At 36.7% G+C, this 72089-nt stretch overlaps 5 protein-coding genes across 5 annotated transcripts; 1 reads left to right on the top strand and 4 right to left on the bottom strand.

Annotated features, from left to right (window-relative positions):
* Positions 1–32611: 32611 nt before the first annotated feature.
* On the top strand, positions 32612–35001 carry LOC110931010 (dnaJ homolog subfamily B member 1). Its single transcript, XM_022174404.2, has 2 exons — positions 32612–33116; positions 34415–35001. The coding sequence occupies exons 1-2, from the start codon at positions 32686–32688 to the stop codon at positions 34887–34889; spliced, it is 906 nt and encodes a 301-aa protein (XP_022030096.1). The 5' UTR covers positions 32612–32685; the 3' UTR covers positions 34890–35001.
* LOC110931011 (thioredoxin H2) lies at positions 34973–36069 on the bottom strand. Its single transcript, XM_022174405.2, has 3 exons — positions 35904–36069; positions 35637–35759; positions 34973–35277 (listed from the first exon to the last, which is right to left on the bottom strand). The coding sequence occupies exons 1-3, from the start codon at positions 36018–36020 to the stop codon at positions 35146–35148; spliced, it is 372 nt and encodes a 123-aa protein (XP_022030097.1). The 5' UTR covers positions 36021–36069; the 3' UTR covers positions 34973–35145.
* A 737-nt stretch (positions 36070–36806) lies between these two features.
* LOC110931009 lies at positions 36807–44810 on the bottom strand. The gene is made up of 4 exons (XM_022174403.2): positions 43976–44810; positions 43734–43897; positions 37916–37990; positions 36807–37331 (listed from the first exon to the last, which is right to left on the bottom strand). The coding sequence occupies exons 1-4, from the start codon at positions 44661–44663 to the stop codon at positions 36963–36965; spliced, it is 1296 nt and encodes a 431-aa protein (XP_022030095.1). The 5' UTR covers positions 44664–44810; the 3' UTR covers positions 36807–36962.
* A 2549-nt stretch (positions 44811–47359) lies between these two features.
* Positions 47360–52388, bottom strand: LOC110931008 (protein PTST homolog 2, chloroplastic). The gene is made up of 6 exons (XM_022174402.2): positions 51731–52388; positions 50708–50811; positions 49725–50022; positions 49067–49211; positions 47995–48063; positions 47360–47561 (listed from the first exon to the last, which is right to left on the bottom strand). Exons 1-6 carry the CDS (start codon positions 52207–52209, stop codon positions 47463–47465), a joined length of 1194 nt encoding a protein of 397 aa, XP_022030094.1. The 5' UTR covers positions 52210–52388; the 3' UTR covers positions 47360–47462.
* A 14078-nt stretch (positions 52389–66466) lies between these two features.
* Positions 66467–69110, bottom strand: LOC110932645 (protein FAR1-RELATED SEQUENCE 5-like). The gene is made up of 6 exons (XM_022175966.1): positions 68858–69110; positions 67505–68327; positions 67296–67429; positions 67076–67200; positions 66913–66948; positions 66467–66820 (listed from the first exon to the last, which is right to left on the bottom strand). The coding sequence occupies exons 1-6, from the start codon at positions 69108–69110 to the stop codon at positions 66467–66469; spliced, it is 1725 nt and encodes a 574-aa protein (XP_022031658.1).
* Between the last annotated feature and the right edge of the window lie 2979 nt (positions 69111–72089).

Here is a 72089-nt window from a genome sequence, read left to right as displayed (position 1 = left end):
AATAAAGTTTATATTAAAAAACTGGTTTTGATTGGTTTTCTCATTCGTTCTCACGGTTCTCGCAATATTTAGCGTTCTCAAGATAACCCTCCCCTATATATATATATATATATATATATATATATATATATATATATACATAGTAGGAGTTGGGTGGAAAGTGTGTTTTTCCTAGAAAGTCTAGGAAGCAATAAGAACGCGACATGTGGCATTGAAGGATTTTATCTAAAAGGGCATTTATGTACTTTCACAATCTATTTTTATTTTAGGAAATTATTTTCAATAACTAACTATCCATAAATTTCGGAATTTTTTGTTTTCGATTTCTGATCTCACTTAATATCAATCATTCCTTCGTTTTCTTGCTGGAATCTATCAGCATGTTCTTGGTACTGTGTTTTAACAGTTTGTTCTTGGTGATGTGTTTTAACAGCAAGCAGATTCATACAGCTGTGTTTTATTATTCAGATTCATACAGTTGTGTTTTAACAGCAATCAGATTCATACAGTTGTGTTTTAGCATTCAGATTCATACCAGCTGTGTTTTAACAGCCAGCAGATTCATACAGTTGTGTTTTAGCATTCAGATTCAAACAGTTGTGTTTTAACAGCAAGCAGATGCATACAGTTGTGTTTTAGCATTCAGATTCATACAGTCGTGTTTTAACATCAAGCAGATTCATACAGTTGTGTTTTAGCATTCAGATTCATACAGGTGTGTTTTAACAGCAAGCAGATTCATACAGTTGTGTTTTAACAGCAAGCGGATTCATACAGTTGTGTTTTAGCATTCAGATTCATACAGCTGTGTTTTAACAGCAAGCAGATTCATACAAATGTGTTTTATCATTCAGATTCATACAGCTGTGTTTTAACAGAAATTCAGATTCATACAACTGTGTTTTAACAGCAAGCAGATTCATACAAATGTGTTTTACAAGCAGATTACGACCGTGTTTTCTCTTCCGGCGACTGTGTTTTCTCTTCTGGCAACTTCAAGTCTGCTCCCATCCATCTTGTTCAAATCCCCCCCTTTTTTTAATCTCTTCCCTGCAAACATAAAACACTTCAATGTAGAACACAATTGAACCCTAATCGCCAACTAAAACACAGAACACAATGTCCGTTTGATCTTACGTATATAGAAGTTGGAAAATCTCTTATCTTCATCCATGATTATAGGTATTTTTGGTATGATTTTTGATTGATTTCGTTGTGGGTTTAGAGAGAGAAAGTGAGAGAGAGGGAAATTCGCGTGTAATAAGGAAATATGACTTATTGACGGTTATTTTTGATTGATTTAAAACACTGTTATGACGAAATTGCCCCTTATCATTTAAAACAATCTATTAAATATAGTTAAATATTACAAGATTGCCATTGATTTAATCTCAACCCTTAAACACACCAATCTGATGGACCAGATCGCTTCCTAGACTTTCTAGGAAAAACACACTTTCCGTAGGAACCCTACTCTATATATATATATATATATATATATATATATATATATATATATATAGGATTAGGTTCAAACGTGAACAAAATCCCAAGAGTGAACTGCGTGAACTGATCTGGGCCCTTGATTTTTATGATCTTGAGATTAAAATGAGTGGCATGATGGTAATTATTTGGTTAATTTTTTCTATTTAATTAAATACAAAAAGGGTATATGTGTAATTTCAATCTTAAATTGATTGCATAAATCTCTCACAAATCAAGTAATCAATTATCCTCTTAAATTGATTGCATAAATCTCTCACAAATCAAATCAAGGATTAGGAAAGATGTAACTTAATTCAATTATTTAAATAATTATTTGTTTAAATGCGATGTACACATGTGTATTCTGATTTTGCCCTCTTTTTAATGCGATGTACACATGTGTATATCGTCTGTTTTTGTGATATCTCAGAATTTTTTTTTGTATTGAATGTTGAGGTACACCTGTGAATTACTGTACAAATATGTACGATGCTGAGTACACATGTGTACTGTTCTATTTATATCCAAGTAGACATGTGTATCCCGTTGAAATATGAAGGTTACGTGGATTTTAAAAATCAAAATTTAATTTAATTCTGGTGATGAAATCTGAAATAAAAATTAAAATTGAAATCTGGTGATTGTTGTTTGTTTTTTATAATTATCTTATTAATAAATAAACATAATGTGGATAACGAATTTAAATTAGGAAAGATGTAACTTAATTCAATTATTAAAATAATGATTTAAATCTAATTTTTTATATAATTACAATCCTACCCTTAACAACTAAAAAGGAAATCAAGGGTCCATATATGTTCACGTAGTTCACTCTTGGGAGGTTGTTCACGCTGGAACCCTACCCTATATATATATATATATATATATATATATATATAGGGTAAGATTATTGTAAAAAAGGTTAAAAGTGTGAGAAAGGTGAGAAATATTGCGGAGATGCCATGTGTCCTAAATCTAAATTAATTTAAAAGGGTAAACAAGTAATTTTATCATTAATTCAATTAATCAAAAACTTCTCATAACCGCCACCTTAATTATAGGAACTGGATTTTTTTAAAAGATCTCTATAAACACTATTCAGCAAGTATATAACACCATTCAGCAAGTATATAACACCATTCAGTAAGTATATAACACAATTTAGCAAGTATATAACACCATTCAGTAAGTATATAACACCATTCATGGACTAAACATCTGATCAAAACATATTTTTCTCTATATAAGTATAACAATATGGTACTCATATTAAAGATAAAAAACGCTCGTTATTATGGTGTAATTTTTTTTTAAAAATAGTTACGTTTAAAAAGTTATTGACGTTTAAAAAAGACGGGGGAAGTTAATGTGCATTAATGTTAGTTTCTTAATTTAAAGATGTTAAATTTACCTATATACCCTTAATCTAGAAAATTAATATGTTTAATAGTAAACATTATTTACAACTTTGCCATTATGATCTCAACCATTAGATCAAAGCTCTAATGGTGTAGATTCTTTCTTACCTTTCTCACAAAAAATCCTTTTTTTACAGGAACCTCAACCTATATATATATATATATATATATATATATATATATATATATATATATATATATATATATATATATATATATATATATATATAGGGGACCGCTAAAATGAAAACCACCCTCAGTTATAAGAACCATAAGAACTACACCGTACGAGGCGAGTTGGACCAATTTTTTTTATAAACGTAGATGCGTGTATTATAAACACATTTATAAAAAAAATTAAAAAAACAATGTCATGTGCTCAGCCACGTTTTTCTTTTCACGACAGGTAATTAGGGTTGTGTGAGAGAGCGACTAGGACTTGAGACCTAAAACCATCAACCATTTAAGAATGAAACCTAGATACCATTATGCTACAAACCCTTTGGTACATAATTGTTGTGGAATTTTATATTTTAAAATATACTTATAGATTAACAAGTTTTAATCGCTAACTATATTTTGAAGTGTGGAAGGCGTGTGCATGACCTGTCTGGTTATATTCATGGGGTTGGACATACGGTTCTTGTTTTGCCAAAGCGCGACCACTGCAACATTCCTTTCAGTGGTTAAATATATAAACTTTATTTTGTATATTAAATATATAATTGCATAAAAAGTATTAAAATACATAAAATTTTGATAAAAATTAACAAAATATCATATATTTTGTGTTATATACATATTATAAATATAGGGAAAAGATCAAATAGGAAGTTAATTTTGACTAGGAAGGATAGGAAGCCATAGAATTATGACATGTGGCAACATTTAAAATAAAGAAAAAGGGTATTTTAGTCAATCCAACTCCTTCTTCTTCCTTTTTCAAAACCCAGTAACTTCAAAACCCACCATCTTCAACCATTTCTTCACTTTCTATCTCAATAATCACTACATTATAGTGCGATTTTCATCACCAATCAATGATTCAAAACCCAATTGATGTGCGTGAAGTGTGTTATATTTTAGATGTATATTTTAAGTCCTTTTTACACTTTTAGCCAAGTTTTAAATTTATAAAACACGATATTTACTAACACTAAACACACATATGGGCAAGTGCACCCATCGTGGACGTAGTATAGTGTTGGTAAGATACCGAGGTCGTCCAAGGACACAAGAGCTTTTAGTGCCGGTTTATCCTCAACGTCTAACCAAAGCAAAATGTTAGAAAAGATTTTTAAACTAAGAAAATAAAACTAACTAGATGCTAAAAAATAAAAATAAAAATAAAAATAAAAACAGATAGACAAGATGAATCACTTGGATCCGACTCGTGTATTAGTATAACCTTTGATTATTTTCACACTTTTGCACTTGTTTAAGAGATTATCTTAGTTATTGTAGTAGGCCCCTCTTTTGAAGGCGACGTTACCCTCAACCCAGTAGTTTGAGTCAGCAAGGATACAATCCTAAAGGGTCGGATTATTGAAAGATAATGAATTAAGTTATTAATGCAAATTATGGTAGGCCCCTCTTTTGGAGGTGACGTTACCCTCGAGTAAGTAGTCTGAGTCAGCAGGGATACAGTCCTAAATAGCCGGGTTATAGTATTAATAGTAGTTAACTTATGAGGGGGTCAAAGAGTTTGGACCCCCGCCATCCAATACCTATGGGTATTGAAGGAGATCTTACTAAATTTTACCCAGGTCCCTTGCAGGACCTCTAAACGCTGAACAAGGGCAAGATCCTTACCAAGTCGTTCCCTTAACCCCCGACCAGGTAGCCAACATACCTCCATATAGACCATGGAGATATGAATGGTGAAAAACTTTTATTTTATATTGACAGTAAAATAATGCCAAGACACCACGGACAAACGATAAGGAAGAATCACCTTCAACATAAGCAACCAGTTATTAAAGTCATTAATACAAAACCAAATAAAAAGTGCAAAAGATTAAAACTAAAAAGTATTATACTAAACACTTGTCTTCACCAAGTGATGTAAGAGACTTAGGCAAACATGGCCTTGATTGTCAAGAACTCTTACGATCAATCTTGGATCCCGAGACGACTCATACACTCTATGATGGACAATGGATGATGGTGGTGGATGATGGTGTTGTGATGGTGGTGGGTGGTGGATGAAGTGTGAGAGAGGTGGTGTGCCAAGGGATGAGTTGCATTGAAACCAAGCACTCCTATTTATAGGCTGAACAGAAGCCTGGGCACGGCCCCGTGTCCGCTGCACACGGCCCCGTGCCCGTCTGACAATCTCTCTCCTCATTAATTGTAATTCGCAATTACAATTAATGCGTCTGCAGTACTTCCACCACGCCCCCGTGTTCACTGGGCACGGCCCCGTGGTGGGCAATAGAAGCTTCTACAGGTTTGTCTTATCTGCTGCTTCTTGGGCACGGCCCCGTGCTGGCTGAGCACGGGGCGTGTTCAGTCTTCTGCCTTCTCTGTTTTGCTTGGGAGGATGCTGTCGAGGGGTCGGGCAATCCACTTATGTTCCTTTTCTTGTATTTATGTTAGATTTAGCCGCCTTTTTGCTTCTTTTGTTAATTTGAGCTCATTTAATCCTGAAAATACAAAAGGAAGACAAAAACACTCTTTTTCCAACATTAGTACTTAAAAAAGGTTAGTTTCATGCCTCATTTGATGTAATTTATATGTTGCATTTTACACACATCAAATACCCCCACACTTGAATTTTTGCTTGTCCTCAAGCAAAACTCTTTAATATGTGGCTTACACTCCCAAATGGAATGGGTAGAAGAGAAGGTTTTGGCTTGTCATAGAGTGTCGGGAATCCAAGATCCTTATTGGGTTTTATTTTTATTTATTTACAATCCTATTCGTTATGATTTATTTAGAACGTTTCATAAGAGAGATTACTTATTTGGGCATAAAATGCCTTTTTAAATTTCCATTTATATACAAGTTCACATACCTCACGGGAGAAATCACTCACACTCGGCCGAAGGTGTCTTTTTTAGTGAATCACTCGAGAGCGGCATGGAACTTATCCCTACCATAGGCTTTCCAAGCAATCAATCCTCCTCCTTTTTAACTTTTTACCTTTGTAAATATCAAGAGGACTTTTTGGGTAAAGGCTTGGGCTAAAGGTGGGTAGTTGGGTTAGTAGTTAATAAAAAAGGGCGAAAAGCGTAAAAAGCGTCGGTTTTCGTAAAACATTTTGTTTTAGTGACTTTTTATTCTTAATGAAGTATTTCTTCAAACAAGCTTTTTAGGAGCTTTGTTTGTTTATTTCTAACTTCATTGTAAAATTCTCTCTCTTTTTTTTTTCAGTCACACGAAAACCGAGCTTGTTACTAAAATAAAGGGTAAAAAATAAAAAGGGTTTTTGGTGGGTAAAAAGGGTTTTGGGTTAAGAAATGAAAAGGTTTAGGCTCAAAGGGATTAACTAGGGGGAGTTTTTGGGTAGATGAAAAGAAAAATAAAAATAATGGTTTTAAAAGAAAAAGGGTTAGTCTTAATGCCTCCATCATTTACTTACTTGGGTTTAAGTTGGTAAGGACCGGGAATGAATTGTCGTGGCAAGTTCTAGAGTCGTAAGAACCAAGCGGCTATTCACACAAGAAACAAAAATGAGCATTTAGCGTAAAGATATATATTTGTATGCTCAATAAAGGCTCAAAACTCACTTTTGTGGGAATGAGTTTTTCTATGTGATCAAGTATATATAATCGAATTTTAACTAAGCTTGTCATGCCGTTTCATAATTTTCTTATGTTGGTTCTTTTTATCATGACGCTATCGGTTGTAAATTGTAAAAATATAACCTTGTTGGTCTTAGAATTCCCAACTTAAACTTTAGACAAGTAAAAAAAATGGAAATTTTTGAAAAAAATTGGGGTGATTAGCGGTTCCAATAGAGTTTTGTGTAAGGCTTGTTATTAGGTAAAACACTTTTTTATGTGTTTTCAGTCCATTGCGTTTTAGAAAACAGACATTTTAAGTGTTTTCTGGCCATTGCGTTTTACAAATAAGACATTTCTTTATATTTTTTGTGCATTGTGTTTTAGGTAAAACACCTTTTTATGTGTTTTTGGTGCATTGCGTTTCAGGTAAAACACATTTTTATGTGTTTTCTGGCCATTGCGTTTTACAAATAAGTCATTTCTTTGTGTTTTTGGTGCATTGCGTTTTAGAAAAATGTCATTTTTAGGTTTTTTTTCATTGCGTTTTACGTAACTGGTGGTTTTTCTATTGCGTTTTACGCAACTGAGTTTTAAATTTTTTTTTTAAATATAGCAATAGTATACTTGTTTTAAAGATAAAAAAACGCTCGTTTTTTTGGTGCAATTTTTATAAAAAAATAATGTCGTATGAAAGAGTTATTAACGTTTAAAAAATGGGGGGGGGGATTGGAGGAGAGAGAAAGTATTGGCTTGGATTGACTAGAATGCCCTTGAACAAACTCACGCGCCTCTTTTCTTCCTTTCAATTTCCCTGATTTAATCTTAGCCCTTGATTAACTTAATGGATGGTTAAGATCACTTCCTAGCCTTGCTAGCCAAATAAACTTCCTATTGTATCTTAAAGAAACAATTATATATCAAATTAAGTAAAAAACGGGTTGAGCTCTAATAACTAATAACAAGCCGAGACTTGGGTTTAGACATAAAACTCAAAACGTGTCAATGAGCTCTCTTAGATAAAAACATCAATTAGACTTGACACAAATCCAAAAGGATCGCAATTTGATCAAATAGTTTATATGTAACTTTACAGCAAGTATAGTATTGATTTTGTATATCTAGACATGTTGAAACATTATTAGTTGTTAGGAGAAAACGAGTGGTTCATTTTAAACTAATAATTAATTAATTTGTTTGGTTATATAGATTGATGCATTATTACTTGAAAGTTGAAATGAGTAGTCAATTCACAATCATTCTTTAGATTTTTTTTAACGGAGAATAAATCAATCTAGAGCATTTTCGGGACATCTACTGGACAGACGGAGTATTTCGAGAGTAACCCGAGTCGTCCATCACCAATTCCGGGGTAAACCAGGTAACCCACCCGCCCGTAGGCACGACGATAAAATTACCGGTAAACCCCGTTTGGCTCAAGGATCGAACTCATGTTTCCCTTGGTCTCCTACACTGCCCACCAGTGTCTCATTCCTTTTTTTGCACCAAATGAGAATTGAACTTGAGTCTTCAAAGAAGAACTTAAGTCCTCCTACGGTCCTACCACCTGAGCTAGAGGTCATTGGCATCATTCTTTAGTTTTAAGAATAAGAGTGTTGAAACAATGGTTAACACAAGGATAACCAAGAGGGTCGTTTCACTTATGGGGTTCAACCTCTTCTCTTACTCGTATCGGTGGCCTGAAATCTGCAAAACAGTAAACACCGTTAGACTCGTTAAGAGGGGGGAAGGGGGTTTTCCCTCTTAACCAGGCTCCGGCGTGAGAATAAGTACTGCTCTGAGAGAAATAAAACAGTGTGTGTATAGAGTGAGTAAAGAGAGCCAAGATCCCAAACCTGAATGATGAAGGGTCCTATTTATAGCCGGAGGGTGAAGAAGGAGGAAGCAGCTGTGCCAGCTGTAGGTGCGCGCCAGCTGTCCGACCAAGGGGAATATCCTCTTGGTCTGCTCTGTCGCGAAGGGTGTAGTGGTACACGTGGCGTCCTTGCATTCGCCTGCGCTGGGTACCTCGTACTGGTCATGTCAGCCCTGCTCCCTGGATTGTCGCAGGCCTATGTGGCCTTCTGTCAATGGTGACACGTGTTGTCCTTTATGTTGGGCAAAGCATCTTTGATGCCAGCTGTGAACCGCCTAGATGTCTTCTGGAAGCTTCTAGAATGTTCTGGTGACATGGATGCCTTGTGTGCACAAAAGTGGTGTGGTCCCTGCCATGTAGGCAGGGAATTGGGACCATACCTCTTCAAAGAGTTAATTACTATTCGTCCCTCTACTTTATCAAAAATCACTATTTCAGTCAATTAGTTTAAAAATTACGATTTCAGTCCTTGTTGTTTCACTTTCATAACCATTTCAGTCCCTGTGGTTTCACTTTCGTAACCATTTCAATCCATTTATTCTGTTAGTACAGGGACTGAAATGGTTACGAGGTGGACCGAAATAGTTACGGAAGTGAAACCACAGAGATTGAAATTGCAATTTTTAAACTAATGGACTGAAATAGTGATTTTTGACAAACCACAGGGACGAAATTAGTAATTAACTCTAAGAATAAAAATATATTACGCTATCGGAAATCTATTTATATACTAAACTGTTACGACTTACGAGTATACTTTAAGGGGCTGTTTGGTAGCCTCGGAATGGTCATTAAGAGGCTACCTCTTAATGGAACCATTAAGAATTTTACCAATGAGAAGGTAGAAGAATGTGACATGTGATGATTTACCATTCAGAGGTTACCTCTTAACTATTCAGACTTGAGGTTACCTCTTAACTATTCAGACTTGAGGTTACCTCTTATTCATTCAGAGGTTTTAAACCATTAAGAGGTAGCATCTAAATGGTCATTAAGAGGATACCAAACAGCCTCTAACCCTCATTCATTGGCCAGACACTTATGGTTAGAATATGTGAGTTTAATGAAGTATATATGAATCTTGGTTAGTAATAAGTAATATTTTTCTTTTCCAGTTAAGTTGAAGTAGAAGGTAAACACTAAAAAGAAATCATCAAATAATAATCAAGCTTCATCTAAAAAAAAGTAAAGTCAAATTGAAAAAAAAATATCACACCAAGACTATTATATGTTTTATTTGGCTCATTAAAAAAAACATTTGTAAAAAAATACACATGATTCGAACATCTACTAAAAGTTAACTAAGTTTAAAGAAACAAAAAAGCTTTAAGTAACTTTAGCGTGAGACTTGAAAAACTTATGTAAAGTTATCCCGTTCAGTAACGTTATATCTTAATGCGTAATGTTATTATCGTTGCAGTCTTGCAGAGTTAGTTGCTAAACGATAATCATATGGGTTATGTAACCCGACAACTAGCCAATTTGGGTCACTTAAAATGCATGAAATGTGTTTTGAGATGAACTACATGTACACCTTTGATGGTATCTCCTTATATGTGAGAACTATTCATTCACGAAAAACATATTTAGGATGGTGAAATAATTGTCTTGTGAACACTACACAAAGTTTACAAAATGTGATTTTGTGTGGGCTAGTTCATTTTTAATTACTTAGTTAACGTTTCATACAATTATATTAAATTAAAATCCTATAAATTAGCAACATAGTTATGCTTAAGGTTGTTGTACTTATAGATTTGGGAGCTTTTCAAAAAAAAAAAAAAATGGAATTTTTCTTTTTAACCATAGAGTTTTAATTTTTGACAATTTAAGTTTAAATTAAAATCCTATAAATTAGCAACATAGTTATGCTTAAGGTTGTTGTACTTATAGATTTGGGAGCTTTTAAAAAAAATGGAATTTTTCTTTTTAACCCTAGAGTTTTAATTTTTGACAATTTAAGTTTAAAGTTTTAATATTTGATAATTTAACCCCTTTGATGAATTTGATTTTTCACTTCTAATTCAAAAGTTTCCATCTTATACAATTTAACCACTTTGATTAATTTGATTTTTCACTTCTAATTCAAAAGTTTCCATCTTTTGTGATTTAACCACTTTGATGTTTTTTTACTTTTAACCCAAAGCTTTTCATCTTTTGCAACTTTGGTCCCTTATGCATATGGTTGTTGTAACATTGGCTTTGTGGTTTTTTAAAAAAAAAATTGATTTTTTTTTACTTTTCACCCGAAAGTATTTCATAAATTACTTTTAATCCAAAACTATTTGTTTTTTTACTTTTAAACCAAAACTTTTTATCTTTTGCAATCTATACTCACAACTTTTTTTACTTTCAACTTTGGTCCTTTATAGTTTTCATTTTCCGCAATTTTTTTTGCTTTATACTTCGTTCTAAATTTTGTGACTTAACACATCGCAACGTGCGTCTTTGGTTTAACGTTTTTACGTTTCGTTCTAAATTTTGCGAGTTAACACGACGCAACGTGCGTGTGTGGATGAATGTTTTTACATCGTCTATTTTTTTCCCGTTTGACAGGTTGAACATAACGTGCGGGGTCCTAAATCAACTTAGTTATAACTAAAGAATCCCCGCCGCATTGCGGCGGGTCGTAATTCTAGTTTTTTTAAATTTGCAAATACATCACATTAGTCGTCTATTTAATTATGATATCATTTCTGATGTGTGTATTAAATAGAGTTTACTCATGCTTGAATATAACACTTGCAACATACAAGCGAGTCGATTGCAAAAGAAAGTGTGTACAAGGTTATAAGACTACATGTTGTGGACGCATGAGCAGGGTGGCGCGAGCCATGTCGACGGTTGCTCGCTCACGAACACCGCAATGCGGTGCCGCTAGCGCCAGCGCGAGGAGGGTGCTGTGAGTGTGGTAGCGGGTGGAATTGTTGACCGTCGGCTTGGGAAGGCTAAAAATAGCCGTTGGGTATTATTAAAAAAATCAAATTTTATTTTAAAACCGATATAAACCCTTTAAAACCCACTTTTTCCATTATTCTTTTAAAAAAACCTCTCTTACTTCCACAGTTCTTACGTATTAAAAAAAACTCCCTTACTCTCACAAAGTAATGGATTGGAATGCATACTCTTTTTAATTTAATGTGATATTTATAAAAAAAAAAATAGTTTGCTATTAATATTAGTTTACAAATTTAAAAAGAATAAACATAATTTTAAAAAAATGAAAACTCGCTCAAGCCACTGCTCATCTGGACCACAACAAGGCCAGGTGGCTTTAGCAGTGTCTTTATCCAGTGCCTAGTCATCGTCCAATCAATGTCAGGTGAATCAATATTACAGGATAATTCCAAGTACTCACCTGAACCATAACAGCTAGTCTAACATAATGAATAAACATGCATTCCTATAACATCATGAATAAACATGCTTTCTCGCTCCTTATATTGTCCAAGAACACATAGTCAATAGAGGTCAACGTTTGTTAAGAGGTGGGCTCCTTTAACCACAAAATTCTTTTTATGTCGTCTAAGTTCCATCCATGATCCATCTTATCATTCGGTAAAAACTATTTTCATTTCGGGACATTAAATTTATTTGATAGTATTATCTCGGTACATTCTCATCACTATTTCAAGATACTTTTATTTACACCATGTAAAAATCAAATCCAAATGAAGTGATTAACTCGATGGATAAGATAAATAACGTTGCCTAGATCCATATATCTACCTTTTGTTATATGATGACATTAATTGAATTATTATTAAAAAAAGGAATAATGGATTTTAATAATCCAAACTTTCACCCATTGGCCGGCAACGGACCCAACTTCAAAAATAACCGGTGGTGGTCCCAACTTTTCATATATTGTAAACTAATGGACTTTTACTAAAAAAAACCTTAATTTCTTTTTGTCTCCTTATCCTTTTCGATTTAGTAAAGGTCCATTGGTTTACATTATACGAAAAAGTTGCCGAAAAGGATAAGGAGACAAAAAGAAATTAAGGTTTTTTTTAGTAAATGTCCATTGGTTTACAATATACGAAAAGTTGGGACCACCACCGGTTATTTTTGAAGTTGGGTCCGTTGGCGGCCAATGGGTGAAAGTTTGGATTATTAGAATCCATTTTTCCTTAAAAAATCTAAATATTATTGCGATTGATAACTTAAAGAAAGGCCCACTAAATTAAATTGAAAAAGGTGGGCCTAATTACGACAGAAATTCAAGAGGGTAACACAAGGATAACCAAGAGGGTCGTTTCACTTATGGGGTTCAACCTCTTCTCTTACTCGTATCGGTGGCCTGAAATCTGCAAAACAGTAAACACCGTTAGACTCGTTAAGAGGGGGGAAGGGGGTTTTCCCTCTTAACCAGGCTCCGGCGTGAGAATAAGTACTGCTCTGAGAGAAATAAAACAGTGTGTGTATAGAGTGAGTAAAGAGAGCCAAGATCCCAAACCTGAATGATGAAGGGTCCTATTTATAGCCGGAGGGTGAAGAAGGAGGAAGCAGCTGTGCCAGCTGTAGGTGCGCGCCAGCTGTCCGACCAAGGGGAATATCCTCTTGGTCTGCTCTGTCGCGAAGGGTGTAGTGGTACACGTGGCGTCCTTGCATTCGCCTGCGCTGGGTACCTCGTACTGGTCATGTCAGCCCTGCTCCCTGGATTGTCGCAGGCCTATGTGGCCTTCTGTCAATGGTGACACGTGTTGTCCTTTATGTTGGGCAAAGCATCTTTGATGCCAGCTGTGAACCGCCTAGATGTCTTCTGGAAGCTTCTAGAATGTTCTGGTGACATGGATGCCTTGTGTGCACAAAAGTGGTGTGGTCCCTGCCATGTAGGCAGGGAATTGGGACCATACCTCTTCAAGTCCCCCCAGTCCAGTGTGCCTTCTAGTTGAGTTAATCGTCTAGGAGGGATTCTGGACTTATGAGAGTTATGATCTCCATGCGTCGCGTTGCAGTTGGTTCATATAAAGTGAGCCAAATGGGGGCGTGCCGCATGGTTTTTATCTTTTGAAAAAGTGAGCCAAATGGACGTATGCCGCATGGGTTTTGGCTTCTTAAAAAAGTGAGCCAAATGGACGCATGCCGCATGGGTTTTGGCCTTTTGAAAAAGTGAGCCAAATGGACGCATGCTGCATGGGTTTTGGCTTCTTGAAAAAGTGAGCAAAATGGACGCATGCCGCATGGGTTTTGGCTTCTTGAAAAAGTGAGCCAAATGGACGCATGTTGCATGGGTTTTGGCTTCTTGAAAAAGTGAGCCAAATGGACGCATGCCGCATGGGTTTTGGCTTTTTTGAAAAAGTGAGCCAAATGGACGCATGCTGCATGGGTTTTGGCTTCTTGAAAAAGTGAGCCAAATGGACGCATGCCGCATGGGTTTTGGCTTCTTGAAAAAGTGAGCCAAATGGACGCATGCCGCATGGGTTTTGGCTTCTTGAAAAAGTGAGCCAAATTGACGCATGCCGCATGGGTTTTGGCCCTTTTGTGTTTCCTTCTGTTAGAAGTTTGGTGGTTATGGGGAAGTGTTTGGTGTGACCGTCTGACGTCCCTGTCTTTTCGGAGGTGAACAGTTGCTTTTGTAGTGACTTTCTGTCACATCAGCAGACCCTGTCGCCCATGCTTCCCGAAAAACGATCCGACGTCTTCTCTCTCCTTTGACGTGTCAGTCATCTATTGGGTGCTTTTCCTGTTTCCTGACGGTCCACTATCCATCGCATTAAATGCGATGGGTATAAATAGGGGGCGGTTATCCCTTTCTTCCTTCATTCTTGAATTCTAAGTGTGATTTTCTCTCTATCCTTCTCTTGTGTTTTCCCATCGTTCATATTTTCTTGAGTTCAAATCATCTTCTTCTTGACCTTTATCATGGCTGAGAAGAATCCAACTCAGAAGAAAAGGAAGCATAGAGGTAGGGCTCCTCCTGGTACAGACCAAGCCGTTATTAACTGGAAGGAGGAGGAATTTCAGATGCTTGTGAAGGGGATGAACTTCCGTTCCGAGTGGGGGGCTCAGTACCCTCCTCCTGGATCTACTGCATTGGATGCCCCTCCGGGTTTTATCACGTTATATGTTGCTTATTTCCGGGAAGGCAATTTTAGGTTGCCGATTACGAAGTTCACTGCTGCTGTGTTGAGGGGTTATGGGCTCCATATTTCTCAAATAAATGCGATTGGGCTTCCTCGGATTACCCATTTCGAATTCGTCTGTAGGTCTTACCGTGTTGATCCTACTTTTGAGATGTTTAACGTTTTCTACAGCGTTACGTATACCAGCGGCTTTTACTCTTTTCAAGCTAGGTCAGGGGTTGCTCCGGTGTGTTCTGTGCCGTTAAAGGGCATCCATGACTGGAAGCAAAAGTTTTTTTATATCCGTCGTGGTGTGATTCCAACAGACATGTTATATCGGCAAGTGAGTCAAGGGATCCCTAAGGTGGATGTTCTTCCAAACTATGGTGCTCAAGACTGGTATAAGAGGATAACTGCGAAGCCGACTGCGATTTCTCAACTGGATGAGATGGCTTTAGTTGGTGCGGGGATGAGTTTGCTGTGGGTGCCCAAACATCCGCTGGGTCAACCTGCGTATAGCCATAAGGGCAAATGTATGGTTCTTTCCTGTCTTACCACTTGATTATTTCCCTTTATGTTTACTATGTGTCCTTACTTTTGTTGCCATTTTGCAGTTGGTTACAGTTTGTTGAATGCCTTGGACCCTAAATCAGCGGGTGCCATGGTTGAAGCTATCCAGGCTGATGGGCATCCGACGTGGTTGGAGTAGATACGGGGTCGGTTTTTGCATCCTACCAACGAAAGCCTGAGCAGATATGCTGATGAAGTTCTAGGTGAAGATGTTTGGGATGACTTTGTCGATTCGGGTCGAGAGGAGGTTATCGTCCTTTCTAGTGGGAGTTCTGACCCGAATGTTGGAGATCTAACCTCTCATTACGCGTGTGCAGGTACCGCGCCTGGTGGTGTTGCTGACCCCGTGCATGAAATTGTTGGGGATGATGATGATGCGGAGGCATCTGTTGATCCGTCTGCCCAGTTGGAGACGAGAAAGAAGGCACGGACCGATAAATCTGGAAGGAGAGAGGAGAAGCCTGAGAGTAAAGGTGCTGGTTCTTCTCGTAAGCGACCCTCTCCTCATCCTTGTCTAGGTTACGTGGTAGTTTCTGATACGTTGTCTGGCTTAGGGGTTGGTGAAAAGAGTCAACAGTCGGATCCTGATGACGGTGCTACCTTATCTGAGCACATGAAGAAAAAAGCTCTCGATGATCACAAACGTCGCCTTGATGAGCAGGCTGCTGCTGTTTTTGCTGCCAAGAAGGCACAGCTTCAGAAAGAGGCCCCCCCAGCGCCCTCGGAGTCTGAGATTGATTTGGGCGTGTTTAGTGGAGGTCGTGGGAATTTATTGGAGGAGATATATGCTGCCTCTGCTCCTCTTCCTGGTAATTTTCTTTCATTGTACGTTTGTCGTATCTTTCCTTGGATTGCTCTTTAATTGTTGTCTTATGGCAGTATTCAAGACTAGCAAGAAGCCTCGGGCGACGGATATTTCTCGGATTACTCCACCTACTTCTCCTCCGTCGAGGACTGTTGGTCTGACCCCTCCGCGGTGGTGAAGGGTTTGTTGAAGGTACGTTTGAAGGAGGCGATGCGACTGGGGGTGATGTTGGAGGTGATGTTGGAGGTGATAAGGGTAAAGGTGTTGAGTTGCAGATGGAGTCTAGTGAGACTACTCCGCAACAAACCATCTACACTAAATGCCCTCCCGGTGAAGGTGGAGCCACTTCTGGCTTTGTGCGAAGCCCGCACTTTGAACATAATCCTGATGATTACCCAGCTTGTGATGATTTGCCTCACGTCCCCGCTGGAGCCTTACTCAGGGCTCTCGAATGACTGATTTAAAGAATTGTCATGAGTTTTTCTCTTTGTCACTTCTGCCTGCGGAGAGGATGTTCCAGAAGAATCGCAACCGCTTTGCCCTTATAGATGACCATGTTAGTGCTGGGGTCCACTTCTTTGCCACATCGCAAGAGATTCTTCGCGAATGGAGGTCGATGGGGGAAGAAACTCTTGAGTTTGAGGAGGCGAAGAAGTCGTTTTCCGAAGAAAAAGAGAAGTTTAATGCGGAGAGAAAAGGCTTGCAATGGCGGGTTGCTGAGGCTGAGCGGAAGCTTGAAGAGCAGAAGCAGTTGAACGAGCAAAAACAGAAGGATTGGGAATCTGCATGTGCTCGTACGAACTTGGAGATGCAGTCGCAGCGTGATGCTATTGTGCGGCTGTCTGGTGAGAAGACGGCCCTTGCTGATGAGGCGCATCAGGCGCGTCTTGCTGCGGAGAAGAAAGAAAAGGAGTATGTTGCTCGGATCGACAAGCTGGAGCTTCTTGCTCAGGAGAAGGCTGCGGAGTGTGAGACTGTTCAGCGCCTTCTTGATGAGAAGGCGACTGAATGTCGTGCTTCTGAGCTTCTTGCTGAGGAGGCCTCAGCTGATAGTAGGTGGTTGCTATCTCGCGGTGTTCCTTTGGTAACTTTCTTGTTTGCCTTGTTTTCTCATTTCATGTTGTTTTTGCCTTTGTATATTTCTGTCCTTACGCGATCCTGTTTTTCATGCAGCTTGCTGATCGTATTCTGCATTCTTCTGAACTTGCCCGCTATATGTTTGAATTGGGTAGGGCAGGGTATAATAGTGGACGCAAGTTCGGGTATGCTGAAGGCAAACTTGCGGCCACGTATATAAAGATGATTGTGACGGTGCTTATGCTGAGAAGCGAAAAGAGTTTTCGACGCTTGATTTAGCTGTTGTTCGGGCCTCTGGGAAGTTGGCTCACAAAGCGAATGGAGTAGCTTTGTTGAAAAAAGCTTTGGGAGAAGATGGCGATGGTGCTGCAGGAGGTGCTGGCTCCAGCCATACTTGATAGGCAGTTTCCGGCCTGCGTGCCGTGTATGGCCCTGAATGGGCTTGTAATGGTTGTTTTAAGACAATTTTAATTTTCTTGACTGTGGTTGTGTGTATTGACATATATTTTACCGCTTTGATTTTTGGTTATGCAAATTTTGAAATCGTCATAATATGTGCATGTTTAATTACTTTGATCAGGTGTCACGAATGAATGATGGCGCTGACAGGTGATGTTGTGTTACTACAACGTTTTTATTCTGTCGTTTAAGTATGCGCGCTTGTATGTGACATACGAAGTGATCGAGTTGCAGGTTATTATGTGAGCTCAGCTGGGATCACAGCCTTGGGAGCATTACAATGTTTAGTTACCTTGCTATCGATATTTTCGTGTTTATGTGGGCACGAAGTTATGTTTTTTGGCGTTTTGTAGGCTTTGGTTGTGTTTCTGACCCGGCTGTTCACTTGGTTGTGACGAGCCTTGGAGGTCTACAACGTTTCCTATGGTCGAGCCATTGATGTTTTCGTGTACGCCCGAAGTAATAAATGCAGTTGTGACAAAAAATTTGCATGAAATAAAGGTAGCCACACACTTCTTGTATTAGGTAAATGTGTCGGCGATTCGCCCTGTACGATTACATGTTTGCATTATATGTAGCATTTTCGTAACTGTTGGGCATTCCAGGTTCGTGGAACTCTTTGTCGTTCATGGTGCGTAGCTTGTATGCCCCCTTGCCGAGGACCTCATCAATGATGTACGGGCCTTCCCATTTGGGAGCCAGTTTCCCCGGTTTTTCTGCGTTGGACGCTTCATTGTCCCTTAAGACATAATCTCCTGGGTTGAAGGTGCAGATCCGGACTCGGGAGTTGTAATACTTTTCAAGCTTTGATTTGTATTTGGCTTCATTGATTGCTGCCATCTCCCTCCGTTCTTCTAGGAGGTCCAGGTCGATCCTCCTTTCTTCTTCGTTATTGATCAGATTCATGGAGAGCATTCTCGGAGATGGAAGTCCGATTTCCGCTGGGATCACAGCCTCGGACCCATAGACCAAGCTAAATGGTGTTTCTCCATTGCTTGTTTTTGGCATTGTTCTATGGGCCCATAATATGCTGGGTAGTTCATCGACCCACTCACGTCTTTTTTCACCGAGCCTTGCCTTTATGCCATCGACAATGCTCTTGTTGACTGCTTCAACTTGACCATTCCCTTGCGGATGTGCAACCGACGAGAAGGTATGTTCGATGTTTAGTTCCTTGAACCATCGTTCGAGATCATCTGCTGCAAAGTTTGTTCCATTGTCGGTGATGATTCTGAGTGGTAGGCCGAACCGGCATATGATTTGTTCCCATATGAATCGTTTAACGACTGCCGACGTGGTTGATGCGAGTGCCTTTGCTTCTACCCACTTGGTGAAGTAATCGACCGCGACTATGATGAACTTAACTGCCCCCGGAGCTTCTGGAAAGGGGCCCACCATGTCTATGCCCCATTGCTGAAAAGGCCATGCGGTTGTTACTGGTACCAGCTCGTTTTTGGGGCGCATGGTTTTTGGTGCGTGCCTCTGGTAGCCACTGCATTTTCTCAACTCTTTCACGGCATCGAGGTGCATCCCGGGCCAGTAGTATCCGGCGTTCATTACTTTTGCCACTACCATTCGCGGCCCGGCATGGATACCACAAATGCCTTCATGTACTTCCCGGATCAGATAGTTTGCGTCGTCGGCATCAACACATCTTAGCAGCGGGCCGAGATATGACTTTTGATACAGTATCCCGTCTGCCATCTGATAATGTTCTGATTTATATTGTATCTTTCGTGCCTCAGCTTTATTTTCTGGAAGTATCCCGGACTGTAAGTACATGATTATGGGTGTCATCCAGGACGTGGTTCCTGTTTGGATGATGCTGACTTCTCTGAGTGGAACAGATGGGTTGCTCAAAACTTCTATGCGCACATCCTTTGCTAGGTGCTGGAAACTTGTCGACGCAAGCTTGCTTAAAGCATCTGCCGGCTTGTTTTCGCTGCGGTTTATGTGATGCACCTTGTAGGAATAGAAAGTTTGTAACAACGTCTTCGCTTGGTTGAGATAGAGTGCCATTATGTCGCCCTTGGCTTCATACTGGCCGTTGATTTGGCCTGCTACTAACATGGAGTCCACATGTGCTTCGATGTGTCGGACCCCCATTTTGATTGCCAAACGCAAGCCGGCCAGAAAGGCTTCGTACTCTGCTTCATTGTTTGTGCTCTTGAAGTCTAGGCGTATGGCGTATGTGAACTCGTGTTTGTCAGGGCTTACCAGCCTCAGCCCCGCGCCTGCCCCATCTTCGTTAGATGCACCATCTGTGTACAGTAGCCATGGCTCTTCTGTTTGTTTTTTCTCAGCTTTCTCCATCGCCTTGCATTCTCTGTCTTTGTCGTCTGGGACTTCTGTCATAAAATCTGCCAAGACTTGGCCCTTGATCGACGGACGTGGTCTGAAAACCACATTGTGTCCCCCTAGCTCTATTGCCCATTTGGCCAACCTTCCTGATACTTCTGGCCTTGCTAGGATATTCCCAATATTGTAGTTTGTTAGCACGTGGATGACGTGATTGGCGAAATATCTGCGCAGCCTTCTTGACGCGTGAATCAGTGCAAGGACAAGCTTTTCCATGATTGCGTATCTGGTTTCTGGGTCGGTCAAGGTTCTAGACACATAATACACAGGTGTTTGGACACCTTGACGATCAACAAGCAGTACGACTCCTACTGCCTTGTCGGAAGCTGAGAGGTACAGGACCAAAGGTTCTCCTTTGTTTGGTGCGGTTAGAGTTGGCAGCTTGATGAGACAGTCTTTCATCTCGCGGAACGCATTTTCTGCTTCCGGAATCCATTGGAACTGGTTTTTCTTCATGCAGTTGCGCAAGGTCTTGATGAATGGGAAGGATTTTGCCGCGTGGTTAGCTAGGAATCGATTGAGTGCTGCCAATCGTCCTGCAAGCTTTTGCATGTCTTTGACGTTTGCTGGTGAAGGCATCCTTTCTATGGCCTGGACCTTTTCTGGATTCACCTTAAAACCATCTTTAGTGACTATGAAGCCCAAAAACTTTCCTTCTTCCATTCCGAATGAGCACTTTGCTGGATTCAGTTTGATGCTTACGCTGCGCAGCGTGTTGAAGGTCTTCTGGATATTTGCCAGCATCGCGCTCTCCTCCTTGCTCATGATTACCAGATCATCCATGTACACTTCTATGTACTTACCGATGGCGTCACTGAATGTTTCGTTCATCAACCTTTGGTACGTTGCACCTGCATTCTTTAAGCCGGACGGCATCTTGGTGTAGCAATACAACCCTGTTGGCGTGCGGAATGCGGTTTTATCTTCATCTTGGACGGCCATTTGGACCTGGTGGTACCCTTTGTAGCAATCCAAGAAACATTTCCACCGGAATGTTGCCAAAGAATCGATTTTCTCATCTATATCTGGTAGGGCGTAGCAGTCATGGGGACATGCTTTGTTCAGATCTTTATAGTCGACACACATTCTCCAACTGCCATTTGGTTTCTTCACCATTACTGGGCTTGCTACCCACGTTTGGTACCGGACTTCTCTGATGATCCCTGCGTTTAGTAATTCCAACACTTGTTCTTTCATGGCATCGTGTTTGATGTCACCTAGATGTCGTTTGGCGTGCACCACTGGCTTTGCATCTTCGGAGACATTTAGACGGTGTTCTGCTATATGCCATGGAACACCCACCATATCAGCCGGTGTCCAGGCGAACACGTCCATGTTTTCATGTAGTAATTTCTTGAGCGCCGCGCGCGTCAGGGCGGACATGGCATGCCCCAGAGTGACTGTTTGTTCTGGGTATGCGCTATTCAATACCCATTTCTCTGCTTCTAAGCGCGGTGCTTGTTTGCTTGATTTTGCTGGCCTAATTTCGTCTGTTGCCAACACTTCTTTGCTTGCATATATCAATGCAACGCCTGTTTCGGTCGGGAAACCTACGGCGGAATGTGGTGCGGAACAGATCATGTTGAAATCTCCTTGTGATTCTCTTCCTAGGAGGATGTCATGCCTTGAGTGTGCCGGCAGTACCATGAATGTGACTTCTTCGGTTCTTGAATTTCTCCCATCGGAAAGTAATACTGGGAATGATATTTGTCCTAGGGGAAAGACGGCCTCGTTGCAAAAACCAGTTAAAGGGTAGTCGACCGGCTCTAGGCGCGCCTTGTCCTCTTGGTCAAATTGATTGAAGCACTGTTCATATATGATGTCCGCGGTGCTCCCGGGATCAATAAAGATGTAATCTGTCTGGTAGTGACCGATCACCCCTGGAATGACTATTGGCCGCTTTTCTCTTGGACCTCCCCTGACAATTGGAAAAACCACTTGTTTCTCGCGCCATGAATCAGCATGCGCGCGCTTGTTGTAATGTTTTCTTGGTCGCCGTGGACCTCCTTGCACCATGTGAGTTTCTAACTTTCTGAGCTTCTTATTGTCTGGCCCTTCATCTCTTCTTTGTATCTGGCGGTAATCGCGTTTTCCACCTTTGACTAAGTGGGTGAGCTTTCCGTCTCTTAGGGCTCTTTCGATTTCTTGTTTTAGGCTGAAGCAATCATCGGTTAAATGGCCCGTATCTTTGTGGAATTCACAGAAGAGATTTGGGTCTTGACCCCTTTTATTGCGCATCTGCAAGGGTGGTTTGAACTGATGGTTCTCTGTGGCTAAAACTTCAGAAGGTGTTTTGGTTAGTGGAGTCCACTGCTTTTCTCTATTTTCGCGCTTCACTTCTTTTCGATGGGCTATCTGATTGATCGTATGGCGTGCATCGTCCCGTGGGGGGCTTCTTTCTCTGTTCCCAGAAGCCCTCCAGGGTTGATTTCTGCCCCTTCTGTTGTTTCGATCGTTATGGTTGTATGCGCGCTGACGGTGATCGTCACCGGTCAGTTGCCTGTCTGTCTGCGCAATAGTCTTGGCCGCTTCAATGAAGGTTTCCCAGTCTTTGGGTCCTCCATCTCGCCCTTTGATTCTTTTAACCAGATCGTCGCACTTGACTGCTCGCATGAAGTGTGCGCGCATCATTTTCTCTGGTATGTCTCCGATCTCTAGACATTCTTTGTTGTACCTTGTAATGAAATCTTCTACGCTTTCATAGTCTTTTCTCCATATGTTCAGACAATCACCCGGATCTCTGGCTTGTCTTCGCTGCTGAGAGAAGTGTGCTAGGAACTTCTCTCGGAAATCGACCCATGATTTGATTTTGCCAGCCGGTAAGTTGTCGAACCAAATGCGCGCCGCGCCAACGAATGTCTGAGCAAACAGGTGGCACCATGTTGGTAAGTTCCATCCGCCTGTTGCTCCTGCACCTTTAAACACCTGGAGGTGATCGTCTGGGTCCGTCAACCCGTTGTATTTACCCACGTTGTGTGGTAATTTCGTTTTGTCGATGGTCGCGCACGCTATTTCTCGAATGAATTTTGAATTTTCAGCCATGTCCTCAGGACGATAGCTCAAGGTGTAATCATGCTCTGCTTTGGGGTTATACCCCGCGCGCTTGGTTGGTTTGTATGCTTCGTGTTCCGGAGGAAGTCTGCTAAACACTGTGGATTCCCCCTTGTAAGTCGGGTCGTCTTCCTCCTCTTCCCATTCCGTATTCATGTTGTGCGCACCCAAACGGGTTTGGATCGGCCTTCGTTGTAGATTGGAGGTTTGAACGAAGTTGCTCTCTGTTTCAGCATAAGTATCGCGCGTGTCTTGTACGCTAGGTCTTCTTACATTTTGCACTGGTCCTCTTTCTGGTCGTAAGTTCCACGCGTTTGTCTGCTGAGCCGTGTGTGTACTCAGAGACCTTGGTTGTGGAGTTACGAATGCTGATTGGTTAGCCTGTGCTTGGAGCAAGGCTTGTTGTGCGCTGAGCTGCGTATAAACGAGGTTTATGGACGCCATTTGTTCGGCATACCAGGAAGCCAGAGTTTTTCCCTCGGGTAGCCCTAAAAGTGCAGAGTGGTTGAGTTGTGCTTGTTCCGATGGAGCAGAAGGGCCTGCTCCATGGCTTAGAGTCTGCATCGGCGGAGGTGTTTGGTGTAATATCCCCGTTGGAGATTGGAGAGCAGCTCCGTTTGTGGTTTGAGTGATGATTCTTGCTGGTGTTTGGAAGGTAGGTCCAGTTGTGGTTTGGCTAACAGCCCTGGACGCACTTCCAAAGATGGATGGAAACTCATTGTTCAGCTGACCCTCTTGGATGGTCTCGTTCCTTTGACCCCTTTGGACGTGTGCCGTGTCCGAAACGAGTTCAAAGGAAGAAACTTCTCCGTCAGCTGGGTGTGAATGATTTTGGTCTGTCATTTTTACGAGTGTTTTTTAGGAAAGAAAAAGAGGTGAGAGTGGTCTTGCAAAAAAGCGGATGGCGCCAATGTTGAAACAATGGTTAACACAAGGATAACCAAGAGGGTCGTTTCACTTATGGGGTTCAACCTCTTCTCTTACTCGTATCGGTGGCCTGAAATCTGCAAAACAGTAAACACCGTTAGACTCGTTAAGAGGGGGGAAGGGGGTTTTCCCTCTTAACCAGGCTCCGGCGTGAGAATAAGTACTGCTCTGAGAGAAATAAAACAGTGTGTGTATAGAGTGAGTAAAGAGAGCCAAGATCCCAAACCTGAATGATGAAGGGTCCTATTTATAGCCGGAGGGTGAAGAAGGAGGAAGCAGCTGTGCCAGCTGTAGGTGCGCGCCAGCTGTCCGACCAAGGGGAATATCCTCTTGGTCTGCTCTGTCGCGAAGGGTGTAGGGGTACACGTGGCATCCTTGCATTCGCCTGCGCTGGGTACCTCGTACTGGTCATGTCAGCCCTGCTCCCTGGATTGTCGCAGGCCTATGTGGCCTTCTGTCAATGGTGACACGTGTTGTCCTTTATGTTGGGCAAAGCATCTTTGATGCCAGCTGTGAACCGCCTAGATGTCTTCTGGAAGCTTCTAGAATGTTCTGGTGACATGGATGCCTTGTGTGCACAAAAGTGGTGTGGTCCCTGCCATGTAGGCAGGGAATTGGGACCATACCTCTTCAAAGAGTTAATTACTATTCGTCCCTCTACTTTATCAAAAATCACTATTTCAGTCAATTAGTTTAAAAATTACGATTTCAGTCCTTGTTGTTTCACTTTCATAACCATTTCAGTCCCTGTGGTTTCACTTTCGTAACCATTTCAATCCATTTATTCTGTTAGTACAGGGACTGAAATGGTTACGAGGTGGACCGAAATAGTTACGGAAGTGAAACCACAGAGATTGAAATTGCAATTTTTAAACTAATGGACTGAAATAGTGATTTTTGACAAACCACAGGGACGAAATTAGTAATTAACTCTAAGAATAAAAATATATTACGCTATCGGAAATCTATTTATATACTAAACTGTTACGACTTACGAGTATACTTTAAGGGGCTGTTTGGTAGCCTCGGAATGGTCATTAAGAGGCTACCTCTTAATGGAACCATTAAGAATTTTACCAATGAGAAGGTAGAAGAATGTGACATGTGATGATTTACCATTCAGAGGTTACCTCTTAACTATTCAGACTTGAGGTTACCTCTTAACTATTCAGACTTGAGGTTACCTCTTATTCATTCAGAGGTTTTAAACCATTAAGAGGTAGCATCTAAATGGTCATTAAGAGGATACCAAACAACCTCTAACCCTCATTCATTGGCCAGGCACTTATGGTTAGAATATGTGAGTTTAATGAAGTATATATGAATCTTGGTTAGTAATAAGTAATATTTTTCTTTTCCAGTTAAGTTGAAGTAGAAGGTAAACACTAAAAAGAAATCATCAAATAATAATCAAGCTTCATCTAAAAAAAAGTAAAGTCAAATTGAAAAAAAAATATCACACCAAGACTATTATATGTTTTATTTGGCTCATTAAAAAAAACATTTGTAAAAAAATACACATGATTCGAACATCTACTAAAAGTTAACTAAGTTTAAAGAAACAAAAAAGCTTTAAGTAACTTTAGCGTGAGACTTGAAAAACTTATGTAAAGTTATCCCGTTCAGTAACGTTATATCTTAATGCGTAATGTTATTATCGTTGCAGTCTTGCAGAGTTAGTTGCTAAACGATAATCATATGGGTTATGTAACCCGACAACTAGCCAATTTGGGTCACTTAAAATGCATGAAATGTGTTTTGAGATGAACTACATGTACACCTTTGATGGTATCTCCTTATATGTGAGAACTATTCATTCACGAAAAACATATTTAGGATGGTGAAATAATTGTCTTGTGAACACTACACAAAGTTTACAAAATGTGATTTTGTGTGGGCTAGTTCATTTTTAATTACTTAGTTAACGTTTCATACAATTATATTAAATTAAAATCCTATAAATTAGCAACATAGTTATGCTTAAGGTTGTTGTACTTATAGATTTGGGAGCTTTTCAAAAAAAAAAAAAAATGGAATTTTTCTTTTTAACCATAGAGTTTTAATTTTTGACAATTTAAGTTTAAATTAAAATCCTATAAATTAGCATCATAGTTATGCTTAAGGTTGTTGTACTTATAGATTTGGGAGCTTTTAAAAAAATGGAATTTTTCTTTTTAACCCTAGAGTTTTAATTTTTGACAATTTAAGTTTAAAGTTTTAATATTTGATAATTTAACCCCTTTGATGAATTTGATTTTTCACTTCTAATTCAAAAGTTTCCATCTTATACAATTTAACCACTTTGATTAATTTGATTTTTCACTTCTAATTCAAAAGTTTCCATCTTTTGTGATTTAACCACTTTGATGTTTTTTTACTTTTAACCCAAAGCTTTTCATCTTTTGCAACTTTGGTCCCTTATGCATATGGTTGTTGTAACATTGGCTTTGGTGGTTTTAAAAAAAAAAAATTGATTTTTTTTTACTTTTCACCCGAAAGTATTTCATAAATTACTTTTAATCCAAAACTATTTGTTTTTTTACTTTTAAACCGAAACTTTTTATCTTTTGCAATCTATACTCACAACTTTTTTTACTTTCAACTTTGGTCCTTTATAGTTTTCATTTTCCGCAATTTTTTTTGCTTTATACTTCGTTCTAAATTTTGTGACTTAACACATCGCAACGTGCGTCTTTGGTTTAACGTTTTTACGTTTCGTTCTAAATTTTGCGAGTTAACACGACGCAACGTGCGTGTGTGGATGAATGTTTTTACATCGTCTATTTTTTTCCCGTTTGACAGGTTGAACATAACGTGCGGGGTCCTAAATCAACTTAGTTATAACTAAAGAATCCCCGCCGCATTGCGGCGGGTCGTAATTCTAGTTTTTTTAAATTTGCAAATACATCACATTAGTCGTCTATTTAATTATGATATCATTTCTGATGTGTGTATTAAATAGAGTTTACTCATGCTTGAATATAACACTTGCAACATACAAGCGAGTCGATTGCAAAAGAAAGTGTGTACAAGGTTATAAGACTACATGTTGTGGACGCATGAGCAGGGTGGCGCGAGCCATGTCGACGGTTGCTCGCTCACGAACACCGCAATGCGGTGCCGCTAGCGCCAGCGCGAGGAGGGTGCTGTGAGTGTGGTAGCGGGTGGAATTGTTGACCGTCGGCTTGTGAAGGCTAAAAATAGCCGTTGGGTATTATTAAAAAAATCAAATTTTATTTTAAAACCGATATAAACCCTTTAAAACCCACTTTTTCCATTATTCTTTTAAAAAAACCTCTCTTACTTCCACAGTTCTTACGTATTAAAAAAAACTCCCTTACTCTCACAAAGTAATGGATTGGAATGCATACTCTTTTTAATTTAATGTGATATTTATAAAAAAAAAATAGTTTGCTATTAATATTAGTTTACAAATTTAAAAAGAATAAACATAATTTTAAAAAAATGAAAACTCGCTCAAGCCACTGCTCATCTGGACCACAACAAGGCCAGGTGGCTTTAGCAGTGTCTTTATCCAGTGCCTAGTCATCGTCCAATCAATGTCAGGTGAATCAATATTACAGGATAATTCCAAGTACTCACCTAAACCATAACAGCTAGTCTAACATAATGAATAAACATGCATTCCTATAACATCATGAATAAACATGCTTTCTCGCTCCTTATATTGTCCAAGAACACATAGTCAATAGAGGTCAACGTTTGTTAAGAGGTGGGCTCCTTTAACCACAAAATTCTTTTTATGTCGTCTAAGTTCCATCCATGATCCATCTTATCATTCGGTAAAAACTATTTTCATTTCGGGACATTAAATTTATTTGATAGTATTATCTCGGTACATTCTCATCACTATTTCAAGATACTTTTATTTACACCATGTAAAAATCAAATCCAAATGAAGTGATTAACTCGATGGATAAGATAAATAACGTTGCCTAGATCCATATATCTACCTTTTGTTATATGATGACATTAATTGAATTATTATTAAAAAAAGGAATAATGGATTTTAATAATCCAAACTTTCACCCATTGGCCGGCAACGGACCCAACTTCAAAAATAACCGGTGGTGGTCCCAACTTTTCATATATTGTAAACTAATGGACTTTTACTAAAAAAAACCTTAATCTCTTTTTGTCTCCTTATCCTTTTCGATTTAGTAAAGGTCCATTGGTTTACATTATACGAAAAAGTTGCCGAAAAGGATAAGGAGACAAAAAGAAATTAAGGTTTTTTTAGTAAATGTCCATTGGTTTACAATATACGAAAAGTTGGGACCACCACCGGTTATTTTTGAAGTTGGGTCCGTTGGCGGCCAATGGGTGAAAGTTTGGATTATTAGAATCCATTTTTCCTTAAAAAATCTAAATATTATTGCGATTGATAACTTAAAGAAAGGCCCACTAAATTAAATTGAAAAAGGTGGGCCTAATTACGACAGAAATTCAAAGCCCCATAAATGTTGATATTTATGCATTAGGCCCACTTAATAGCAAAATCGATTTGTTGAAATTGATGAAAACTAGTCTTTTAGCATACTATTGGAATTGAGATGTCACATATGTCTTATATTGTTTTTTATGCACATACACTTCCAAATATGAATATCTGATAATATATGATTTGGATAACTTTTTTACGTGAGTTATGTAATTTAATTGTTAGAAGCTTTTATCTTGTTAAGTTGTTATAAATCTTTTTTAAAGTTAAAAGTTAAGGGGAGTTCGGGACTTCTTACACGTTAACATGTTAACTTAAATATTAAGGGGAGTTCGGGACTTCTTATTAAACTTCTTATCTAATGTACGATATGGTTCTTGGTTTGCGGCGTGATCATAAACATGTTTCCCTTTTCTTTCGTTATAATGAAACGACATTTAACTCAACCAATAACTACCTAAAATTTTGAGTTCGAGTTGCGGTTAAGTTTAGAACTAGATTGATTCCAAACTAACATCAAATCAGTACTATATATTACAACTTTTAATTCAATATTTTTATTCGGTTTTGAACCGTTACACAACCCTTGTTTTGTTATCACATAAGCAAATTCAACTAATATCTTCTACAGTAATTTTAGTTATAATTAATAATAAGATTTTAATTATAGTGGAGATGGATATGATCGGGTGGTTCTGCTGGTGGCACGATGATACTCCAGTGGTCCGTCAGTGATTCAAATTTGTCGTTCAAAAAAAAAAAAGATTTTAATTATTTTAATAAAATCAACTAATATCTTCTACAGTAATTTTAGTTATAACTAATAATAAACTTTTAATTATTTTAAAAACAGATATTTTAAGTTAATGGTAAGAAAAGCAGTAGTTATACTGGGCCATAAAGTTGGGCCATTTTTTCTGGTCCAAATTAATTGTGAATTCGAAAAATCCAGTTGAAATGACATCAGGTAAGGCCCACTGATTACTTTCTTGCACGTTCTCTCACCCACCAGATTCTCACACGACATGACCGTCACCTAATTTCTCGAAGTTCTTACGTCACCCGCACTTATCTACCATGCGATGCGACAGGTCCGAATTTAAAATAACTCGAATTTGTACAATAAAGATCTGAATCGTTTTTGAACAAAAGTTATGTCAGACGTAAATAAATTGGAGATTGTACATAAAAATAAGCACAGAAATGTATTATATATGGCCCGACTTATTTGCGAAAGAAATTTACGTCGAACACCAACATGAGCTTATACCGACACGTACATAAAAATAAGTAAAAAATTATGTTTTTTAAGTTAAAAATGGTACCGTGCGTTGTGGTGGCGCTGAAACGTAAAGTAAGTCGAATTTATAAAGTCTAATGAAAAACATATTAAATTTGACTCGACTTATTGTAAGACTATGGGGTATGGGGCTTGGTTTGAGGGAAAACGCCCAAGCCACCACCCCGGATGGGCTTGGGTTTGAAGCCGGGTGTGGGGCGATCTTGACATCCGATGTGGCGGCCTCCTATTCGCTGTCCACCGCCATGTCATAGCGGGCCATTTGAATTTACCTAACGCTCTAGGTTTTTTATTTTGTAATTTTTAGAAATTATGTAATTTTAGGATTATGTAATTTTTAGAACTATGTAATTTTTAAAATTTTAATGAAATTTTAGGTTTTATTTTATAAATGTTGTGTAAATTTTATAAATTTTTTGTATTTTTTTTAATAATCTGCCAACCCAAGCGATGCACTCACGCCCCGCCCCGCCATACCTCACGGAGACGTCACTAGGCGGTGGGGGGGGGGGGGGTCCAACTCCACGTGTCAACGCATGCCCCCGACCCAAGCCTCACCATACCCCACGGTATAAAACAAAATTTATGCCAAAATGTAGATCATCTGAAAACGTACAAAAAAGAAAAAAAAAACATATTATATCTGAGCCTACCAATTTTTAAAGAAACGTAATCAACTTAAGTTTAGAGTAAATTACATTTTGAGTCCTTGTATTTTAGTGGTTTTAACCACTTGGGTACAAAATCAAAAAGTTTAACGTCCTGAGCCCCTGACCGTTCATTTTGTAACGTTTTGAGTCCCTGTGTTTTAGTGGTTTTAACCACTTGAGTTTAAAATCAAAGTACTAAGTGTTAAAAAGTTGGACTCAAAATGTTAAAAAAGGAATGGTTATGGACTCAGAGCGTTAAATGTTTTGTTTTTGGACTCAAGTGGTTAACATCACTAAAACACAGTTAACATCACTAAAACACATGAACTCAAAAAGTAATTTACTCTTAAATTTATACCGACGCATACATAAGTAGAAGCACATAAAAAATGATTATAAAGTTTTTATAGGGTTGTAAGTATCAATACTAAGACTGTGGGGTATGGGGCTTGGGTTGGGGCGTGGGTTGCCTGAAAACGCCCAAGCCACCACCCCGGGGGCTTGGGTTGGGGCGTGACCCTTGGGCTTGGGTTTGAAGCCGGGCGTGGGGCGGGCTAGCAAGGTGACATGACGGGCTCTCAATGGCCAAACCAAACTCATGCCCCCAACCTAAGCCCCACCATACCCCATGAACATGAGTTTGTTTTCCACATATCAACTCATGCCCTCAAACTCACGCCCACCATACCCCATAGCCTAAACGTTGAAAGATAAAGGCTATAATAAACAATAACTTACTAAAATATTAAAAAAAAAAATAATTGACCAGTGACCAGCTGTCATACAGCAAGACACAAGACACTGGTCATCCAACTTGCATCTGTAGTTATATAGAATGTTTTTGTGTAATTTAATATTTTTGCATAAACAATTGTTTAGTTTCCTAAGTCAAGTGCCAACTATATTTTGGAATAAGATACTTATGAATAAACAAGTTTTAATCAATGGTTTTAGTTTAAAGTTTAGAAGACACGTGAAGAACCCATATGGTTTTGTTAATGCGTGTTCGTGGGGACGGACATACAATTTCTATTCTGCCAAAGAGCGGCCGCTGCAACATTGTTTTCGTTAATTAACCGATTGCCACGTTTCTTCATGGTGCTCGATTGCGAATGATCCAAGAAACATTTAACATAACAAGACATATCGGTTGGTCCATGAAGCGTCTCCGCGGTCATTTTCGATCATATCCAACTAATTGTCACCATTAATCACAAGACAATGGCATGTCGCTCAAGTAAAACATAAAACATGCATATGTTGGGCATTAATGCAAGAACGAATGTAACGTTCATTCTTTCCTAGTTTACCCCATATCAAAACTTATTTTTGTCCATTTGAAGATGGACACAAAATGTAACACGTCTAATTATCATACCTAGTATATTCAATAATTAGTATACCTGTATAATATATTAATATGTCACACTTAAAGTATTAGATATAGATATTTATATGATTCTCATAGTTTTTATTCAAGATTAATTATATAATAAAATAATAAATAGATACATAGCTATATATTAAATAGAAACTAGTGGAATTCACATACGCTACGCGTGGAAATTTGGACGGTATTAGTTTAGTTTCTTATGATAAGGACCCTTGCCATTGCAATGGAATTCACTTCAGTTTGTTATGATAAGGACACTTGCTATTGCAATTGAAAGTGAAAAGCCAAAAAATAAAGCCGTGAGACGACCAAAACGATACCGTCACAAGTTTTACATCGATCGAAAACTATAAAAACGAATATTAGTACTTGTTTTGATAATATATTGATACCAGTATCGCATTCGGTACAGTACCTGCACTCACTATAGGCTTACGATACAAAAAAAATATTACGAATACCACTTCGTTTTCAATAAAGAAAATCTGTCGGAATATTGAGAGAGAGAAAAATTAAACCAGTTGCATATTCAACTTTTTTTAGGTTTACAAACACAAGTTATTTGAGAAAATATAAATGGTTAAAAAACGTGTGTATTATATATCTATATGGTATAAGAGGTAAAACTGAAACTTAGTAAAAAAAATTGTGCATACCGGCCTTTGTTTATAAACATAAAACCTAAGGCATGAAAAAAACAGCAAAACAATATTACGCAACAAGTAGGGTTGTTCACATTCACGAGCTGAATCAGGTTAAGCGGACCTTTGCTTTTGCTCATGTTCGTCTTGTTTACAAATCGTATCGAGCCAATCAGCTTGTTTACAACTAAGCCATAAATCAAACAAACATTTCTCTAGCAATCAACAATCGGCGAGCAATTTGAACAACCCGACAAATGACTAGATTTACATCCTTAACGACCAGCCGACATACCGTTATTTTCCCATCACATCATCCACATGTGCTCCACACATCACCCATATAACATCCACATTTGTTTAGTAAACTCAAAACCAAAACCAAAACCAAAACCAAACACAAAAACCGAACACAAAAACATGGGCATCGATTACTACAACATCCTCAAAGTCAGCCGCAGTGTCTCCGATGAAGATCTAAAAAAATCCTACAAAAAACTGGCTATGAAATGGCACCCAGACAAAAATATTAACAACAAACTCGCAGAATCCAAATTTAAACAAATATCAGAAGCTTATTATGTTCTCAGTGATGTTAAAAAGCGTCAGATCTATGATATGTACGGTGAAGAAGGGGTTAAATCCGGGTTGTATGATGAATTGTCTATGATGAAACCCGGTTCGGGTTCGGGCTTTCGGTTTGATGTGGAGGAGGAGATGTTTGCTGATGAGTTTTTTTATGTGAGGAAAGCGGAGACTGTGGAGAGTAAGTTGAGTTGTAGTTTGGAGGAGTTGTATAAAGGTTCCAAAAGGAAAATGCAGATTTCTAGAGTTGTTCTTGATCATTCCGGGTATGCCGTTTTCCGAGAACTGCATAATACACTTGTATCTTTTGTTTTGAGTGTGATACACAAGTCGGTTACGACTAGTAGGGGTGTTCTTCGGGTTTTTTTTCCGGGTTTCGGGTTTTTCGGGTCGGGATTTTGGCTATGAAAAAGTGACCCGATAACTGACCTATTTAAAGTTCGGGTTGTTCGGGTTTGGGTTAGTTCGGGTTTTTGGTCGGGCGGTTCGATTTTCGGGTTTAGATGGAAAATGAAAAAAAAAAGTTTTTTTTTTTTTTTTTTTTTTTTTTTTTTTACAAAATATCATCAAATATATCATTTTGCTAAAAAAATATCATCATGATTTAATCATTCAACAATATGGTATGATAACGTTCAAAAGTCCTAAAACTTAATGTTTTGAATACAAAACATTCCAAATCAAATTTTAAATCTATAAAAAAAACGATAAATGTTTGTGTTTTAATTCGGGTTTCGAGTTTTGGGTTTTTCGGGTTTTTGGTTGGGAAAAAGTGACCTGATAACTGACCCATTTAAGGTTCGGGTTGGTCGAGTTTGGGTTATTCGGTTCGGGCTTTTCAAGGTATTCTCTAATTCGAGTTCGGATGGCTTCAAAAGATAATTAAAGGTATTGGAAGATAGATGCATGTATTCAAAACAACGGATACAAATGTAGTATGCAGTTTTAGAATCTTTAATATATTAGTGGTTCTGAAATGAATACCCCTCTTGTTGAGGATTGTTGAATTTGTGTTTTTGTTTAACTGGGCACGTTATTTTCAGAATCAATAATATGTTGAAAATTACGAGAACTGCATAAAACATTTGTATGTGTTGTATAGCTTGAACGGAAACTCAGTAGGCGTTGGACTCTCAAAATCCAAATAAGTGGGGGGCGGACTCTTAAAAATCCAATATTGACACTAAAAAAATTCGAAAATTTTCGATAAAATTAACACTACGAGCGAAAAATCGGTAGGGCCCCGAACTTTTCGCTCAGTAGTGTTATATATGTAATTTTCGTATAGAAATTTTTGGGTATATACGTTTTCGACCCCCCCCCCCCCCGGTTCTATAGAAATTTTTTGGTATATACGTTTTCGACCCATCGGTTCTATACAAAATTTTGGTATATACGTTTTCGACCCCCCGTCATTCGGGTCAAGCTTCGCCACTGGTTCTATTCTCAGTATAATATTGATTCTGAACTTAGAGGGTTGAATTTTATGCTTAGAATCTGAACTGTAGCAAATTGAAAACACTATGTTTTATCCTTTCTGATTTTTTTTTTCTTGCAATTACAGCAAACCAGTAACACTAGAAGAAATTCTACCAATACAAATCAAACCAGGCTGGAAAAAAGGAACAAAAATCACCTTCCCAGAAAAGGGAAACCAAGAAGCCGGTGCGGCCCCGGGTGATCTAATCTTCGTCGTAGACGAAAAACCACACAACACTTTCAAACGTGATGGTAACGATTTAGTGTTCACAAAAAGAATCACCCTGCTCGAAGCTCTAACCGGAAAGACCATAAAGGTGACGACGTTAGACGGTAGAAATCTAGTGGTCCCGATAACGGATGTCATCAAACCGGCCCACGAGGAAGTGGTTCCGAACGAAGGAATGCCGATTTCTAAAGAACCCGGGAAAAAAGGTAACTTGAGGATCAAGATTGATATTAAGTTTCCGTCGAGGTTATCTAGCGAACAAAAATCCGATCTTAAACGGGTTTTGGGTGGTGACGGTGGCCGTCGCGACGACTTGTTTGGCGAATACTAATTTGCCATTTTTAATAATTGAAACCATGAGAACACTAACTGTTGACAATGAACTTGTGTATATTGTGAGAGAAGATTTGTGCATAGTAAATAAATATGTGTTTTTGAACTTATGGGTATCATATTATTCTCGACTCGCGATTTATAGAATACATGGACTCGTGACATAAGACATAACAAACATACTTGCTACATATACTTTATTTAAGTTGCAATCGTGTTGTGTTGTGTCGTGTAACTAGCTTATAACTGGTTCTTTAAAACCTGTGTTTCTCAATCAACCTATGAAGCTCATCCTTCTTAACCCCGACAAGCCTGTCGCGTTCTTTTCCTTTTTTGAGCAATACGAACGTTGGCATCGCTTGCACGTCAAAATCCTTAGCCACATCCTGTTGCGTATTATGCAAAATTAGAAGAAAAATAAATAAAAATCCGAATATATGAATAGACTTTTGTCACTGTGTTATAAACATTAGATATAAAGTAATTAAACGAGTCATATTCATGTTTAGAACTTTTGTTGTTTGCGTCACCAGAGACCTGTTGAACCCCCCCCCCCCCCCCCCTAAGACACGACTTGTCAGCCCTATAATGGTATCAAAGTGGCCGAGGCCCGAGTAAGTGGTTGTTGTGGGTTCAAGTCTCATCGGACGACAAGTGTATGTCATATGGGCATTTGTCGTTCAAGAAAGAAGTAGAAACTTGTTTTGACATGACCCCGTTACCCAACCAGATAAAGAACACTTACGGGTAACTCATCGATATCAATCTTGATGAAGTCAACGTCTGTAAACTCAACGGCTAGGTCATGAACAGCTGGTTCAATGAATTTACAAGGTCCACACCATGCTGCCGAGAAATCAATTACCATCTATGTATTATCATGCAAGCGTTAGTAAAACGGAAAATATAAGGAAAGTGTTGGAAGAATCGGTTTTCTCAATTGCATGACTAAAACGACGTGGTATACGACCTATTAGAATCAAATAACATGATGTATACGATCGTTTCTTACGAGTTTGTTGGATGTTTTGGAGTTCTGAAACTGCGTGTTCCACTTATCTAAGGAATGAACTGAAAGGACTTCGCCATGATCTGATGATCTTTGTTGTGTTGAAACTTGGGCTCCCATCTTTTAATGTATAAACTTTTAGTTGCTCTAGACTGGTTATAAATCTATATACATACGGATATATATAGCGATCGGAACTGGATTTCGGCAGTGGGAAAACAGCTTTTAGATCGATGTTGACATGGCATAGGATTCCTGTTCCAATGAGTTTCAACCATCTGTTTTATTACTAGTGAAAAGCATTAAACAATTCTATTGTGGTTTGTGAAGATTCAACTGATCAACACACGAGTTATATTATTTGTATCAACTCGAATAAGTTGTGTTTTACATATGATACATAATTATATTGTCTACTTCAAACGTTATTCGTATATAGACTCGAATAAGATTTTTTTAGCCATATATTCTCCCAAAAGTTAAAAAAATACATAATCATTTCCTTTTCGGGCACCAAATTCTTCACAACATTCTAATAATCAATCACTCTTATTGTCAGAATATGTACTATATTATCATGTTTTTGGACCAGTTACATCGGATTCTTTTCGTAACCTTTTAAAATCCCAAGTATGATAAGTATAAAAGTTCAAAAACTTAAGTATAAGTAAAGATTAGGGTTTGAGGCCAAAGATCTCACGTTCGAATCTAATCCCAACCGGGTTTTATCGCAGTCGGCCTTCGGGAGGCGGGCTGTCCCAGAAATTAGAGATGGTGGGCTTCGGCTGCCCAACACCGTCTGTGGTCACAAGTGTATAGAGTTTCCCCAGGTAGTCGGGCTTTTATTTCATTGTTCCAAATAGGTTTCTCTTAAGAAAACCGTTTTTTTTTTTAACTTGACTACGATTTAAAAAACATTTTAACAATGTTTTTCAAATTTTAGGCAAAAGGGTCTAGAATATTTTAACTCCATGTGAAACGACAGATAAAATTTTCACCAATTACCGAACAAGATTTAGTAACCAAAAAACCATATAACCAGGCCTAAACAACCATCAATGATCAAGACTCTGCAACTTCACCTCCGGAAGCATGGTTGTATCCATTACTGCCGCCACCGCCGCGATTACCCCTGCCACCTCTTCCTCTGCCGCCATAATAGTTGTTCCTTGGGTAATAATTTCCTGGTTGTTCGAAGTATTGATCACGTCCGTTTTGGTAGGGGCCTGCTCTGCCACCACTTCGACCACCACGCCCATTCCCGTAACCTCTACCACTACCACGACCGCCACCGCCGCTACGGCCGTTGCCTCTTTGGTTGTAGGATCTTCTAGGTACATACTGTTCTTTGTACTCTGTACCACCTGCAGGTGTTTCGACCTGCTCCACTGGAACTTCGTTTTCTAGGGAGTTTTCGGCTTCTTGTTCATGCTGCGAATATAAAAACCAACTTACAATTTAAGACATGTTTGGTACAAGGTTTTGGTACATACTTACAAACCAAAAGCCAACTTATTGGCTAAAGTGATGTACAACGATGGTCCCTGTGGTTTACCAAAGTTTTGAATTTGGTCCAAAGCTTTCCAAAAGTACACAGATGGTCCCGATGGTTTGCACTTTGTAACACATTTAGTCCCCAACTTTGCCAAGGGTCACATGGATGGTCCCTGTGTTTTGCACTTCGTAACGCATTTAGTCCCTAACTTGGACCTACTGAAACCTTTAAATTTGTTGGCTGGGGACTAAATGCATTACAAAGTGCAAACCACAGGGACTATCCGTATACTTTTAATAAAGCTAGAGACCAAATCCAAAATTTCCGTAAACCACAGGGACCATCCGTGTACTTTACTCTTTAGAACCAATCTCGCTTTCAATGACTCAGTCATCAAAAAATCTTTGTTTTAAAATATATATTAAAAAATTAATCATTAAACAATCTTTGGGTAAAGGCGTGAAAAATAAAGTGTTTTATTGCAAATTAACTAAAAACAGAAATGGGAAGCAGGTAGCACCTTGAGCGAATCTTCAACTGGACTAGATTGGTCTTCATGAGTCTCATTTCTTTGGAAATCAGTAGCAGGGTCTTCCTGTAGAAACAATCAAGGGTTAGAACTTTCATAATTATTTTCTTTAATAGATAAACGGAAATTTGTTTTCAGAAGCCAAAATTGACATTTTTGTTGTTAGGGTTTATTGTTGTGAGCCCACAGGCCCACCTTAGGGGTATTTTAAGCGAGCCCGTGGGCTCACACTAATAAACCTGAAAAACAATATAGTCCAATACTGAAGATCGTAAATAATTAAGCAATAAACTATTTACATTTTCCTGATTACTATATTTTGTTCTGAACATTTTGCTTCTTAAGTCAGATAATTTAATTTTAGAATATAATAATATATGTTACTGAAATTTAAGGATCATACAACGTAAACTCATAAAGATGGTTACTGAAAGTTATTGGAAGGAATCTGGCTTACTATTCTAATTTCCAATTTCCCATGTCTCATGTTGTGCAAATTGACAATATTCTAACCTACCAGCAAGTTGAAATATTCTCGAATATCTAAATAAATATATATATATATTTTTTATCAAACAAAAGTTTGGTAGTAGATAGCAGCGTTTAAGCTCAGTAATTTGCTTTTTAAACGTTCTAATACTAAGGGAAGATTATATGAGCATTGATTATTTTAGCATACAATATACACAATATACAAGCAGAAAAATGACAAATAAAATAACAGCACAAAATGAATAATCTTGTCAGAGCACAAAATCACAGGGATTGAAAAATAAAAGAAATATCTGTCGCGTAACACAGCAACAGCAAAAAAGCGTTCCCAACGCCCACCAATGAGAACAACAAATAATAGCTTTGAAAAAATAGCTTAGAAGCCAGTAAATCACGAAATACAGATTTCTTGAAGTCACTGATTCTGTGTGGTGCACAACAGAAAATAATATCTCAACAAGAAAACATCATACAGGCTGCTATAAAGTATAAACTGGTAAAACGTGCAGCAGAAGCATAAAAGGTAATCAACTGGTGAAGGCAATCTATAACAACAATACTGCATACCACAATAAGAAAGTGTTTGTTTGGAGTTTAAACAGGTATCCGAAGCTTATTACGTTCTTAGTGACCTTAAAAAGCGTCAGATCTATGATTTGTATGGTGAAGAAGGGCTCAAATCGAGGCTGTATCATGAATCATCTCCTACTTTGACTGGTGCGATTAAATCTGGCTCTAAATTTACGTTTGATCAGCGTGCTGCAAACGAGATATTTGCCGAGTTTTTCTACGCATCTGATGATGGAGTGTTGAAGAGTTGTAATGAAAAGAGAGTGAGGAAAACGTAGATGTGGAGAATAAGTTGAGTTGTCGTTTGGAAGAATTGTATAAAGATTCTAAACGTAAAATACAGATTTCCAGAACTGTTCTCGATGATTCCGTGTATAGCGTTTTTCGATCTCACTGTTCTTATCAGTTTTGAACTTGGTTCTAAAATATGGAGAAGTGCACTTAAGCGACAAGGTCTAAAACCAAGGCACAAAGCGCAAAAGCGCAGGGCTTTTCGTACGTGAGGTACAATGTATTAATATAATATTATTAATTTAATTCCATATAATATTTACTACAATCTTTGTATAGATAAATAAAATTAATGAGCTCTATGTACAACATAAAAAGCTATACGTACAACCTAAAGAAGCACAAATCTTCATGATCCACTTAAGAAACAAGAAAAAGAAACAAATAAACATACTTGAAAAAGTTTTAGGTCAAATTTGATAAAAAAAAAACTATAACATTGATGATGAAAATCGTAACTTAGTAAGAAACAATACAAAAACAGAAACATAACCCTACTCATGTTTCCATTTACTACATCGCACCGTCTTTCTACGTTAATATCCATCCACCATCCAAAATCTGCTCCATCTATTGATCTCTCCCCCATGCCGCTGCATCTGCTATCTCTATCGCACATATTCAGTACAGGGAAGCTTTATTTAAGAACAAATTTTTAAGCATAAATGTTCGATTTTATCTCCCTGTACATGAATCGCTCGGTTCTCGCTTCAATTTTTTACCAGAAAAGCGACAACAGCGCTCGCTTTATGTACAACCCTCGCCTTGTGTTACACAAGGCGCAGCAGCTTGCGTCTGAGGTCGCTTTGTGCTTAAGCCCGCCTGAGGCAAGCTTTTTTAAACCAAGGTTTTAGATTTAACGCTTCATTGAAATATTATTGAAGTTGTGCTGGGAATGTTGTTTAGGTGCCTATATTATGCTTTAGAACTGCGACAATCATCTAGATTCTAGCACCATAGGGACATAGACCCTATATCTTCAGCTACCAGCTTTGTGATTTTATAAAAGAGAATATGTATACGGGGATATACATGTTTTTTTATATTAGATACCCGCATGTTGAAATTACTTTTACAAGCTGCCCAATGTTTACAAAATTTCATTTATATTAAATGCGGCCAACAATATGCTTAATGACAAAAACACCCTTAATAACTTTCAAATGACAAAAAACACTACAGGAAAATAGTAGCTGATACAACTCTAACGTTGCCTCTAAAAAGTTTAAAAAGTAAATATGTCTTTACTTGCATTCAAGATTGATGTCAGTGTTGGCAAGCTCTACTTGTGTGAGGCACAGGGGCAAAAAAATTCAGATCATGTTCTCAAGTCTTTAAAAAAATAAGCAATATTTTATTTGCAAATTAATAATATTCTAACCTGCCAACAAGTTAGAATATTTTCAAATATATAAAAGAAAAAACGCATTGAGATATTTTATCAAACAAAAGTTTGGCTTCATGATATAGCAAATAGCACACTAGTAAGCTCAGTAATTTGCTTTTTAGAAGTTTTAATACTAAGTGAAGTTTATTTGAGCATTAATTATTTTAGTATACCATATGTGTGAGCACAAAAATGACAAAAATTAGCACAAAAAGAATAATCTTGTCAGAGCACAAATTCACAGGGATAAAAAGAACGGAAATATCCGTAGCATAACCCATCAACATAAAGAAAACATCCCAACACCCACCAATGAGAAATTGAAAAATACAAACATTAGCATTTTCAAGTATATAGCCACTAATTCATTGGTGGCTTAACTAGTCTTAAAAAAAATATGAAAGCAAAAGTAACAAGTGTAAAAAGTAGCTTAAAGCCACAAAACAGATTTCTTAAAAATCATAGCTTTGTACTGTGTGCACAACAGAAAACAATTTCATCTCAAACAGAAAACATCATAAAGGCTGCTATAAAGTATATACTGGCAAAACATGCAGTAGAAGCATAGAAGGGTAATCAACTGGCAGTAGCAATCTAGAGTCCAATAATGCACACCACAATAAGAAAGTGTTTGAAATTACTTTTTTTACCCTCTTTAGACCACACTGTGTGAGCACGAAAATGTGGCATGGAAGGCTGATGCAGGAGCATGCATATCTTTTATTTATTTAAAATTCAATTTTCCTATTTTATCTTTTTAATTGTTTAGTATAAATAAGGCATCTAGGGTTTATTGTTTTTCAGTTTTTGAGTTGATTATTGTAAAGAAAACCTTTAGGTTTCTTTGAACCATTCGGTTCCAAGTCTTTGAATGAATCATTGTGTTTGAGCCATTTGATCGCACGCGAAACTGCATCAGTTGGTATCAGAGCTTTGGTTTTTCAAATGGCTCGTTGTGGAAGTAAGTATTCGCGTAATCGTAGAACCGCCGATAGAGGCAAAGGTGAAGATGCTTCGGATTTGCTCAATCAGGAGGTTGAGCATAACCGACAACTCGCATGGCTTACCCCTGGATTGGGATCGGTTGAGCGGGTTGGACAACTACAACCCCTAATCCCTGGATTGAGATTAGTATTACCGTCGACGTGGAAGGAAACGGAACCGGAAGAACTTGTCCGGGACAAGTTATCCGGGGATGAGGAGCATCCTGCCAACGGCGACACTATCTTTGATTCTCCTCCCGTATATGATGAATACGAGGACAGGGAATGGTATTCTTGGATGACTGGGTGTGCGATCGAAACCTTGGAAGTCCGTCAGATAAGCGATGTCAAATTCAGGAAAATTTATGAGTTTCATCACCATCTTGAATACCCAACCTTTTGTAGCCGATCAAAACAGCTTGAATCTGATGAAGGTACTGCTTTTGATTCCTTTTTGAACCGTCTTCATATTCATTTATGTTTCTTCGGGAGGTGTGATCTTGGTGATTATATGGTCCGGCTAAGGTCTCATGTTATTAGAATTACACAAACTTTGGGATCACCTTTGGATTTAAAAATTCAAAATAAAAATAATATTGGTGTTGCAATGGATACCGGGGGTGATGCGGTGGTGGGTGCTGGTGTCGATGGATTGGGTGGAGGTACGAACGTGGTGTTGGAAGTTCCAATAGTATTGCCGAAAATTATGGGGAGATTGACTGGCAGCTTGCGAAACTTGGGGTCTTACGAGAATTTAAAATTTCAAAATAAAGAACAAATTCAAGTTGCCAAAGATAAGGATATAAACAAAATTAGAGATTGCATGGTTGTTCTACATAAGGAAGGAGATAAAGTTATTAATGTGGATGAGGATGATTTAAATGAAAATTATGAACCCCTTCATAGTGGACAGACACGTGGATTTCAAGATGATGGCTACACATATATGGGGCAGCTTTATGACAAAGTTACCAATAAATTTAATTCCAATGGTGATGGCAACTTATTGTCGCAACTCAATATTTCAACAACAGGTGGTACAAGTCTAGGGTCAAGCAAGATGACCCTTGAAGTTAAGCAGTTTAGGCAAGTCGTGGTGATAATAACAAGTGTGAGCCGACTTGATGTTCCCTTTGACCCAGGTGGATTTCGTTCGAAGACAAAACTCGAGGACGAGTTTTTTTTCGAAGAGGGGGAGTATGATGCAGGAGCATGCATATCTTTTATTTATTTAAAATTCAATTTTCCTATTTTATCTTTTTAATTGTTTAGTATAAATAAGGCATCTAGGGTTTATTGTTTTTCAGTTTTTGAGTTGATTATTGTAAAGAAAACCTTTAGGTTTCTTTGAACCATTCGGTTCCAAGTCTTTGAATGAATCATTGTGTTTGAGCCATTTGATCGCACGCGAAACTGCATCAAAGGCTCTCCGCACCGGGTACACCAACCCGCGTATGGCGTGGAGGGCGGCGTTGTGGGTGGGACTTCAGGATCTCCACTGACGTAGAGGGCAATTTTGTTGGTGTTGTGGCGCGAGTTGATTGGTGGTTTGTGGTAAGAGGTTTGTGACTGGTGAGTTTTTTTAAACAAAAGGTGGGCCCTTTCCACACCCAACACCACCCCGTGCTTTTTTACCAGGCCCCCTTGCTGACGTGGCTGCCACAAGACGCTTAATGCCCCCTCTTCATGCCCTCCCACACCGTATAGTCTTAATATATGCAGATAGTGCTTATAGAGAAGTACTCATTTCAGACCAAAACAAGCAACAAGCTCTCATCCTAAAGACTTGAAAAATACTGATTGGCTTTTAAAACCGCATCAAGTGTCATAAGATTATAACCCGAACAAAAGCAGCAATCACAAACACCCCATACGAAATGAAATGAAACGAAACTCAAAATCACAACATGAACAAAAGGCTAAACAAAGTCAACCTTCATGGCAACAATGCTACTAGAGCAAAACTACATAATAATCATGCTTTCAGGTTATATCAAAGTAACATGTTGAACGCGTATCTCACCATATGAATTGAAAAAACACAACAATATACATGAAAATATACAAGGAAAAACCAAGATGTTACCTTTTGTTCATGTGCTGTAACCGTGCTTTCCACCGGCACGGGAACATGGAACGCGTAATTTCCAGCCGCTTCAGCAGCCACAACAGCAGGCGCTTTCATCTCCGGCGTTATTTTATAAAAATCTGAACCAACAATCTTATCCAGCTTCTCTCTCAATGCAGCATCTGCAACAACCAAATAACCACTATAAACAACATAACCATCAATTAACACAATTACACAAACTGAATGAATAATCATACAAGTAACACTGGAATTCAAATCAATGGCCTGTTCAGACTTCTCAATCCAAAGCTTTGCATGTTCAATACACCTCTGCACCGCATTCGCATGCGATAAACTCGAATCAACCGGTCTCGAAATCAACAACGAACTCATAACCGAAATCAAATCCAAATCACTTTCTCCTAACATAACCGCATTATCATCATCCGTAACATAATCATAAGTCAAGCAACAATTCCTCTCGTGAGTCCTCGTTAACATAACCGAATTAAACTCACTCTGCGCTTTCACATCAAACATACTCCCGAAATAAATCAATTTCAACAAATCCTCAATAACCGTCGGTACGACGTCGTTTTCGGTACCTAGGGTTTTACTTTTACTTACTCTAACGCCGTCAGATTCGTTCTCATTGTTCTCTGCAACAACTTGACGGTGTTTGATCGCTAAACTGATTTCTTCTTCGACGGCGACGGTTAACGGCTGCCGGAGCTTCTCGAGCTCGTCAACGGCGAAGAGGATTGACGGTTTTGATTTGAGGAGGTCTTCTTGTTCTTTATTTTTTAAGGATTTGCCTTGAGAGATGGAGTCTTCTAGCTGAGATATGCGGTTGAGTTTTTTTTTTAGGTTACGGATGCGTTTGTTGAGGACGGTGATAGATGGTCTAGTGTCGGATACGTCGCAATCCGCCGTGGATGATGCCATTGTGTGTTTGGAGTTGGAGGAAAGGAGACGGAGGTTAGGGTTTGCTCCGCCGTAGACGGCGGTGTGAGGGTTTTGATTAGGGTTTGGAATGGAGAGTAGCGGGTGGGACTGAAAAGGCTTGGATGTAAAGTACCGTCCCGGGAGTTTATTAAATCAATAGTAAACTGCATTTTTACCCCCTGGAGTTAGATACAATTGGTAATCTTACCCCCTAAAACGAAAATCTTGCTATCTTACCCCTCAACTATTGAAAAACATTATAATATTATCCCTCGATGTTAAAATCTGTTTAAAGTCAACGTCACTTACTAACGGTCAAAGGATAATATAGTCTTTTCCACTTGTGTTTGATTGCTTCCTCAACACAACACAACACCCTATATTATAAACTTCACTTCGACCTTACTCCCCAAGTATTCCCCCAATCTCCTTTCTTCTCTCCGGCGAACACACCAGCGGCGACATCTCATGCGACAAGCAGCTCATAGAAATGCCGATTGGGACGATGATCAGAGAGAATTTTGAGCCACATGTCAGGTATGATTCACACTATGAACTAGATCGATAGATGTTGAAGCTTTGTTTGAGGTAAACGTCTGGTGAATTAGGGTAACACGTTATTAGTATGTTTATGCGGTTTATGATTATGTGAATGTGCTTATAATCGAACAAGGGTTTACTGTTCATTTTGATTTTGATATGAATGATTGAAACATGGGTTAATTGAATGTGCTTGTGGATTCTTGATTGTTCTCCGCCTATCACTGTGGATTCTTATTGTTTGGGGAATCACAGTGGATTATTATTGTTCGATGAATCACATTGGATTGTTGTTGTTCGATGTATCACAGTGGATTATTGTTGTTTGATGATTACATTAGATTCTTGTTGTTTGGGGAATCACATTGGATTGTTGTTGTTCGATGAATCACATTGGATTCTTGTTGTTTGATGATTACAGTGGATTCTAGTCATTTGATTAGAATCACATTTGCTTATTACAGTTGTATTTTTTTAATTTGTGTTTGCAGTTGACATGAGGATGCAGGTCACGGTAAAAACGATTGTGTTCCACATGGTGGTCAAACTGTATGGCGTCACATTGCACTTCCAGTTTCCCTTTGAGGATGAAATGGTTGCCTAGTTTGATATTGAATGTGTTTTGATATTATGTTATATATATGTGTATTATAACTGTAGGATGGACTCTAATCTGTAATATATTTATGTAGGCTAACTTTCAAATGTATGAAATTATCTAATGTTATATATCTTGTTGTTTGATGGTGTGAGTTAGATTAGGATGTGCAGTTAGGATTATGATTAGGATGTGCAGTTAGGATTAGAGGTTCATGCCCTTGTGGATTCTTGAGTTAATAGTGTAATATCAATTTTTTTAAAATCTTCTAAACCATTGGGTACAACCCCTCTAAACTAAAAAATCAATACTTTTTTTCTCTCTTTTCAATTAAGTAATATTTTATATATTTATTATTACATTTTATCTCTCCTACACTGACAACCACCTTTAAAATATTTAAAAATTTGTAAGGTGTGAATAGTGTTTCTCATATATTTGCAGATGAACAATAACAGTTCTATATACTTTCTCTCTCATTCACTCACACACACACTCACAACCTCTCCTTATAATATAAGTAACCCATTCACATAAATATATGGGATCCATTGTAAATGTTCTTTTATGTTGAGCCAGGAGTTTTACCAAAGTGAGCTTTCGAACTATGGTTCTCTCTAAATGATGGTTGGTTGGGTCAGCAACAACGTTGTTTGCGTTAGCCAAAAATTGGGTGGCCTTTTGCCATTAAGATTGCCGGGTGATCAATAAGGACTCTTGGGAATGCCTGACATTACCTAATTAGTGTAGTGACTAGTTTTCACAATCAATGGGTTATTTTGCCACTTTTTAACACGTGCTCGGTGGAAAGGGTATGTTATTTGCACTTTATGTGATCTTAAAATACATACTTATTACTTACACACAAGTAATCAATGATTATATAAAAAGAATGTTCTCCCCATTCAAATGAAACATGTAATTTAGGTTATGATAAACCATGTCCCAAATACAAAACAATGAGTAATATACCTTATCAACATTGCACAATTGATGATATGGCGTTTGAAGTTATCAAGACTCGTATTTAAAGTAAAAGTCATATTGGGTACCACCATAATTATCTAGTAATTTGGTAGAAGAGAAACATAAATTTGTGGAAAATGATCTTGTGTTTACTATTATATAAAAGCGTCTTCATGATCTTTCGAATCATCACTAAACCCCTTTGAGTATGCAGCTTTATGGAGAATTATAACGGTTGGTTGACAACAGCTAACTAAAAGGACACAACCCTTTGAACCGTCACCTTTTTAACAACTCCAATCCCCAATAGGTGTTATGATGTTAGCATAGTTGAACTTTATTACATAAAGATAGAGACGCAAAGTCGAAATTATGCAATATTGTGATATAGAGGGTCGGCCCAAGGGCAAACTAAGTAAAACAAGGGCTTTGCGCCCCCCACTTTTTAGGGCAAACACCATACCACTAGACCTGTAGGTCATGGGTAGGTACCATTGGTTTTGTGGACCACAAATTAAGTTTTGAAGATTAATTACAATATAGCGCTACAAGTTTAGGTTGATTCATTTTTAGTCCTCGTACATTCAGACACTGCGAAAAATGAGATATACCTTGTTTGTTTGTGTATTAAAATTGGTGTAGCACTAATGTTTACAAACTAATGGAGATACAAAACTCTCATGATCAGTTTATGTTCATTCAGGGACAGTAAGAACATTATTCTCATACCCATTCTTGTTGACGATAGGGCGTAAAGGATCAACTCTCCAGACACCATCAACGATGAATTTATACTACAAAAGCACAAGAAAATTAATCATGACTTTATTTCGACGCATATGGTTATAATCTTTAAAAGATGCGACAAATTGGTTGGACACATAACATAATTTGTAAGAGTTAATTACTGTTTTCGTCCCTGTGGTTTGTCAAAAATCACTATTTCAGTCCATTCGTTTAAAAAATGCGATTTCAGTCCCCGTGGTTTCACTTTCGTAACCATTTCAGTCCACCTCGCAACCATTTCAGTCCCTGTACTAACATAATAAATGGATTGAAATGGTTACGAAAGTGAAACCACAGGGACTGAAATGGTTACGAAAGTGAAACCACGGGGACTGAAATCGCATTTTTTAAACGAATGGACTGAAATAGTGATTTTTGACAAACCACAGGGACGAAAACGGAAACTAATTCTAATTTGTAATAAAATGATGACTATTTTACCTCGTATCTTCCTGGATACAACTTAAAAGACAGATAGAAAACACCTACTTCTGACTTTTTCATCCTTCTCTGCATTGCATCATAACCAATGTGAGTTGAAAATAGCAACGAATATAACGGTATGATAAACATGATTTCTTAATCCACAATTACTTATATAGTTAATAATAATAATAATAATAATAATAATAATAATAATAAATAAGAAAAATTACAAGTTTTGTCCTTTATCTTAATACCACTTATCAGGCGGTGTCCTTTTTAACGAATTTTGACAAGTTTTGCCCTTTACAAGGAATTTTGTTGTTGTTTTGTCCTTTAGGCTTAACTCAGTTAGATTTTCTTGTTAAATCTTGTCCCCAAGGGTATTTTAGTCTTTTTACCCATTTATTTAATATTATTTAAAAGAATAAAACAAAATATTTTAGGGTTGACTCTTGAAATAAATGGGTAAAAAGACTAAAATACCCTTAGGTGACAAGATTTAACAAGAAAATCTAACTGGGTTTTGCCTAAAGGACAACGTGCAACAAAATTCCTTGTAAAGGGCAAAACTTGTCAAAATTCGTTAAAAAGGACACCGCCTGATAAATGGTATTAAGATAAAGGACAAAACTTGTAATTTTTCATAATAAATAAATAAATAGTAAAGTTGCATGCTTTTAGGTCATGTAAGGGTAATAAAAAGTATAAATTTTTATATATTATTACTAAGATTATACAAAAAGAAGAGTAAAATATCATTTTCGTCCATGAGGTTTGGCCAGTTTTGTGACTTTCGTCCAAAGGTTTGTTGTTCCGTATCTGAATCCAAAAGGTTTGAAATCTTGCCATTTTCATTCGGCTCGTTAACCCCTGACTTGATGAAGAAAAATGGATGGAGTTAACGAGCCGGATGAAAATGGCAAGATGTCAAAACTTTTAGATCCAGATGCGAAAAAAACAAACCTTTGGCCAAAAGTCGCAAAACTGGCCAAACCTTAGGGACGAAAATCGTATTTTACTCTAAAAAGAAATTAATTTATCACGATCCGCATAACGCATGTGTTTGCTCAAGAAAAAGAACAATAACCTGAGTGGTCCAACCATCAACAGATCCGACTAAAAGAACTTCCGATGCCGAATCATGCCAGATTATGCAAACATTATGAAGTTGCAAATTTCTACATCCGCCGTCAGTTCTCATTTGTTTCTTCTTTACTAGTTTTTGTGCATCACTGGAAAGTGAAAAGGAAAACTATAAGTACATTATGTTTTACTTGAAATAAATTAACAAAAAAATAAGAGTAAACTGCCATTTTGGTCCCTGAGGTTTGGTCACTTTTGCCATTTTAGTCCAAAACTCAAACCTTTTGCATCTGGGTCCCTGTGGTTTCAGTTTTATTGCCATTTTGGTCCAAAAATGAAATCAGGTCATATCTGTCTTATAAATTCCTGCAATTTTGTCATTTTCCTCAGGGGCAAATCAGGTCATATTTGTCTTATAAAATATGGTATTTATTTATAAAAAAGAAATGAGCATTTTGCCCTGCGGAAAAGGACAAAATAGCAGGATTTTATAAGACAAATATGACGTGATTTCATTTTTGGACCAAAATGGCAACAAAACTGAAACCACAGGGACTCAGATGCAAAAAGTTTGAGTTTTGGACTAAAGTGGCAAAAGTGACCAAACCACAGGGACCAAAATGGCAGTTTACTCAAAAAATAAAGATGTTTATAATTCATACATAATTGATGATGCCAGTTTTCCCTCTAATACCGTTAGCTTTGCACATACTGATTTCAACCTATCGTTGACATTTAAATCCTCATTTACATGAAGCCTTTGCAGCTCACTAGAATCATGTTTTGTAAGATTTACATATGGTAAGTTGTTTGTTTTCTTATCTTTCATGAACCTCAACAAGCGAAGAGACGAAGTGAGCTCGAGTTTCATTTGCTGAAGTTGGGATTTTACGTCGTTTGAATCTGTTCCGTCAGGCATATTTGACTTTTCAACATAATTGGTCCCAGTAGCTGTTAAATCTGAAACAAAGATTAATACATAAACATAAATCAATAATACTAGCGATGAGCTAGATGGCAATTAAGACTCGTTTATTTATGAATGGGTCGATTTGGGTTATATTTAATCTCACACAAGTCAAATATAAAATAGCTAAAAGGTAGGGGTGTAAACAAGCCCAGAGGCTCAAGAGCTACTCGTGATCGGCTCGGTTAAAAGCTCGAACGAGCCGAGCCTTAACGAGCCCGAGCCCGAGCTCGAGCCTGAAATAGAGCTCGTTTTGTTATCGAGCCCGAGCTCGAGCCTGAAATACAAAGCTTGTTTAGGCTCGCGAGCCTAAACGAGCCTATACAAAATTTTAATTTTTTTATATATAATATATTAATAATGATGATAACATTGATGAGCCGAGCTCGAGCCGAGCTTTGGCTCGTTTAAGCGATGTTGAAGTGAGCTCGAGCCTGGTCGAGCTAAGGCTCGACCCGGCTCCCCTACTAAAAGGGTATGATCCAAATCGTCAGAATTGGTGAAATTAGTTGAATACCGTTCGAACTCCGTCCGAACTGTAATTATATTGCTTTTGTAATTATATTCAAAATAACCAGACCCATTTAAACCCATTATGGCGTTACCTAACCCGACCCATCTAGCCACCTCTTGCAATATAGTTTGGGTTTACTACAAAAAAAATTCACCATGACTCACCCACATCAACTGACCCGTAAACTCTTTGACCGTCATTGACTTTGCTCGAATCATATATACAATGTCCATCTTCAAGCCATGCATCCTCATGAAAGACCGTTTCCCTGATCGCAAAAATACTTATTATAAGAAAGATTTTTTTTCAAGTGAAAAGAAACACCAAGTCATCTAGGGACACGTTCAAATATAAGTACACAACCACGATAACCACATGATACACTTGTATAATACATAACCGTATTATGTATCATTGTTAAAGCAAAATGTACAAGTGGTTATGTGATTCTCGCGTTCTTTGCTTAAAATTAGTTATTTATTGAACGTCCCTCTAGTTTACGCTTTACACTACATCAAGAAACAATGTACATCGTAATTCACACTTCCATTCAACATATTACAACAAGAAGCAATTAACTTATGGCTAGGGCTGCAAACGAACCAAACGTTTGGCGAACAATTCGTGAACCGTTCGGCTGGAAGTTTGTTTGTGTTCGTTCGTTTATTAAACAAACGAACACGACCAAGAAATTTCGTTGTTTAGTTATATGAGCGAACATGAACAGAGGATGCGTTTGTTCATTTATGTTCGTGAACGTCCAGTAACGTGTTCGTTTGTGTTTGATAGTTCGTTAGTGTTTTTAGTTTCTATATTTTATCCAAATCCTTTAAAAATACCGACAAATAAAATATTTAATAAGTGTCAGTGTATTATATATTATGTTTATGAACGCTTGTTTGTGTTCGTTTGTTTCTTTTGTGTTTATGAACATTAGTTTGTGCTTATTTGTGTTCATCGACGTCCGTTTTCGTTCGTTGCCTAAAATTAATAAACAAAAAGAACACGAACAAGTTCATTTCGTTAACAAACGAATACGAACATAAAATCTTGTTCGGTAAGTGTTCATGAACAGTTCGTAAACACATGTATTTCTTAACCAACAAGGTCTTGTTCGTGTTCGTTCGGTTCGTTTGCAGCTCTACTTAATGCAAATATCATAAAACAAAATAAGGTTCAAATCTTACACTGATCTACCGGAAGATGAAGCGCATTGATGAGACGAACTACACGAAGTCAAAGAAGGGTCAAATCTTGCATTCACATCCCTAATATCATCATCAGAATCATTCCAACCCAATGACATCCAACCGCCTTTCTTGATAATGGCATCCACTAAATCACTTCTCCCTGCATCCAACAACTCTTTTTCCGTCGGAAAATCATTCGGGTTTCTCGAACTCTTCATAAACTCCAATATCTCCCCCTCCAAACCCAACTCTGAATCACCCTCTAACGGTTCTAACCCCCCTTTACACAACATCCCACTAACAATTCTCATTTTCTTCAAAACTTTAAGCCCCAAAAACCCGTCTTTTTTCACTATCCTTAACAGAACTGCTGTACTAGTCTTCAAATTGGGTCTCATTATACGAAGGGTGTAACTGACAGGCGCAATCGGGTTGTGAATGTTTGAGAAAGTTGTTAGCGGCATTTCATCGAACATTTGGTGAGCAGATGTTTTGGAAGGTGTAAAAGAAATTATCTGACAAGAAAGATGGGTCTTTGAAGCAACGAACAATGCTTAACTGTCTGAAAAGAAAACTGTTGGTGATGGAGTGAAGGAGTGCCATTTATATATTCCAATTTTGGCTCCATCTTTGTCTTGGTGGTTGTGAATTTGAAGGACCAACAACCGAAAGAATTATAAATAATTTTGCTATAGTTTTAGGGTTAGGCTTTATTATTACTATAATATAATAATAATAATAATAATAATAATAATAATAATGATAATAATAATAATAATAATAATAATAATAATAATAATAATAATAATATCTTCCTATATACTAAGGGTGTCCGGGGCGTACTCGGTAAGGGGTTTCGGTGAGGCCTTTCCCCGATCGGGAACACCGCCGCCATCACTGCGGGGTCCCGAATCGGGGTGGGTTTTGGGTGTGGGTTCACCGCGTGAAGATGGCACAACTTTCGAGGGAGACCATCTTTCGAAACCATCTTTCGAAGATGGCACAACTTTCGAAACCATCTTTCGGAGATGGCACAACTTTCGAAACCAACTCCCCTAATAGGGGAGTGCCGCCATCAAAAAGGGGTATTAGGGGAGTGTTAGAGGGGAGTTGACGTGGCTTATTCTGGTTGGTTACGTGTAAGAGGGGGGACTCACCTATTAGGTGAGCACCCCTTACACCCTAATAAACAAAAATCTTTTGGGACACATGTCACTTTCTCATGCCCCTTGCCATTATTTAAAAAAAAAACCTCTTTATTAAATAACAAATGATAATTTTTAACTTTATCTCCAATGATATTAAAATAAAGAAAATGTTACATATATCAATAGTGAGAAGATAATCTTTTAAAACGAATTTTAAGATTAATGATGATCTTACATTATTTTGGTTAAACAAAAAGATATATTTAAAAACAAGTCTTGGCATGTGTCGATATTAATTAATTTAAATTAGTTAGAAAAACAACTTCACACATATTTAGTTTATATAAATCTAGGTTAATAAATAGCATAGTTTTTATCATATGTTTCTAACATATTTTATTATATTTTTTTTTCTATTATAGTTGGGGGAAGATACACCTTAAAACCACAAACACTGGCGAAACATACCCTAAAGTATCCTCAATTTTTTTTTAACATTAAATAAATTAAACAATTAAATACCAAATAAACATAAATCAAATTCAAATAAATAAAATAGATTACAAAAACTAAAAAAATAAATTATAGAACATAATAAAAAATAAAAATAAGCTATTCCTCGTCTAAATCTTCAAGATACGATAGATCTTGAATTGAAATATGTGCCACAAGATCATGCGAAGTCGGAAATGCGTATGTGGATCCATAATCTCACCAAGGGCATCATTGCTTAAGAATCATGTTGTGTAATACCATATACGCATACATCGTTCTCCTAATCTTCTCTACATTCATGGCTCGTATGGGTCGACTAAGTATGCCTCATTTGATAACTTCAACCATTTTTTATAGACATATGTATTTGAGTTATGTTTGATCTCTAGGGGGTCAAATAGTTAAAAATTCTTATTTTTTCAACTATTTATGAATATTTCATTTATGTAATTATTATTTTTAAAATATGTTGTATATTTTTCTGGCTTATCAATACCTATTTAGTAATTTATTGATGAAACCCGTGTAATACACGGGGTTTTAACCTAGTAATAATAATAATAAATTATTTTATCAGTTAAGATCATGTGTTAATTAATTTATTTGAGATTAGTATTGGTTTTCTTTTGTTATAACTATACTAAGTAAGTTACATCTTTGCAGGGGCGGACCTATTAACAAATAACGGGTTCCCAGGAACCCATTTGGTTTTTAATTTTTAGTGTAAATATATATAACAAACTGAAAAGAAACCCATAAATAAAATATAAAGGGAACACATAAACAGAAAAGCCTTGGTTCTCCTCTTGTTATGTTCGTGTTATTCTTCCTAAAACACCTGGGTTCGAATCCTGTTTGAGGCACAACTAATACTCTTTTTGTTCCGTTTTTTTATTTCTTTTTTTATTTTTTTCTTTAATTTAAAACCCATTGATTTTGGTACATTTATATGAACATATCTGTGTGCCCCTGCTACTGAATCTTGTTTGAAGGGGGTATTTGTGGTGTGATTTGAAAAAAAAAAGTTTACAAATTTGCAATAAACCCTTTTCAATATTTTGTTTTTTGTTTTGAATCTGTGAAAAAAAAAAACCCTGAAATTTGCAATACACCATTTTGCTTCAATCATACATGTATTTTTTTTGAACTCTGTATCATCAGCCCGAGTAGTGTGTTCTGCTGAATCTTGAAGAAAAGCCCATAACTTCAATCTCTTATCATCTTATGCAGTTCTCATCATGGGTTTATGTTCTTTGACTTTTAGTATTAAAAGTGACTTGTGTTGGGCATTTCAAACAACAAGGTGTGTCCTTTTAATGCTTTGTATTCATATTTGAAGTGTTTATTTTTGAACTCTGAATTTAAATTCAAGAATGTTTAATCCAATTTCAGGTTTATATTGTTGAACATAGCAATTAGATGGTAATTAATTTAATTAAGTTTAGTCGAACAGAAACGATTAAGAGAATCTCTTAGCTAATAATCAAAAGAAATGGTTCGGTTAGAGCTTTGGTAGTTGAACCGGTTGTTCAATTATATGCTTTTCTAGTTGAACCGGCTTCAAATAGTGCTTATTTATTCATCTTTTTATGCTTCATGTGTTTTTAGAGACGGAGATAAATTGTGGGATAGGAAAAAATATTGACTTTAGTGATAATACCCGATCCGACCCGAAAATTCGAACTTTTGAGCTGACCAAAACTTAAACAACTAAAAAGTGAACCCAGTGAAAAAACATTATGGATCCGCCACTGCATCTTTGACCTGTGTATTGTATGAGTTGAATAAACACGTGTATTACACGACTTAAATAAATATAGTGTAATCAGTTAACACACAAAATCATCAAGATACGTTTTTAGGAAAAAATAAACTTTGATTTAGTATTTACATATTATAACATTTTACTTTGTTTATATATTTATTATTAGTTTACAAAATTGTGTATTACAAAAGTTATAACATTTTGTTTTGTTTTTTTCTAATTTATTAATATGTTAGAAACGTGTGTGTCACACGTGGTTGGATCAATAAAATACTAAATAGTTATTATTAATAAATGAAAAAAATAAAAAAAAGTTAAGAAAAAAATATTAAATAAATAAGAGATAAGAAAAAAAATAAAATAAAATAATGATAAAGATTATATATCAATAATATTAGTTGAATCCTTTATTAGAATATATATATATAAATATATAGATATAGATAAATGTCGACTTAAAATATGAGATAACTTGATAAAGTATTTTAAAACTTGTAATTTTTAAGATAAACATAAACATATATATGGCGGAAAATCTAAAATACAATATGCCTTCAATGAATAGCACGCGTCTCTCATTAGTTTACTTTTATTATATAGTATAGATAGATTATATGTGTGTGTGTGTGTGTGTGTGTATATATATATATATAGAGAGAGAGAGTGTATTGTACAATTGACCTTAACGTACGAGTATACACGATGTGAATTCCACGCATTATAACACCCCATAACGAAACCCCGCATGTTATAAAAAACACAAAAGCCGCATTTTGTAAAAAACACAAATGCGCATTTTGTTAAAAAACAAATCCGCATGTTTGTAAACTACGACGCATGAACAATCCGCGTGTTGTAACTGCATCTCGTACGTTAAGGTAAACTGTACATTAACCAACCCCTATATATATATATATATATATATATATATAGGGTAAGGTTCATGCGAGAACCACCTTTATTGCGAGAACCGCGAGAACCAATGTGAACACAAGCTAAAATAGCTAAAAAAACCTAAAAAAACCTAAAAAAACCCTAAAAAAAACCTAACCCCCACCCCCCCACCCCCCAAAAACCTAAACCCCCACCCCCCCCCCCCCAAAAAAAAGACCTAACCCCCCCCCAAAAAAAAAACCTAACCCCCCCCCAAGCTAAATGCTAAAAACTAAAACCCTCAAAAAACCTAAAAAAAACCTAACCCCCCCCACCCCCCCCCCCCAAAAACCTAAACCCCCCTCCCCCACCACCCAAAAACCTAAACCCCCCCCCCCCACCCCCCCCAAGCTAAAATGCTAAAAACTAAACCCCCAAAAAACCTAAAAAATCTAAAAAAATAAAAAAAAAATCAAAAAAAAATCTAAATTTTTTTTTTTATTTTTTTACTATTTTTTATGTTCAAATCGCTACTTTTTGTAGCAAAAAAAAAAAAATTTTTAAAAAAAAAAAAATTTAAAAAAAAAAAATTTTTTTTTTTTGGATACTAAAAGTAGCGATTTTTATATAAAAAATAGTAAAAAAATAAAAAAAAATTTTTTGGGTGTTTTTTAGATTTTTTTAGCTATTACTGTTTGTGTTCACACTGGTTCTCGCAGTTCTCGCAATAAAGGGTGGTTCCTAACGGATCTTTGTCCTATATATATATATATATATATATATATATATATATATATATATATATATATATATATAGGGGAGGGTTATCTTGAGAACACTAAATTTTGTGAGAACTGTGAGAACAAATCTCAATCATAGATCATCCTAAATTAATGGCTAAGATTAGTTAGGTTTTAATGAAAAGGAAAAAAGCTGGAGTAAAATAGAAAAGGGTATTATTGTCCACACATACAAAATCCATCTTCTATAATCATTCACCATACGCACCCAGACGGTTTCTCCTTCCCCATTTCTCGAAACCCTCAATCGTTGATATCTGCACTAGAGACACCGTCCAAAACACACATAATCCATCTTCTCGAATCATTCACCAAACGCAGCAACGGATTCTGCTTCCCCATTTCTCGAAACCCTCAACCGTTGATATCTGCACCAGAGACACCGACGAACACTCGATTTGAAGCTCAAAAATCTGCCGATTCATCCACTCGGTACGCCTCTCATCTTCCCCCTTCTATCTGTTATGCAATCGCACCACTCGAAACCTACTTATAGAGTCCAATTTTGTGTTTTTTGGTCAATATTTATGTGTTGTTACATACTGTAGTTTGAAAGTAGTTGGTCAATATTTATGTGTTGTTATATTCGTACTTGATTATCGTTTTTGGTTTGTAATTTCTGATGAATTCATGCATTCCAGCTGTTGTGTTTGCCTTGAGGACTTCAGTATATTAGGTTTTCGTGATTATAAGAGTGCATTTAGCTACTAATTAGTGGTGAATTCGGATTTGCATATGTATTTGTTAAAATATGTTAACAAAATTGTTCATAATTTAACTGATCAGGACTGTAGTAGATATGTAATGTGTGTATATAGAATAGATAGCTGAATTAAGTGGAATGTAGATAATAAAGCGATTTGTGTAAATTAGTTATATGAAGTTATGGATTTGTGTATAATAAAGCGATGAATGAGGTGGTGGCTGTTTGGTAACTAGTGAAGAGTTTATTGATTAGTTAGGGTTTGAAGCTTATTTTGCAACTGCTATAGTGCATTGTAATACTGTTTAATTTTGGACTGGTTGATGCGTTGATTGTTGTATATTTGTATTCGTTGGGCTATTTTACTTTCTTGCTTAGTTTACTCATATGTTTACTGATGACTCGACTTGAATAGACTGCTTTTGGAAGTCTAATGGTATTGTTATCAGAAGATTCTACAGGCAAAAAAAGGAAGTATGGCAAGTAAGCATCCTAAAACATTAATCTCGGATTTATAAAGATATATTGTAGAATATGATGTATTAATACACTATATTTACAGGTCGGAAAAGTCCACGGATATTAAGGATTAAAGCAAAAAGTTTCTCAAATACAAAAACAAATCCAGACATAATTGATGATGATAGTTCTGAGACCAATGACGAAATAGGCAAGTAACAATAATTACTTGAATAACAGTTTTGAAAGCAAACAATAAATTTTGACGACTTTTGTTTACAGATTCTGAAGTGTCATTGACTGTGGATCGAGTTAATACATTATCAGAAATGGATGCTGAACTAGAAAGACAATTAGGTAAGACAAATGCATTTTCATAGATCATTAAAAAATAAAATAAACTTGTGGTTAGATTCTTTGATTTCAACAGAAAGTTCAGTGAATCTGAAGATGGTTTTAAGAAGACAAAGGAATGAGATGATTAAAGAATTGCTTGCAGGTTTGTAATAAAACACATCATAAAGTTAGATGTTTACACATGTGTAAATAAGTTGTTTACACATGTGTATGTAAGCTGTTTACACATGTGTAAGTAAGCTGTTTACACATGTTTACGTAGGCTGTTTATACATGTTCTTAACTGCTTTCTATTGTTTTAACAGAAAAAAGGGAAAAACAGATGGTGAAAAAGGTTGCTGAAAAACAGACAAATAAACTCGAAGTTGCCACATGTGAAGGTTTGTAATATAAAAAATATATAATAAAAGTTTACACATGTGTAAACATGTGTAAATAAGTTGTTTACACATGTGTAAATAAGTTGTTTACACATGTGTAAATAAGATATTTACACAAACATGTGAAAGTGTAATCTGTTTACACATGTGTAAATAAGTGTAAAGATGTTTACACATGTGTAAGTAATCTGTTTACACATGTGTAAACATGTGTAAATATGTTGTTTACTGTAAATAAGTTGTTTACACACGTGTAAATAAGATATTTACACATGTGTAAATAAGATGTTTACACATGTGTAAGTAATCTGTTTACACATGTGTAAACATGTGTAAATAAGTTGTTTACACATGTGTAAATAAGTTGTTTACATATGTGTAAATAAGATATTTACACATGTGTAAATAAGATAAACAACACGTGTAAGTAATCTGATTTTAGTGGTAGATGAGTGAAATTTCTTGATTCTTCTTCTTGTTAAGAAGTTTTTTGAAAGTGTTTGTGGATCTGAGCTTGAATTTACTTTGAGAAGCTTGTTAGTGTCGAATTTTGGTGATGTGCTCGATTTGTTGTATGATTTCTTATATTTGAAATGATTAAAATGATATATTAATATACCGTCTCAAGTGCTTGATCTTCGTGAATTTGTTAGTTAGTTAGCAGTAGATTTTCGTAAATCCTGTGTTTAATCTAGCGGACATAGGATCGATAGTCGTAGGTCTCAATTTGATCACGTTGAATCATACCGATTGTCCAATTGTTGTTGTAGTCATCTTGATGTTCCTTAAGAATAGATCTGTTGAATTTAAATGTTCCAATTATGAGGGGGAAAAGCAGTAGATGAAGGACAAGGTAAAGTTGTTGGTTGGTTGGTTTATCTGAGTTATGAGGAGTTACTGTCAATTTAAAGCATAGGTTAATCTGGCATGTGACAGCCTGGGCTGGTACATGACTTTGGTTAACTTTTATAAACAGGACTAGTCCTTTTGTAGAGGTGAAACTAACAAGTCTAGATCAAGGAACAACTTCTAGTGCATGAGGTACAAGTGATGTGAATCAAGTTATCAACCAGGTTTACCCAACACGGATACAAAAGTTCAGTTGGCTCTTGGTTGGCTGCTACAACTGTTTTTCTTTTAAGGAGTGGTCAACTTTTAGCATATCAGTATGGCTTTTCATTGTACAGAAAACATTTTAGACAAATTTTGTGGCTGCAGCATCCAAGAGTTCTTTGTCTTAGTCAAAATAATGTCAATGAATATTTCTTAAATGTTTATTTACTTGGTATGTTTGTTTAATGTTTTTTAAATATGTTCGTTGTCAGTCTTTCATGGAGCAATTGAATTGCTTATCTGTTTTTTAAAAAAAGGCTTAAGCTCTTGTAACTTGTAAATAAGATGTTTACACATGTGTAAGAAATCTGTTTACACATGTGTAAATCATCTTGGTTAGCGTTGAATCAGAGTGATCAATAAGTTTACACATATGTAAATCATCCTGGTTAGTAGTGAATTTGAGTGATTAGTCAATCTACACATGTGTAAGTAATTTAAGTTGATGATTAGTGATTAAGATGTTTACACAAACTGCTACCAATGCATATTACTTAAGAAGGTGGTTTAAAATAGTTTTGTGTATAATTTGAAATAGGAGGCAAAAAGAGGAAAAGAAAAGAAGCGGTTACGCACAAGGCAACAAATCAAAAAAAAAAAGAAGACTGCTGAAGCTGTTACGAAGAAAGCGAAGATTACAAAAACCGCCAAATCCAGAAAAAGGAAACCGAAAACAAATGTTAGGGAGCCTTTACTTTTCAGCATAAGAACAAGATCATCCCCAAGAAAGATGTACGAATGTATATATGCTTTGACTGAAAAACAAAGGAAAATAGTCCGCAAAATGGGATTTGGCAAAATACTGTCATTAAAAATTGATACAATCCCAGGAAAGGTGGCTCACTTTGTGGTTGACCAGTTCGATCCAAACACAATGGAAATAAAATTTGGAAGGATAGCTATCAAAGTAGATGAAGAAGCTATTCACCAGCTGCTTGGTCTTCCAAATAGTGGGCTCGATTTGACAGCCGTTACCCCACCCAAAGAGAACACGGCACTTGGAAAAGCTTACAAGAAAAGGCATGATAACAAGTTCACAGTTAAAGCAAAAAAAATTGTCGAAAAGATATCTTTTGGAGAAGATAAGGAGGGTTTGATGTTCAAGCTTGATTTCATTGTTTTGTTCATCAACACAATGGTCGAATGCCATATTAACGGATTATGCAAAGCTGGAATTGTTGACCTACTGAATGAAGATATGGACTTCTCAAAGATAAATTGGTGCAAATATATTGTACACATTATAAAAAGATGTAAACAGGTGTGGGTACCAAGGGACCTTTCTTCCTATTTTCGTGGCGCACTAACTATTTTAACGGTATAACTTAATTCATTTACAATTTATATTTTACATTGTACTATGATAAAAGCAGTAATAATAAGTATTTGAAAACTATTTTGTAGCTCTTATATGTAGATAGTGTGACATGTAAAGGAATTAATGAAGAGCGAACATGTTCGGCACTGGAATATTGGACGTCGCAAAGGCTGCAGCTGAGAGAAGACATGGAGATTGAACAAGGGGGGTTTGGAAGAGGAGATTTCAGGGGGTTACTTGTTACTGAAGAAAGTTCTGATTCTGAGCCAAGTGAAGAAACCAACTCCGAGAACACAGAAAGTGAAGAAACTGAAGAAAGTGGACCAGGTTTGACAGATCCAAGCAGCTTGGAGGTATTTGACACAACTGAGTAATAAATGAAATGTACAAATGTTGTTTCCTCAGTTTCACATGTTTAAGGAATTAGCTGCTTCTATGTTGTTGTTGAACGAATATGTGTAAATAAGATGTTTACACGTGTAAGTAATCTGTCACATGTGTAAATAAGTTGTTTACACATGTGTAAATAAGATATTTACACATGTGTAAGTAATCTATTTACACAAACATGTGAAAGTGTAATCTGTTTACACATGTGTAAATAAGATGTTTACACATGTGTAAGTAATCTGTTTACACATGTGTCAACATGTATAAATAAGTTGTTTACTGTAAATAAGATGTTTACACATGTGTAAATAAGATGTTTACACGTGTAAGTAATATGTTTACACAATAGTAAACATGTCTAAATAAGTCGTTTACTGCTGTAAATAAGTTGTTTACTGTAATTTTAGTTTGATTCCAGTCATAGTTATTTTTTATTTGTTTATGTGTCTTATTTACACACTTACACATGTGTAAAACAGAAACTTACACATGTGTAAAACAAAAACTAAGAATTTACACATGTGTAAAACAGATTTTTTTTTATTTTTTTCTTTATAATGGCGTGTAAAACAAATGACTTAAATATTTTTGGCATTTATCACTTTGACCAGGCACACTTTAGAGAGGTTGGTACACACTACTACTGGATTAAAACGCACAAAGAAAATTTTGAGAAAGCAGTAGAAAAGTTGTTGGCAAACTTCCCAGAAAGGGAGGGAGTAAAAAATTTTGTAGAAAGTTACCACGAAAAACTCAAAAATCTTTTCAATCAAAAAGAAGATGAAAGAACACCGCCGACACCACAAACAACAAAAAATGATCAACCTCTTGTTGTTGTACAAAAAACACCTATGCAAAAGGTTGATCTCGATGGAACAGACGACAAAAGCAAGTCAAATCAAATAGTATCGAGTCAACCGAGTTTCAGTTTAGGAATCAGCCCTATACAAGCTCAAACACCTATCCAAAAGGTTGATCTCGATGGAACAGAAGACAAAAGCAAGCAGTTAGTATCGAGTCAACCGAGTTTCAGCTTAGGAATCAGCCCTATACAAGTTCCATATGAAGAAGTGGATGTTGAAATGCAAAATGCGGAGGATAACGGAGAGACCGTATAGAATCAAGCATCCAACATATGCATCCAAATCTCCGTATTTAGTAAGAGTAGTTGACATTTGCAAACCGTTAACCAAAGATGAGTTGAAGATTTGGGATTATTTGATGGAAGGTTTAGAGAAACAACAACTGTAAGCATTTTATCAGTTCTAAAATACGCTAGATTGAATATTTTATGCAAGTTTTGACATCACATTGTGAAACTTTGGATATAGGATTCAAGAAGACAACTCTGATGGTGATACGGAAAAAGATGCATCCAAATTATGTCAGGAAGCAACAGAGATTGAAACTGATTTCGGGTATGCATAATCAATTTTAATCAATTATATTAAAGCTATATGTATACTTTTTTGATGGATATGCTATGACAGGGATGATGTGTTCGAGAGTGCTTCTGGAATTGCAACAAAAAAGTTTTTGTTAAGATCTTTAGAACCAGGTCAGACATTGCTAAGCAATGTCATAGATTGCTGGGCTGCAGTTTTAAATCATGATGAAGAATTACGAAGCCCAGGTTCAGATAAGAGACTTTTTTGTGATACAAATGTAATGGTAAGTTAAACGTTTTTACTCGTTTTGTATAACGTTATCTTAAACCAATAAAATAGTTTAGAATAATAATACTTTTGTCAACACAGACTATAGGTATTCTTGAACACAAAAAAATGGATGAAGCTGGACGACTGGATGTGATTGCATCAAGCATTAAGGAGTTGTTAAAAGGATCAGAAGATAAGCCGAATTTAAAGGCTTTTAGAGTGGTGTTAATTCCGATCGTTGAGAATGGCCACTACTACCTTATATGTTTCGATTTGAAAAATCCAGCAATTGAAGTTATTGACAACATTCATGAAACCAAAAGCTTTGTTGGTCTGCAAGATAATGATGACTACAATAAGAAATATACCGTGCTGAAAGTGGTAAGTCTTATTTACATGAGTAAAATAGAATTTTTATTCGTTTATAGTCTACTTGGTATTTCTCTGAATTGAACGTGTATTTATGTGAATAAAAAGAGTTACGAGTTTTTATGTGAATCGAACGAGTTTATCTAAAATATGTGATTCGAAGTTGTGAATCTGGTAACATGCATACTATTCGGATTTGATTGTAGCTATTTATCTCTAATAATGAATACAGATTCCTGTCATGTACTTTTTGTTTGATGAAAGAAGTAGTTAAGGCTTTAATTGAATTAGGTTATGATTTTTCCGAATACTCAATGTTAAATCTTTGGTTCAGATGCGTTTCTGATTTGTTTATGTGAATTGAACGGATATTTATGTGAACAGAATTGGTTTTTCTGATTTGTCAAAAATATAAATAATAAAACTTACAAATTCTCTTTGTTGAAACAGAAACACATGTTTGTAGCCTACCTAAAAGCAATGCATAATGCAAAATGGAAGGAACTGAAAACCGTGGAACCTAAAAAACTGAAGCTGACTTGGCAAACAAAGAAAAACAGCATAGACTGTGGAGTATTTGTTATGAGACATATGGAGGCATATAAGGAAAGCGGTGTGAAGAACTGGGAATGTGGATTCAAAACAGAAAAAAGCAACAAACAGGGCGCACAAATTAGCTTGCTTAGACAAAAGTACGCTGCAAAGATTTTGCTTTCGAAAGCAAATCTTCATAGAGATACTGTGATCCAGAAAACTAGTTGATATTTTGAACCATTTATTTTAGGTTATCGGTCCTACCAAACAACTTTTTTTGGCCATGTTGATATGTTTTTAGTGACTTGTTGATGATTTGTAAGTGTACTTGAACTGATCAGTACCCCCTATTCCAGTTAACTCATAGTTTAGAAGATTTAGTGACTTGATGATTTGCAAGTGTACTTGAACTAATAGTTTTGAAGATTTTGTTGAACTGCTACTTTTGAAGATTAGTGACTTGTTGATGATTAGGAATTGATCTCGAATTGTATCCCAGAATCGACATACCCCATTAACCTACTTGGGTAAAGCGTAATGAGGTCAACCTTGTTCCTTATGTGTAGAAGTTACATTCGGGAATTGATTGAGACGATTGTTGAATGCACGGTTACCCACTTGTGGTGAACCAAACACGAAAGCTGTAACTGAGACGTCTGTGATACCGTTTTCCACTAGATCAAAGGCAGATAACGTCTCTAAACTTGCACCCCCAACCCGAATAAGACTAGACTAGGTTTCGACTTTATACCTTAATACCAAACCAATGATTTTAAGCTTATGAGTGATCAAACGAAACGTGTTCAACAGGACAAAACTTACTTGCCGGCAACGTAAACGGTTTTATGAAAATGAGATGGAAGTTTCTGTGGTAATAGAATGAGATGGTGGGGTGGTATAAAACTGAAGATCTCGTGGATTTTTGCATACCGCTTCTTACTCATTCTGGTGAAAGTGTTGAACTAGTGATTAGACCAATAAAAAGTCACTGGTATAACTTGTTTTATTATTATAGTTGTAAAAACTTAAATCTATAATTCGACTAGAATAAGTTAACCGAACCAAACCTAATCACACCAAGAGAATTGCATTCGACTCTTATGCCATTCACGCTCGCACCATCTAACCGGACCACAACCGCAACTGGTTGGGTGGCTTTAGATGCAAAAATGGTCAAATTCTGTGGACCACAGCTGACCCAAGCAACGACTCGGCTGAAGGACCAGTGTCGGTAACTAGGGGTGTCATGTTTGCAGGCATTGTATGAACAAGAAACTTACACATATGTAGAAACCCTTAACACATGTAAATCATAAACAAAAAAAGTCGAACTGAACACTTACACGTGTGTAAAACAGAAACTTACACATGTGTATATTAAAATACTGAAATAAAAAAATATAAAACTCTAAAATCCAACATCAAAACTAAAAGAATATAAAAGATAAACTTCATTCACCATCACTATCTTCGTGGCTATCTTCATCGCTATCTTCATCGCCATCTACATCGCTATCTTCATCACTATCTTCATCCATATCTTCATCATTTTCTTCATCATTATCTTCGTCACTGTGACTTTGTTTACGTTTTTGTTTTTTCTTTTTTTTTTGTAGGACAGTTACGAGAATCATGGTAGGCAAGTTTTCCACACAATTTGCAATTCCTTTTTTTCTTCTTGCTCTTAACCTTGGCTTTCTCTCCCGGGCCAATCAAACGGCGAGATGTCCCACATCCTTTATTCCTAATACCTTGGGGAGCGACAAAAGAAACACTATCAAGTTGTGATTTTCCAACCAATTCTTCAAAGACACCACCTTTATTCTTAGAACTTGGATCAGTTGTGACCTCTTCAAAAATTGTGTTCTTAATAGCCTTGATTTGTTCCACAAACCAAGCAAGCTTTACTGAATCACCCCGTAATCGATCACCACACTGCTGAGCTAAATTCAGCGCCTCTGACCTAAGCTTAAAGCTTTCTGAGCTGTCAACACCATAACGGAATTCAAGGTTGAACACTTTCTTAGGCAATGCATCTTTTTCCACCTTGGAGCTATATACTTGTCAGGAATTTTGTTTATGCCTCGAAATCGGTATGCAGAAAAAACATGACGACATAGATATCCAATGCGTGTAAATAACATACATGAGCATGTAACCGAGTTATCACTCGGATTGATCTTAACCTGCAAATATAATAAATCTCTATTATGACACATCGATAATGGTATATATCTAAACAAATGAAGAATAAAGCAGAAATAAAAATATGAAATAAACAAAATTACCGTGTAATCACCAATAACGGTCCCTTTTTCAAAGTGAGAAACCGTATAATGTTCATAACCATCAACAACATCAGGTCTACCATTCATACATGATAAAAGGCTTTAGATATCTCCTTTTGGACCTCCTTAAAAATGCTTCTGGTGTATACAAGTGCTGCATGTACTTCTATAGGTAACGGAGTGGATAAGGCGGCAGAAGTTGATTCGGTTTTATGCTCAGAAACCCGTTGCCGGTAGCGTTGACCATCATTTGCTATCTCAAAACACAACATAAACTGAACCAAAGTATTCGATGCGCTAGAGTTTACCTTAAAAAGTGCGTTTGAACTTTCGCATCTAGACGTTGTTTTCATTAAACAACACATTGGCATGTCCCTAAAATAACCTGGGACCCACTGATCTCTAATAGAAAACATATCAGACAACCACTTGTGACGCTGCAAGTTGCAATCATTTATCAATAACTCCCATCGCTTCTCAACGTGGCAGGAGTGATAAAAACATTCCAGACCAACTTATGTATACGTACCCTCAAGTTGGTATTCTGTAACACATCACCATCAATCTGTAGATACAATTTTTAAAAATAAAATACCATTATTACACAAGTTTAATAAAAACACAGAAACTAGAAAAACATAAATACACATGTGTAAAACTGACAAGATTAATTATTTTTAAATTAAATGTACCTTATGAGGAAGTTTATCCATAATATGCCACATACATAGACGATGGACAGATTCATTGAAAACTTTAGCTATGGCTTGTTTCATTGCCGGGTCTTGGTCGGTTAACACTAGCCGCGATTGTTTACCTGAGAATTAATAAAACAAAGTTACGCTATTCTTATGGTGTAAAACATAAACTTTGTGAAGCAAAGTTACACATGTGTAAAATAGAAACACTTACCATGTGCTTCAAGAAATTGTTCCAACATCCATGTGAACGACTCAATAGTTTCATCATAAAGAAGAGCAGCCGCAAATGTTACGCAATTCTTATGGTGATCAACCCCCGTAAAAGGAACAAAAATCATATTATACCTACAAGATAATAATAAATAAAAAATCAAAAAATACACAACTGAAAATAGGAAAAAAAAACAAACAAATTCTTACTGGTTAGTACTGTAGGTGGCATCAAAAGCTAACACTTCGCCAAAAACTCTGTAATTGCACTTCATAACCTCATCTGCCCAAAATAAGGACCTAAGCTCTCCATGACGAATTATGTAATGGCAATAGTAATTTTCTAAATTAACTTTACGTTTATCCATCATATTTACAACCATTTGAGCATCTCCTTTACCAATGAAAGCTCTTAAATCCTTGCTGAAATTTTTGTATTCTATGTTGGTACCACGGACGTTGTGTTGTCCCCCTTTCAAAACAGCTTGCATCTTAAAGGCAGTTGACGGGCCAACTTTAGCTAAACTTAACCTATGAATGAAATCTTGGTCGCTAAATTCTAGTTGCCGCCTCTTGCGCGTCAAATCCATGTTCTCAAATGAAACTAACGGGTGATTATGAGACTCAACAAATTCATATAACCGTAAACCAGGATAACCCTTGAAAACTTTAACCTTTATTTTAGCTTTACAGTCTGAAACCTTGTAATTACTGCTACGAGGCAACTTGGAGGATGACTTCAAAAGCATTGAATCAACATTTTGGCAATTGGGCTTTCCCGATCTACTACAAAGAACATACCTAAGTCTAACAGTACCATCTTTTGATTTCTTAGGTGTCGACAACCTAATATCAAACCCAGCTTTCTCAGCATATGACTGATACATGGAAATTGCATCTTCCTCTTTAGCAAATACCGTACCCAAAACAGGTCTATACGCTTCCAATACATTGGGTATCCAATATCTAGTGCCATTCGGTGAATGATAATAAGTACTACGAACCGATTCCTGAAAATCTTGTATATGTGGCTCTATAATAACATAAAATAGAATATATGGAACATCGGATTATGATATGATAAAGACTTGGCATCAATAACACAAAGAATAGCACAAATAGTTACACGTGTGTAAATATGAACAAGATGAAAAGAAAGCCATCAGCAGTTACACATGTGTAAATCTGAACAGGATGCTTTTACACATGTCTGCTTTCAAGATCTTAAACAACCACACAAGCCTCATTCGTTTGTATGCGATTACACATGTGTAAAGCAGAACAGCAAGTCACGAAACTAATTTAAGTTGAAACAATACAACATCAAGGCACACAAAATTCAGAGGAATAAACACTCATACTGATATTGCATTAAAATAAGAAACAACTACACAAATAAGTACAATACAAACAAATACATACACACTAAAATTACTTGTAAAACATGTTGAACCCTAGACTTTTATTTTTTTGGACAATTTCTAGCATCATGATAACCCCAAACACCACAAATTGTACAATAACGTTTATCCATCGTCTTGTGAACATCTAGAGTAGTAGTACCTTCTTCATCACCAACGTTGGTATTAATGGAATTGTTCAGTGCATCATCAGAGCTATTGTTCAGTGCATCATCAGAGCCGGACACATTCGACATCATGTTGTTTTGCTCCCGAAGAGTTGATTTACCAGATTGTAGATTCCTCATATTAGCTACACCACCTATTTCAACCAGCCCTTCAGAAAGTTCCTCATGATTAACAACATTTATGCAATTCGAATCACTATTGCTCTCAAAAGTTGTAAGACAAACCATAACTGTAATTCACCAAACAACAACAAATTAGGGCAAATTATGAGCAAACATGTAAGATCCATAGATTCAATTTGAGATTGTGAAACATATAAACAAAATCAACAGTCATTGAAAATCGAAATTCAATGAACTTGTAACAAAAGCAACAAATCAACAAAGATTAGAATTGAATAAACAATAATCGAAAACCTAAGTTCATACCTGCAAATCACTGAGAAATCGATGATGAATATAGCTTCAAAACAGAACTGATTGAATATTAAAAAGCCCTAAAATCGTTGAATTAATCAAACGATTGAAGAAGTCATGGAGGATTTCATCTTCTTGATTTGGTAAGTGGGTGATTTCATCTTCATCTTCTTGATTTGGTAAGTGGGTGATTTCATCATGATTTCAGATCTGGGTTTTTTTTAGATACGACTAGTTAGAGAATTGTATTTTTACTAAATTGTCCTTTTCATTAAAACACAAGGGATAAAGATGAGTGGCTGAGATTTGTTCTCATGGTTCTCACAAAAATTGGGTGTTCTCATTTAAACTCTTCCCTGTATATATATATATATATAAAGATTAGGATATATTGTATACTAGTTTAATTAATTGTTAGCTAACATCTTTTGGAAATTTTGTTAGATTGATATATTTAACATTTTCTAAGTATTATATTATATACCAGTTTAATTTAATGTTAGCTAACATCTTTTAAAAATTTTGTTGGTTGATATAGTTAACATTGTATATCAATAAGAGATAAGAAAAAAATAAAATAAAATAAAGATAAAGATTATATATCAATAATATTAGTTGAATCCTTTATTAGAATATATATAAAAATATATAGATATAGATAAATGTCGACTTAAAATATGGGATAACTTGATAAAGTATTTTAAAACTTGTAATTTTTAAGATAAACATAAACATATATATGGCGGGAAATCTAAAATAAAAGATGCCTTCAATGAATAGCACGCGTCCCTCATTAGTTTGCTTTATTATATAGTATAGATAGATTATATGTGTGTGTGTGTATATATATATATAGAGAGAGAGAGAAAGTGTATTGTACAATTAACCTTAGTGTACGAGTATACACGATGTGAATTCCACGCATTATAAAACCCCATAACGAAACCCCGCATGTTATAAAAAACACAAAACCCGCATGTTGTAAAAAAAGGATTTGCATGTTGTTAAAAAACAAATCCGCATGTTTGTAAACTACGACGCATGAACAATCCGCGTGTTGTAACTGCATCTCGTACGTTAAGGCAAATTGTATGTTAACCAACCCCTATATATATATATATATATGGTAAGGTTATTGTAAAAAAACCAAAAGTGTGAGAAAGGTAAGAAAGAATCTCAGCCATTAGATCTAAATTAATTGAAAAGGGTAAACAAGTAATTTTATCATTGATTCAATTAATTAAAAACTTTCCATAACCGCCACCTTAATTATAGGAAGTATATAACACCATTCAGCAAGTATATAACACCATTCAGTAAGTATATAACACCATTCAACAAGTATATAACACCATTCAGCAAGTATATAACACCATTCAGCATTCAGCAAGTATATAACACCATTCAGTAAGTATATATAACACCATTCAGCAAGTATATAACACCATTCAACAAGTATATAACACCATTCATTGACTAAACATCTGATCGAAACATATTTTTTTCTCTATATAAGTATAGCAATATGGTACTCATATTAAAGATAAAGAAACGCTCGTTATTATGGTTTAATTTTTTTTTTAAAAGTTACGTATAAAAAGTTATTGACGTTTAAAAAAGGCGGGGGGAAGTTACATGTGCATTACCTAATTTCTAGTGTGTTTAAAAGACTATATTGCCCCTAGATATTTCAAATCAGTCCAAATTAATGAAAATATTTTACAATTTGGTCCCTATTGATCTCAACCATTAGATCAAAAGATCTAATGGCTGAGATTCTTTCTTACCCTTCTCACACTTTAGGCCTTTTTTACAAAATCCTCTACCTATATATATATAGGATTTGGTTCAAGAGTGAACACTAGTGTAACTTGCGAACTGAGTGAAGTAATCCTAGCCATACACGTGTGTAGATAAATGGGCAGGATTTGATGTTGAAATACACTAGTGTATTTTACGATTTGATGATGAGATCCTGGCTATACACGTGTGTAGATCAATGGCCAGGATTTGTTCACTTAGTTCGCAAATACACTAGTGTTCACTCTAGAACCCCACTATATATATATATATATATATATATATATATAGGGGATGGTTCAAATGAAAACCACTTTTATTGTGAAAACTCGAAAACTAACTAAAAAAGCCTAAAAAAACCTAAAAAACATACAATTTTTTTTTTTACAATTTTTTTTAGAAAAATCGCTACTTTTATATATGGAAAAAAATTTCAAAAAAAAAAAAAAAATTGGTTGTACCGCACATGTGCACTAATATGGAAAGCATAAACCACTTAACCCACCCCCCACCGACACCCCCCAAAAACCTAAACCCCCCCCCCCACACTAAAAAAAAAACCTAAATTCACCCTCCCACCAAAAGCCTAACCCCCCCCCCCCCCCCAAAACCTAAACCCCCCCACCCCTCCTCCCGAAAACCTAAAACTAAACCCTAAACATAAACCCGAAAAAAACCTAACCCCCCCACCTCAAAAACCTAAACCCCCCTCCCCCCCCACACCCAAAAACCTAATCCTAATCCTAAACCTCCAAAAAAACTAACCCTAAAAGCTAAACTAGACTCAAAAAGCTAATTTTAAGCATGTAATGCACATTGTAGTACATGTTATATTGCACATGTGCACTACTATAATAATAGTATTGAAAACAAGACGACACCATAAATCTTTTTTTATGTCATAAAAAATATGTTCGAATATACTTGAATGAAAGATAAGAAAATTTGTGATCTTATGGTGCCATTTTTGTTTTAAAATGATAACGTATG

The sequence above is a fragment of the Helianthus annuus genome, chromosome 12 (assembly GCF_002127325.2).
Source record: "Helianthus annuus cultivar XRQ/B chromosome 12, HanXRQr2.0-SUNRISE, whole genome shotgun sequence".
Taxonomy (NCBI): Eukaryota; Viridiplantae; Streptophyta; class Magnoliopsida; order Asterales; family Asteraceae; genus Helianthus; species Helianthus annuus.
Note: the sequence above shows the minus strand (reverse complement) of the source record. Positions and strands in the feature narration are given on the sequence as shown.

Excerpts from the sequence above, each read along its gene's own strand:
- LOC110931011 (XM_022174405.2), bottom strand. The coding sequence starts at position 36,020 with ATGGGAGCCCAAGTTTCAACACAACAAAGATCATCAGATCATGGCGAA. Across the intron at positions 35,760-35,903 it reads CCAAAACATCCAACAAACTC|ATGGTAATTGATTTCTCGGC; the intron begins GTAAGAAACGAT and ends GATAATACATAG. Across the intron at positions 35,278-35,636 it reads TTGATATCGATGAGTTACCC|GATGTGGCTAAGGATTTTGA; the intron begins GTAAGTGTTCTT and ends AATACGCAACAG.
- LOC110931010 (XM_022174404.2), top strand. The coding sequence starts at position 32,686 with ATGGGCATCGATTACTACAACATCCTCAAAGTCAGCCGCAGTGTCTCC. Across the intron at positions 33,117-34,414 it reads GTTGTTCTTGATCATTCCGG|CAAACCAGTAACACTAGAAG; the intron begins GTATGCCGTTTT and ends TTGCAATTACAG.
- LOC110931008 (XM_022174402.2), bottom strand. The coding sequence starts at position 52,209 with ATGTTCGATGAAATGCCGCTAACAACTTTCTCAAACATTCACAACCCG. Across the intron at positions 50,812-51,730 it reads TCATCTTCCGGTAGATCAGT|GGAAACGGTCTTTCATGAGG; the intron begins GTAAGATTTGAA and ends TTTTGCGATCAG. Across the intron at positions 47,562-47,994 it reads TGTATCCAGGAAGATACGAG|TATAAATTCATCGTTGATGG; the intron begins GTAAAATAGTCA and ends GTGCTTTTGTAG.
- LOC110932645 (XM_022175966.1), bottom strand. The coding sequence starts at position 69,110 with ATGGTTTGTCTTACAACTTTTGAGAGCAATAGTGATTCGAATTGCATA. Across the intron at positions 68,328-68,857 it reads CAACGTTGGTGATGAAGAAG|AGCCACATATACAAGATTTT; the intron begins GTACTACTACTC and ends ATGTTATTATAG. Across the intron at positions 66,949-67,075 it reads TGGATAAACTTCCTCATAAG|ATTGATGGTGATGTGTTACA; the intron begins GTACATTTAATT and ends TTGTATCTACAG.
- LOC110931009 (XM_022174403.2), bottom strand. The coding sequence starts at position 44,663 with ATGGCATCATCCACGGCGGATTGCGACGTATCCGACACTAGACCATCT. Across the intron at positions 43,898-43,975 it reads TTTGAATTCCAGTGTTACTT|ATGCTGCATTGAGAGAGAAG; the intron begins GTATGATTATTC and ends TGGTTGTTGCAG. Across the intron at positions 37,332-37,915 it reads CAGTTGAAGATTCGCTCAAG|CATGAACAAGAAGCCGAAAA; the intron begins GTGCTACCTGCT and ends TTATATTCGCAG.